The 72,089-nt window shown below is 46.9% G+C and overlaps 1 protein-coding gene across 1 annotated transcript; it reads left to right on the top strand.

Annotated features, from left to right (window-relative positions):
- The first annotated feature begins 14,257 nt into the window (after nt 1-14,257).
- LOC141182823 (uncharacterized) lies at nt 14,258-53,976 on the top strand. The gene is made up of 7 exons (XM_073660946.1): nt 14,258-14,324; nt 44,032-44,181; nt 44,312-44,491; nt 44,573-44,696; nt 44,780-44,877; nt 46,431-46,521; nt 48,236-53,976. Exons 2-7 carry the CDS (start codon nt 44,104-44,106, stop codon nt 49,654-49,656), a joined length of 1,992 nt encoding a protein of 663 aa, XP_073517047.1. The 5' UTR covers nt 14,258-14,324; nt 44,032-44,103; the 3' UTR covers nt 49,657-53,976.
- Nucleotides 53,977-72,089: the final 18,113 nt, after the last annotated feature.

The following is a 72,089-nucleotide window of genomic DNA, read 5'->3' as shown; positions in this document are numbered from 1 at the left end:
ATTAGAAGAAAGCTTAATCTGCTGCTCCTCTTACAGGCACCGTGTGTAATTTCAGATTATTACGTCATTATTATTAATTAAGTTTTGAATTTTCTCTCTGTGTGGGTCTCCCCGTTTGATTGGAGGTACCTTTTTAACATTTTTTCTGTAGTTTATTATTTTAAATGTTATTTAATAAAGAGATTACTTTATATCATGCACTTCAATTGTTTTTCTGTGATGAAATTATCATAGAACTGGTATGTTATAATTGAATCCGAAGTGTTGCGCTCTCTTGCATAGAGAGATTCAATTTGGGTAATATGATTACTAGTGTTTAATAAGTGGCCAGCTGATCACAGAAGCATATATTGCAGTATGGAAAGACAGGGAGAGTGAAAGCCCCACATAAAAAATGACATAAATATACATGGTATAAAGCAATAAATCCCACTATGAATCTATACTAGTGATGAGCGAGCACTAAAATGCTCAGGTGCATTGGGTCGAGCAAATCGTAATGCTTAGGTGCTCGACCCGAGCAACGAGCCCAATGTAAATCACTAAGAAACTCGAGCATTTTTCCTGCAGCCCCCCTCAGAGGTCTGCAGGGGGCCCAAAAAATGACGTGGAAACAGCGTGGGGAAGACCCCTGGAAACATCTCTGACTCCCAGGTCACTGCTGTGAACAATGTTGTCAGAGTATTATGCCACTTTTACAGACTCACAATCACAAAAAAAATGTTCTTCCACACCTTGGGCTATGTTCACACGTAGCATTTTTGATGAGTTTTTGCACTTTTGCATTGCTATCAACGGTGAAAAATACATTCACCAGTAAATGTCATTGTCAAGAACTACATCGGGGGATCACACAATATCTCACCGCTGTCGTCAGGGATTTGCGCACACACGATCCCGATTACTCACTATGTAGGTATCGACAAACGCACAGTGAGGGTATGGCGTACACACCTCCGGATTCCAACGCATGAAACTTGTGTATATGCCAGAGTACGGTCACTGCCAGCTTCACGATAGCCCACTTATTATTATTCGCTGCCAGCACTATTACATTTTATATTTAATCCAAAAGGGAGGCAGTGTTCATGAAAAATATACAAACGGTTTTACAAAAGGAGACGTTTACAATACAGAATGTACAGTTACACAAAAATAAACAGGATTAAAGAATTACTTACTAAAAAGATTGCAGAGACAATTCAGTTTAGCTGGAGGGAGGCGCTCCAATGACCTTTATGGAACGGGACCCCTTGCTTACAAATATACATTCTCTGGCAATGAATACTGACCCACCTTCGTCTGTGTCTTTTATTCCAAAGAAGGAGACCTGCCTACACACCCCTTGTGCTGACATCATGTGGCCTGGGCTCCAGCCTTCTTATTTTTATTAAAATATCTGGCTTCTGTGATAACTTATCGCTGGTTGATTGCCGAAGCTTGAAAGTGATACCATATTTTCCATTATACATTTACTTTTCTTTAGAGACCACATGACATAGCTGTGGTCTGTTATCTGATAAATTTGCATTACCGCTCACTTGAGGGGCATACAGCTACGGAAAATTATGCATCTTGTTCCTTAGCTGACCCTGCCAATAAAATTATGGACCCCATTATTGTCGGATATATAGAACTTTAGATATTCTATATTTCGCAACGGTGCCGGCCAAACTGTAGAGTTCTTTTGAAGCCAGGGGCTACATCTTTATTAGCTGGGTGTAAATTTGTCACAAGCCTGGGCCACTGGAAAACACACTCTCATGTTAATTGGGTTAGTCACCTCTCATGTGTGCCTGAGGACAGCTCTTGTACTGATAAATGGTTGATAAGGGAGGGGTGAGAGGGGCTTCAGGGGGAGAGACAGTATTTTCAATATTTCTATGACAGAGGAGAAGAGAGATTTTCAATATTTCCATGACAGTCATTTTAACATTTTACTACCTTATTTGCCCATGTGGTATGTGAGACATGATCAGAAGATGCTTTGAACTTCCCATTATTAAAGAGTGGGTCTCTTATAAAGTTATTGCGCATGCAGTGACTCCAAGGGCTGCCAAAATTTGGACGCACTCCAATACCCCTTTGAAGAGACGTAGAGGAGGGCCTCAATAAAAAAAAGTGTTACCATTGTTAAGGAGTGGGTCTGCTTGTTTCCTAGGTAGACTGTGATGAGCATAGGGTCTCCGGGCCTCATATAGACCCGATGACGCTATGCGGCCAGCCAATCGCTGTAATGCCACAATCATCATGGCTTTGGCATTACAGTGAGTGACAGGTAATCCCTGCATGTTAATTGGCTCTCTAAAATGCGCCAAACATGCGGGGCCCGGACCCAAGCTCCCGCCCAAGCAATCCGGAAGTACTCGCTTAGCAACTCGAGCAGTGAGATGCTCGGGCGAGTAACAAGCAGTGGTGAGCACGCTCGCTCATCACTAATCTGTACTTATATATGACCATAGGCGGATTATAATGAGGGCAATCTGGGCTACCGCCCGGGGCCCCCGAGCCTGAAGGGGGCCCGCGGCTGCGGGGGGGGGGGGGGTCTAATGCCGGATTGCCCTCATTATATGTGCGGGCCGCCGCGGCACATACCGGTAGCAGTGGTGGGAGGGGGGCCCCGGAACGCTGCCCCAGCAGCGGCCGCCGCTACTTCTTCATCGGCCGGGCCAGCACTGCAGCAGTTAACTTCCCTGTGCTGGCTCGGCCGCATCACTGCTAGGAGACACGGCCCTGTGCGCAGCCGTGTCTCCTAGCTGTGACGTCACACAGTGCGCGCCCGGCCTGCACTGCTGCAACGGAGAAGTCAGAGCAGGCCGGAAGAATGGAGCCGGGGGATGGTGAGTCTGTGTGTGTGTGTATGTGTATGTATGTGTGTGTATGTATGTATGTGTGTGTGTGTGTGTGTGTGTGTGTGTGTGTGTGGGCAGATATTTTGTGATGTCTGTTTATATGTATTTTTGTGATTCAAATGTGTTTATGCGTGTATGTATATGTCTGTATATGTTTGTGTGTGTGCGTGACTGCGTGCGGCCTCCTGCTGAGTATAGTTGGCGCCGTGCTGCCTCCTGCTGTCTCTGCGGGGGGCGCCGTGCGGCCTCCCACTATGTATAGATGGCGCCGTGCGGCCCCCCGCTGTGTATAGATGGCGCCGTGCGGCCCCCTGCTGTGTATCGGTGGCGCCGTGCGGCCCCCTGCTGTGTATCGGTGGTGCCGTGCGGCCCCCTGCTGTGTATAGATGGCGCCGTGCGGCCCCCTGCTGTGTATAGATGGCGGCGTGCGGCCCCCTGCTGTGTATAGATGGCTCCGTGCGGCCCCCTGCTGTGTATAGATGGCGCCGTGCGGCCCCCTGCTGTGTATAGATGGCACCGTGCGGCCTCATGCTGTATATAGATGGCTACGTGCGGCCTCCTGCTGAGTATAGATGGCACCGTGCGGCCTCCTGCTGTCTCTGGGCGGGCGCCGTGCTGCCTCCCGCTGTGTATAGATGGCGCCGTGCGGCCTCCTGCTGTGTATAGATGGCGCCGTGCGGCCTCCCCCTGTGTATAGATGGCTACGTGCGGCCTCCCGCTGTGTATAGATGGCACCGTGCAGCCTCCCGCTGTGTATAGATGGCTACGTGTGCTCAATATTGAGTCATACAATTAATTTAAGGCTATGTGCCCACGATACAGAAATGTTCCGGATTTTTTTTGAGCGTTTCTGCATCTCCCTGGCAGAAAAAACGCATGCGGATTTTACATGTGGATTGTACATGCGTTTTCCTGCCAGGGACATGCGGATGTGAAGCGTTCTTCACTTGCATTTCCACATGCGGGTTGTGATTTTAGCATCACTTGGAAAGTGCTTGACAACTTGGTCACACTATATAAATCCATGCAACCGGCATGGATTTATATACACTGTGTTCCAAATTATTATGCAAATAATATTTTCTCAGATTTTCCCAAATTACCTATATGAATTGCAGTCATTGTAATTTTCCAGTCAAATAACTATTAGAGTACAATTGAAAGGTTTTTGTACAAACTGCCTATGATAACAGTATATTTTTAAAAAAATAAAAAACTCAAACTACACTCAAAATGCATGTTCCAAATTATTATGCACAGCAGAGTTTTCAACCTTTTAATTTTAATAAAGAACAAAAAAATGGTCATTTTTGAAATTATAAGCATTAGCAGGTTATTACAAACTGAAATCAAACAGTTTTCAACTCAAAACTTTATTCTAGGTGATGTTACATTTGCACATAGGACCCCTTGTTTGAAAGGAGCTTCTGAACTCTCTCGTCCATTGAATTTGTCAGGTTTTGGATGGTTTCTGCTTTAATTGTTTTGCATGAGGACAGAATACCCTCCCAGAGCTGTTGCTTAGATGTAAACTGCCTCCCGCCCTCATAGACACTCCTTTTGATGATGCTCCAGAGGTTCTCAATGGGGTTGAGGTTAGGGAAGCATGGGTGCTACACCATAAGTTTGTCCCCTTTTATGCCCATAGCAGCCAGAGATGCAGATGTGTTATGTGCAGCATGAGACGGTGCATTATCATGCATGAAAATTTTGAGTTGAAAACTGTTTGATTTCAGTTTGTAATAACCTGCTAATGCTTATAATTTCAAAAATGACCATTTTTTTTGTTCTTTATTAAAATGAAAAGGTTGAAAACTCTGCTGTCCATAATAATTTGGAACATGCATTTTGAGTGCAGTTTGAGTGTTTTATTTTTTTTAAAATATACTGTTATCATAGGCAGTTTGTACAAAAACCTTTCAATTGTACTCTAATAGTTATTTGACTGAAAAATTACAATGACTGCAATTCATATAGGTAATTTGGGAAATCTGAGAAAATATTATTTGCATAATAATTTGGAACACAGTGTAGATTAGAGCTGATTCGGTAAGATCCTCACAGGAGTAACTCTAATCCAGCGAAAAAGTAGGAGAAACAGGTCAGCTCAGTCATATACAGAAGAGCTGTGCAGAGGAAACTTGCGGTGACACAGGAAAAAGGTAGGAAGAAAAATTGCAGCATTCAAATCTTCGTAAAAACACTTTATTAAAAAAATACTTAAAAGGTCACAAGTCCAGTAACCATCTGTTACCAGCAAATGTTCACACTGCTGTCTATATTCATTGCATATACAATTGTGAATTGGGAAGAGTCTTATAGGATATCCTGCAATGCACATGATCAAACACGACCAATCACAGGAAAGAAGGTCACAGCAGGTAACAAAGCAGGTGAGTAATAAAGAGAAAAATTGCATCATAATAATCAGGGGCCCAGAAGAGCAGATCTCACCACTTTACCGCACGTACAGAGTAATTTTCCTCCTATTTAAGCCCTAGATTCCCCTTTCATTGCTCCTATAAAGTATGATGCCAACTAAAGTGCCTCCCCAAACACTGTAAGATACCCACACAGTGTATTCCTACACAGTACCCTCCACACCACATTATGATGACCTTACTGTACCTAGGGCCGGGACAAGGTGCTTTGGTGACCTGAAGCCTGAACTCACATGAACTTTCCCACGGCCGCACAGGTCAGCCTCACCTCCCAGACCATCAGACCGGTCATGATTAGTGTGTGTGCGGGTGTCTGTGCGTGTGTGTGCGGGGTGTGTGTGCGATGTCTGCGTGTGTGTGCGGGGTGTCTGTGCGATGTTTGTGCGGGTGTGCGCGGTGTCTGTGCGTGCAGGCAGACATAGGCCGATGTGACACTACTACTCCCATCGGCCTATGTCTGTCCCCCGTCCACTCGTGCCAGCAGGATCAGCTCGATGGGAGCAGTAGTTCCCATCAGCCTGATGCTGCTATTTAAATTGCCCTACTGTGTCCCCAATAAATTTTAAATACATGTCATTGGTGGCCAGTGGTTGCCTACAATAAATTAGTTCATACATTACCTGTCCCCGCCGATCGCCACCTAAAATAAAATAAAAAACTACACCTATACTCACCTAGACACCTAATTCCCCGAAGCCATTGATCTCCTGTAATAAAATATAAAATAATAAACCACAACCTTATCCTTACCCCTCCGTAGTAGTCCACGAGTGTCCCACGAAGATCTCCAGTTCAGAGAAGCCACATAGAATGTGACCGCTCTAAACCACTGCCGCCGCTAGAATGACGGGGCCGTAAGGGTTTGCCGGAGTTCAGGCAGTGCTGCTTCGGTTAGCTGCTTTACGGCCCTGCTGTATCGTGAGAAATTCCCACGGTACAGTAGTGCCGTAAAGGAGGTCTCCGGAGCTGCGCTGCCTGAATGCACTCCGGTGACCTCAGTCAGTGGCTCCCGCTGCCGGGAGCGGACGTGTTCCCGGCAGCGTGAGCTTACAGCAGCCATGCACAGCTGTCACCATCTCCAGATGTGACAGCTGTGCATGGGAGATCAGCGCAGGAACGTGGACAGGTAACTATTATTTTTAGTAAACTAAGAATTAAATAAAATGGTGTGTTTTATTTCAAATAAATTATTTTTTTCTGGGTGTAGTGTGTTTTTTCTTTTTAACACTTTGTAGGTTAGTAATGGGGGTGTCTTATAGACGCCCATCATTACTAACCTGGGCTTCATGGCAGCTGGCGCTGACATGAACCCCACCACTATTACCCCCTGCCACCGCACCAGGGCAGCGTGGAAGAGCGAGGCTAAGTGCCAGAATTGGCGCATCATATGGATGCGCCATTTCTGGGGCGGCTGACGGCTGGTGTTTCTAGCCTGGGAGGGGGCCATTATTCATGGCACCCTTCCTGGGCTATTAATATCAGCCCCCAGCTGTCTGCCTAGCCTTTGCTAGCTATTAAAATAGGGGGAACCCCACGTAATTTTTTTGGGGGGGGTCCCCCATTTTAATAGCTAGTAAAGGCTAGGTATTCAGCTGGGGGCTGATATTAGTAGTCTGGGAAGCTCCGTGGGTATTACCCCCTTCCCAGGCTTCAAACATCTGCCCCAGCCGTCTGCTTAACCTCCGCTAGAGACTAAAATTATGGGGGATCCCACGTCATTTTTGTTTTAAATAAATCCTTTATTTTAACACTAAATGACATTTGAGGAGTTAATAAAGATGCAGTCCCTAAATTATTATTTATTTTTTAATTAATTTTTCCCAAAACTTTTGACGTGGGCTTCGCCATATTTTTGTATGCCAGCCAGGTACAGCATCCAGCTTCTATGAACGCGCCATTTTCCGGGGCGGCTGCGGACTGCAATTTTCAAATTTTCAGCGGGGGGGGGGGGGGGGGGCAGAAAGCTTGGGCCTCCCTGCGCTGCAGATTCCATCCCCCAGCTGCCTAGTTGTACCTGGCTGGACACAAAAATAGGGAGAAGCTCCACGTTTTTTTTTTTTTTTTAATTATTTCATGAAATTCATGGAATAATTAAGAAAAAAAGGGCTTCCCTATATTGTTGTGTCCAACCAGGTACAAATAGGCAGCTGGTGGTTGGGGGCAGCCCGTTCCTGCCTGCTGTACCTGGCTGGACACAAATATAGTGCAAAGCCCCACGTCAATTTTTTTTTAATTATTTCAGGAAATTCATGAAATAATTAAAAATTGATGTGGGGCTTCGCCCTATATTTGTGTCCAGCCAGGTACAGCAGGCAGGAACGGGCTGCCCCCAACCACCAGCTGCCTATTTGTACCTGGCCGGACACAACAATATAGGGAAGCCCTTTTTTTCTTAATTATTCCATGAATTTCATGAAATAATTAAAAAAAAAAATACGTGGGGCTTCGCCCTATTTTTGTGTCCAGCCAGGTACAACTAGGCAGCTGGGGGCTGGAATCTGCAGCGCAGGGAGGCCCAAGCTTTCTGGGCCCCACCCGCTGCAAATTGCAGTCCGCAGCCGCCCCGGAAAATGGCGCGTTCATAGAAGCGCCATCTTCTGGCGCTGTACCCAACTCATCCAGGGCCCTGGTGCGGTGGCTCACTGGGTAATAAAGGGGTTAAGGCCAGCTTGGCATTATCAGCTGGCCCTAAGCCCGAAATTCATGGGGTCACGCCAATATTAGACATGACCGCCATGAATTTCTAGTAAAGTATTTAAAAAAAACACAAACACCCAGAAAAAAGTCCTTTAATTGAAATAAAGACACAATTCTTTATTGTTCTAAATTAAACCATACTTACCGTCACGCCCATTCCAGCTGAAGCCAACGATCTCCTTCAATAAAAGAAAAATAATAAAGCAACCTCATCCTTACCTTTCCATGGTTCCCACGACAGCTTCAGCTCTGCTACATCGAGATGACAGGCTGGACCGCAGCAGAACGCTGCCATCCAGCCTGTCATCCCGCGGACACTGAGAAGCGCAGGCATGCTTGCGCTCCTCAGTGTCAGGCTGTGACGGTATAAAGATGAGCCGAGGTCATGTCCAATGAACTCAGCTCACCTCATGCACATCACTGACAGCGTGGGAAAATTCTCCTGCACTCAGCGCTTCAGCATGAGAATTCTCCCACGCTGTCAGTGACATACATGAGGTGAGGTCATGTCCAATGAACTCAGCTCACCTCATGCACGTCACTGACAGCGTGGGAAAATTCTCCTGCACTCAGCGCTTCAGCGTGAGAATTCTCCCACGCTGTCAGTGACGTACATGAAGTGAGCTGAGTTCATTGGACATGACCTCGGCTCATCTTTATGCCGTCACAGCCAGACACTGAGGAGCGCAAGCATGCCTGCGCTTCTCAGTGTCTGCGGGATGACAGGCTGGATGGCAGCGTTCTGCTGCGGTCCAGCCTGTCATCTCGATGTAGCAGAGCTGAAGCTGTCGTGGGAGCCATGGAAAGGTAAGGATGATGTTGCTTTATTATTTTACTTTTATTGCAGGAGATCGTTGGCTTCAGCTGGAATGGGCGTGACGGTAAGTATGGTTTAATTTAGAACAATAAAGAATTGTGTGTTTATTTCAATTAAAGGACTTTTTTCTGTGTGTTTGTGTTTTTTTTAAATACTTTACTAGAAATTCATGGTGGTCATGTCTAATATTGGCGTGACCCCATGAATTTCGGGCTTAGGGCCAGCTGATAATGCCAAGCTGGCCTTAACCCCTTTATTACCCAGTGAGCCACCGCACCAGGGCCCTGGATGAGTTGGGTACAGCGCCAGAAGATGGCGCTTCTATGAACGCGCCATTTTCCGGGGCGGCTGCGGACTGCAATTTGCAGCGGGTGGGGCCCAGAAAGCTTGGGCCTCCCTGCGCTGCAGATTCCAGCCCCCAGCTGCCTAGTTGTACCTGGCTGGACACAAAAATAGGGCGAAGCTCCACGTATTTTTTTTTTAAATTCATGAAATTCATGGAATAATTAAGAAAAAAAGGGCTTCCCTATATTGTTGTGTCCGGCTAGGTACAAATAGGCTGCTGGTGGTTGGGGGCAGCCCGTTCCTGCCTGCTGTACCTGGCTGGACACAAATATAGGGCGAAGCCCCACATCAATTTTTTTTAATTTGCCCCCTCCCAGGCTGGTGTTTCTAGCCTGGGAGGGGGCCAATATTCATGGCACCCTTCCTGGGCTATTAAAATCAGCCCCCAGCTGTCTGCCTAGCCTTTGCTAGCTATTAAATTAGGGGGAACCCCACGTTATTTTTTTTGGGGGGGTTCCCCCATTTTAATAGCTAGTAAAGGCTAGGTATTCAGCTGGGGGCTGATATAAGTAGCCTGGGAAGCTCCGTGGGTATTACCCCCTTCCCAGGCTTCAAACATTTGCCCCAGCTGTCTGCTTAACCTCCGCTAGAGCCTAAAATTAAGGGGAACCCCACACCAATTTTTTTTTAAATAAATCATTTATTTTAACACTAAATGACAAGTACAGTAAGCAACACTGTCACTGTACTTCATATATATGTGACTGACATGTTTCTATCTATCTAATCTTTGTGTGATGCTCTATTCTGTCTGTTATAAATTGTCGGGTACAGATGCTGAATTGCCGGCCGGCTTTCTTAAAGAGACGGTGCACGAAAACACTAATATTTTTTTAAATAAATCCTTTACACTAAATGACAAGTACAGTAAGCAACACTGTCACTGTACTTCATAGATATGTGACTGACATGTTTCTATCTATCTAATCTATGTGTGAAGCTCTATTCTGTCTGTTATAAATTGTCGGGTACCGCTGCTGAATTGCCGGCCGGCTTTTTTAAAGAGACGGTGCACGAAAACACTAATATTTTTTTAAATAAATCCTTTACACTAAATGACAAGTTCTGTAAGTAACACTGTCACTGTACTTCATATATATGTGACTGACATGGTTCTATCTACCTAATCTATGTGTGAAGCTCTATTCTTTCTGTTGTAAATTGTCGGGTACCGGTGAATGCCGCTGATGAATTGCCGGCTTTTCATGTCATTCTACATTATTCTTAGTTGTTTTACTTCATGTAGAATTAACTTACAAGGAAAGAAAGGGTTTATTTTCATTCCGATATTTGTGTCCCATTGACTTGCATTGGTTTCCGGTATCGGAATCGGCGATATCCGATACTTTTTGGGTATCGGCCCGATCCAATCCGATACGATATTTCCTGATATCGGAATTCACATACAATGAGCCTGAGAGATTAGCGCAGTTATATCTGTCCTCCTGAAGCTCTGCAATCCAACTGTGGTATGAGGTTTCACAGAGCTGCTAGAGACAGGAGACTACCTGGAGGGAGGGGATTTCCTCACAATCTGGTGAGGAAGGAGAAATGAAAGTAAAAGAGATGTCTGTCAGGCCTATTGTATGTGACGGAGGGTTAATGAGAAAAACAGCTTTATGTACCCACCACATGCAGACCCATACAAGTAACACAATACTTCCCTGTGCAACCTACCGTATGAAGGCCAACTCAAGGGACATTATTATTATTTATTATTATAGCGCCATTTATTCCATGGCGCTTTACATGTGATAGGGATATACATAACAAACGCATTTACATAATCTTAACAAAACGAGTCAGCGACTGGTACAGGAGGAGCGAGGACCCTGCCCGCGAGGGCTCACATTCTAGAAGGGATGGGTGAGGATACATTAGGTGAGGGTAGAGCTGGTCGTGCAGCGGGGGTTACTGCAGGTTGTAGGCTTGTCGGAAGAGGCAGGTCTTCAGGTTTCTTTTGAAGGTTTCCACGGTCGGTGAGAGTCTGATGTGTTGGGGTAGAGAGTTCCAGAGTAGGGGGGATGCACGGGAGAAAGCTTGTATACGATTGTGGGAGGAGGAGATAAGAGGGGAGTAGAGGAGGAGATCTTGTGAGGATCGGAGATTGCGTGCAGGTAAGTACCAGGAGACTAGGTCACAGATGTATGGGGGAGACAGGTTGTGGATGGCTTTGTATGCCATGGTTAGAGTTTTGAACTGAATTCTCTGGGCAATGGGGAGCCAGTGAAGAGATTGACAGAGAGGAGAGGCTGGGGAATAGCGGGGGGACAGGTGGATTAGTCGAGCAGCAGAGTTTAGGATAGATTGGAGAGGCGCAAGAGTGTTGGAAGGGAGGCCACGGAGCAGGAGGTTGCAGTAGTCGAGGCGGGATATGATGAGGGCATGCACTAGTGTTTTTGCAGAGTCTTTGCTGAGGAATGCACGGATCCAGGAGATGTTTTGAGTTGGAGTCGGCAGGAAGTGGAAAGAGCTTGGATATGTGGCTTGAAGGAGAGATCAGAGTCCAGGGTTACTCCAAGGCAGCGAGCTTGTGGGACTGAGGAGAGTGAACAGCCATTGACGTTGATAGCTATGTCAGTTGGGAGGGTTGAATGAGATGGCGGAAAGATGATGAACTCTGTTTTATCCATGTTGAGTTTTAGAAATCTGTCAGAGAAGAAGGATGTGATGGCGGTCAGACATTGTGGGATTTTGGTTAGTAGGGAGGAGATATCGGGTCCAGAGAGGTAGATCTGTGTGTCTTCAGCATAGAGGTGATACTGAAAACCGTGAGACTCTATGAGCTGTCCCAGGCCAAAGGTGTAGATGGAGAAGAGCAGAGGTCCTAGAACTGAACCTTGGGGGACACCAACAGATAGGGGGCGAGATGAGGAGGTGGTGCGTGAGTGGGAGACGCTGAATGTCCTGTCTGTTAAGTATGAGGAGATCCAAGATAAAGCCAAGTCCGTGATGCCAAGAGATGAGAGAATCTGGAGTAAGAGGGAATGGTCCACTGTGTCAAAGGCAGATGACAGGTCCAGAAGAAGGAGGATGGAGTAGTGTCGCTTGGATTTGACATTTAGTAGGTCGTTGGTGACTTTGGTCAGGGCAGTTTCAGTCGAGTGATGCGATCGGAAGCCAGATTGCAGGCGGTTGAAGAGGGAGCAGGCGGTCGAAGAGGGACATGATATATTATCCTGCGCAGCACTATGTAACATCATCTTCTTCCCCACACAGCTATGTCGCATCATCCTCTTCCTCCCTCACACAGCCCCCAGCATGCAAGTAATAGCACCCCCTCCTTCCCGACGCAGACCTCCATCCCCACACAAATAACAGGACCCCACTCCTTCCCCATGCAGACCCCCAGCATGCAGCCCAATGCAAATAACAGGACCCCCTACTTCCACATGTAAATAACAGGACCCCCCTCCTTCCCCATGCATACCCCCATCATACAGCCCACCGCAAATAACAGGACCCCCTCCTTACCCATGCAGCCCAACGCAAATAACAGGACCCCCTCCTTCCTCACACAGACAGTAATAACACCCCCTCCTTCCCAACGCAGACCTCCAGCCCCATGCAAGTAACAGCACCAACCTCCTTCCCCACGCAGACCTCCAACACGAAGCCCCATGCAAGTAAAAGGACTCTCTTCTTCCCCACGCAGACCCACACATTAAAAAAATCCACCTGTTCCCTGTGCAGCCCTCATGTAGGAGCATCTTCTACTTCTGTAGCCCCAAAAACCCTTCATCTCCTCAGTCTAATCAATACAGCCACAGCAGCAGCCACAGCAGAAGTACATACACACGGCTCCGCTCCGCCCAGTACGCCTCGTACACGCGCGGCTCCGCCCAGTACGCCTCGTACATGCGCGGCTCCGCCCAGTACGCCTCGTACACGCGCGGCTCCGCCCAGTACGCCTCGTACACGCGCGGCTCCGCCCAGTACGCCTCGTACACGCGCGCCTCCGCTCCGTACGCCTCGTACACGCGCGCCTCCGCTCCGTACGCCTAGTACACGCGCGCCTCCGCTCCGTACGCCTCGTACACGCGCGCCTCCGCTCCGTACGCCTCGTACACGCGCGCCTCCGCTCCGTACGCCTCGTACACGCGCGCCTCCGCTCCGTACGCCTCGTACACGCGCGCCTCCGCTCCGTACGCCTCGTACACGCGCGCCTCCGCTCTGTAAACCTCGTACACACGTGGCTCTGCTACATCCACACTGTAAACCCCTCCTGACCCCCCACACATAAACTTCAGCTCACCGTACACCTCGTACACACACGGCTCTGCTCCGTATACCTCGTACACACGCGGCTCCGCTCCGTACACCTCGTACACACACGGCTCAGCTCCGTACGCCTCGCACACGCGCGGCTCCGCTCCGTACACCTCGTACACGCGTTGCTCCGCTCCGTACGCCTCATACACATGCGGCTCTGCTCCGTACGCCTCGTACACACACAGCTCCGCTCCGTACGCCTCGTACACACGCGGCTCCGCTCCGCACGCCTCGTACACACGCGGCTCCGCTCCGCACGCCTCGTACACACGCGGCTCCGCTCCGCACGCCTCGTACACAGGCGGCTCCGCTCCGCACGCCTCGTACACACGCGGCTCCTCTCCGCACGCCTCGTACACAGGCGGCTCCGCTCCGCACGCCTCGTACACAGGCGGCTCCGCTCCGTACGCCTCGTACACACGCGGCTCCGCTCCGTACACCTCGTACACACACGGCTCTGCTCCGTACACCTCGTACACACACGGCTCTGCTCCGTACACCTCGTACACACGCGGCTCCGCTCCATACGCCTCGTACACGCGCGGCTCCGCTCCGTACGCCTCGTACACGCGCGGCTCCGCTCCGTACGCCTCGTACACGCGCGGCTCTGCTCCGTACACCTCGTACACACGCGGCTCCGCTCCGTACACCTCGTACACGCTCGGCTCTGCTCCGTACACCTCGTACACACGCGGCTCTGCTACATCCACACTGTAAACCCCTCCTGACCCCACACATAACCTTCAGCTCATCCAGCACCATGACAACCAGCACAGCAGAGTCCTGCATCCACTGAGGCCCCTGATCATGTGACCCCTGACTCCTCCCCTCCTGTGACCTCATCACAGCTCCTGTGCGCACAGAGCAGCCATATATGTGGTGGCGGCTCTGCAGGTGGAGGTATGTGGAGACCCCATTACTGGGCGCAGGGGGCATTAACCCCTTCAGCACGGAGACTCTTTTGGGGTCTTGTGTTGCCCCTTTATAAGAATCATAAGGTTTTTGTTCTGTTTCCTGTAATAGATACATACGACTCAACTATGGAGACAGGAAGGGAGGAAACGTATTGTTCTCATAGTACAGGACCCCTTTACTGGCCCCACAGTGTAATGCCCCCATTATGCCCCTTATGCAGGATGTATGATGCCCCCCACACAGTGTAATGCCCCCATTATGCCCCTTATGCAGGATGTATGATGCCCCCACAGTGTAATGCCCCCATTATGCCCCTTATGCAGTATGTATGATGCCCCCACACAGTGTAATGCCCCCATTATGCCCCTTATACAGTATGTATGATGCGCCACACAGTGTAATGCCCCCATTATGCCCCTTATGCAGGATGTATGATGCCCCCACACAGTGTAATGCCCCCATTATACCCCTTATGCAGGATTTATGATGCCCCCACACAGTGTAATGCCCCCATTATGCCCCTTATGCAGGATGCATGATGCCCCCACACAGTGTAATGCCCCCATTATGCCCCCTATGCAGGATGTATAATGCCCCCAAACAGTGTAATACCCCATTATGCCCCTTATGCAGAATATATGATGCCCCCACACAGTGTAATGCCCCCATTATGCCCCTTATGCAGGATGTATGATGCCCCCACAGTGTAATGCCCCCATTATGCCCCTTATGCAGGATGTATGATGCCCCCACACAGTGTAATGCCCCCATTATGCCCCTTATGTAGTATGTAGTATGCCCCCACACAGTGTATGCTCCCATTATGCCCCTTATACAGGATGTATGATGCCCCCCACACAGTGTAATGCCCCCATTATGCCCCTTATGCAGTATGTATGATGCCCCCACACAGTGTAATGACCCCATTATGCCCCTTATGCAGGACGTATGATGCCCCCACACAGTGTAATGCCCCCATTATGCCCTTTATACAGGATGTATGATGCCCCCTACACAGTGTAATGCCCCCATTATGCCCCTTATGTAGTATGTAGTATGCCCCCACACAGTGTAATGCCCCCATTATGCCCCTTATACAGGATGTATGATGCCCCCCCACAGTGTAATGCCCCCATTATGCCCCTTATGCAGTATGTATGATGCCCTCACACAGTGTAATGCCCCCATCATGCCCCTTATGCAGTATGTAAGATGTATGATGCCCCCACACAGTGTAATGCCCCTATTATGCCCCTTATACATTATACATAGAGTGTGCAAAGCAGTCATCAAAGCAAAAGGTGGCTACTTTGAAGAACCTAGAATATAAAACATATTTTCAGTTGTTTCACACTTTTTTGTTAAGTATATAATTCCACATGTGTTAATTCATAGTTTTGATGCCTTCAGTGTGAATGTACAATTTTCATAGTCATGAAAATACAGAAAAATCTTTAAATGAGAAGGTGTGTCCAAACTTTTGGTCTGTACTGTATATACTGTAATACAATAGAAAAACAGAACTTATTTGGTACAGAAACCTTTGTTTGCAATTATATAGGTCAGATTTTTCCTGTAGCTGTTGACCAGGTTTGCACACACTGCAGCAGGGATTTTGGCCCACGCCTCCATACAGATCTTCTCCAGATCTTTCAGGTTTCGGGGCTGTTGCTGGGCAACATTGAGTTTCAGCATCCTCCAAAGATTTTCTATTGGGTTCAGGTATGGAGACTGACTATGCCACTCCAGAACCTTGACATGCTTCTTACAGAGCCACTCCTTTGTTGTCCTGGCTGTGTGTTTTGGGTCATTGTCATGCTGGAAGACCCAGCTATGACCCATCTTCAATGCTCTTACTGAAGGAAGGAGGTTGTTGGCTAAAATCTCTCGATATATCATCCCATCCATCCTTCCTTCAATACGGTACAGTCATCCTGTACCCTTTGCAGAAAAACACCCTCAAAGTATGATGTTTCCCCCACCATGCTTCATGATTGGGATGCTGTTCTTGGGGTTGTATTCATCCTTCTTCTTTCAAACACGGCGAGTGAAGTTGATAACAAAAAATTCTATTTTTGTCTCATCAGACCACATGACCTTCTGTCATGCCTCCTCTGAATCATCCAAGTGGTCATTGGTGAACTTTAAACGGGCCTGGACCAGAGGGAACTTTACATGCCCTGCAGGATTTTAATGACAGCATAGTGTGTTACTAACAGTAATGTTTGAGACTGTGGTCCCAATTCTCATTAAGTCATTGACCGGGTCCTTCCGTGTAGTTCTGAGCTGATTACTGACTTTTCTCAAAATCATCCTTACTCCACAAGGCGAGATCTTGTATGTAGCCCCAGACAGAGGAAGATTGACAATCATCTTGTGTTTGGTCCATTTTCTAATATTTCTGCGAACAGTTGTTGCCTTTTCACACAGCTGATTGCCTATTGTCCTGTAGCCCATCCCAGCCTTGTGCAGGTCTACAATTTTGTCCCTGGTGTCCTTAAACAGCTCTTTGGTATTTGCCATGGTGGAGAGGTTGGAATGTGATTGATTGAGTGTGTGGATAGGTGTCTTTTATACAGGTAACAAGTTCAAACAGGTGCAGTTAATACAGATAATGAGTGCAGAGTAGGAGGGCTTCTTAAAGAAAAATTAACAGGTTTGTGGGGGCCAGAATTCTTGCTAATTGGTAGGTGATCAAATACTTATTTCATGCAATAAAATGCAATTTAGTTTTTTTTAAAAATCATACAATATGATTTTTCTTGTTTTCATTTTTAGATTCTGTCTCTCATAGTTGAATTGTACCTACGATGAAAATCACAGACCTCTCCTTTCTTTGTAGGTGTGAAAACTTGCAAAATCGTCAGTGTATCAAATAGTTATTTTCCCCACTGTATATACCATGTGTCGTATCTGGTCCTATTTAATGTATCAGTGTATTTTCTTTATATATAAATACACTGCTCAAAAAAATAAAGGGAACACTTAAAGAACAGAATATAACTCCAAGTAAATCAAACTTCTGTGAAATCAAACTGTCCACTTAGGAAGCAACACCGATTGACAATCAATTTCACATGCTGTTGTGCAAATGGAATAGACAATAGATGGAAATTATTGCCAATTATCAAGACACCCTCAATAAAGGAGTGGTTCTGCAGGTGGGGACCACAGACCACATCTCAGTACCAATGCTTTTTGGCTGATGTTTTGGTCACTTTTGAATGTTGGTTGTGCTTTCACACTCGTGGTAGCATGAGATGGACTCTACAACCCACAGAAGTTGCTCAGGTGGTGCAGCTTATCCAGGATGGCACCTCAATGCGAGCTGTGGCAAGAAGGTTTGCTGTGTCTGTCAGAGTAGTGTCCAGTGGCTGGAGGCGCTACCAGGAGACGTGGAGGGGGCCGTAGGAGGGCAACAACCCAGCAGCAGGACCGCTACCTCCGCCTTTGTGCAAGGAGGAACAGGAGTAGCATTGCCAGAGCCCTGCAAAATGACCTCCAGCAGGCCACAAATGTGCATGTGTCTGCACAAACTGTTAGAAACCGACTCCATGAGGGTAGTATGAGGGCCCGACGTCCACAGATGGGGGTTGTGCTCACAGCCCAACACAGTGCAGGACACTTGGCTTTTGCCACAGAACACCAGGATTGGCAAAGTCGCCACTGGCGCCCTGTGCTCTTCACAGATGAAAGCAGGTTCACACTGAGCACATGTGACAGACGTGACAGAGTCTGGAGACGCCGTGAAGAGCGATCTGCTGCCTGCAACATCCTTCAGCAAGACCGTTTTGGCAGTGGGTCAGTAATGGTGTGGGGTGGCATTTCTTTGGAGGGCCATACAGCCCTCCATGTGCTCGCCAGAGGTAGCCTGACTGCCATTAGGTACCGAGATGAGATCCTTAGACTCCTTGTGAGACCATATGCTGGTGCGGTTGGCCCTGGGTTCCTTCTTATGCTGGACAATGCCAGACCTCATGTGGCTGGAGTGTGTCAGCAGTTCCTGCAAGATGAAGGCATTGAAGCTATGGACTGGCCTGCCCGTTCCCCAGACCTGAATCCGATTGAGCACATCTGGGACATCATGTCTTGCTCCATCTACCAACGTCACATTGCACCACAGACTGTCCAGGACTTGGCGGATGCTTTAGTCCAGGTCTGGGAGGAGATCCAACAGGAGACCATCCGCAACCTCATCAGGAGCATGCCCAGGTGTTGTAGGGAGGTCATACAGACGTGTGGAGGCTACACACAATACTGAGCCTCATTTTGACTTGTTTTAAGGACATTACATCAAAGTTGGATCAGCCTGTAATGTGTTTTTCCACTTTAATTTTGGGGGTGACTCCAAATCCAGGCCTCCATTGGTTAATAAATTTGATTTCCATTGATTTTTTGTGTTATTTTGTTGTCAGCACATTCAACTTTGTACAGAACAAAGTATTCAATGAGAATATTTCATTCATTCAGATCTAGGATGTGTTATTTGAGTGTTCCCTTTATTTTTTTGAGCAGTGTATAAACGTAACTCAAAGCAAGCCGGGGCAAAATCTCCTCAATTCCATAGATGTCAAACCAGAGCCATCAATCATAGACCACATATCTTGTCAAATTTAGAGATAGCATCTCTTTTTAGGTATATGCCTTTTTCCAAATTTACTAGGCAGTTAACTTTATCAATAAATTCTGATATCATAGGCTCCTGGTCTGCTATCCATTTTTTGGCTATCTATTTTCTTGCCATATAGAACATACGTGCCGCCGCAGTTTTCAACATATCCCAGTATACATACTAATGGTGAAAGCTCTGCATCAATTGAATAAACCTTGTTAATCATTGCTACAACACTCTTCCAAAAGGACACCAGGTTAGGACAGTTCCACTTCATATGAAGCATATGTGCTATGTTAGTTTTACATCTAGGACAGTGGGGACTGGAACGTAATCCTATGTTAAATAAAAATTGAGGTGTCCTGTATACTTGGTGTATCACATATATATGGGACAGTCTATGGGATTCACTTAAAGACAGTTGTGGAACTCTTTCCAGTATATCTGACCAGCGATTTTCCCCTACAGATCCCATTACACTCTCACATTTCTCTTTTGATTGCATCAGTTTGTCAATATAATGTCTAGGAGAGTGTTATAAAGTAACTAGATGGTGACCCGATTCTAATGCATCGGGTATTCTAGAATATGTATGCGGCCGACCGGGCGCAATCAGCAATGCGGTGTTAAAATTTGGCACCTATGTCGCAGATTGGTCACGGCCGGCGGTCGCGACCAATCAACAGAGCGGGGTTTAAATTTGGCGCCAATAATGCTGATTGGTTGCGGCCGGCGGTCGCGACCAATCAGCAGAGCGTTGTTTAAATTTGGCACCAAAATTGCTGATTGGTCGGGGCTGGCAGCCGCGACCAATCAGCAGAGCGTTGGTTAAATTTGGCGCCAATGTGGCTGATTGGTCGCGTCTGGCGTCCGCGACCAATCAGCAGAGCGCTGTTTAAATTTGGCACCAATCTCGCTGATTGGTCGCGGCTGGAGTCCGCGACCAATCAGTACAGCAGTGTTTAAATGTGGCGCCAAAATCGCTGATTGGTCGCGGGCAGCGTCCGCGACTAATCAGCAGAGCGTTGTTTAAATTTGGCATCAATCTCGCTGATCGGTCGCTGCTGGCGACCGCGACCAATCAGCAGAGCGCTGTTTAAATTTGGCGCCAATCTCGCTGATTGGTCGCGGCTGGAGACCGCAACCAATCAGCATAGCATTGTTTAAATTTGGCGCCAATCTCGCTGATTGGTCGCGGCTGGCGTCCGCGACCAATCAGCAGAGCGGAGTTTACATTTGGCGCCAAAATCGCTGATTGGTCGCGCCCGTGGGTCGCGACCAATCAGCAGAGCGGGGTTTAAATTTGGCGCCAATGCTGCTCATTGGTCGCGGCCGGCCACCGCAACCAATCAGCAGAGCGTTGTTTAAATTTGCCGCCCATCTCGCTGATTGGTCGCGGTGGCCGGCCGTGACCAATCAGCAGAGCGGTGTTTAAATTTGCCGCCCATCTCGCTGATTGGTCGCGGTGGCCGGCCGTGACCAATCAGCAGAGCGGTGTTTAAATTTGCCGCCCATCTCGCTGATTGGTCGCGGCCGGCCACCGCGACCAATCAGAGTCGTATTAGTGTGGGGCCGGGAGCGGCGCTGCTTGTGCGGCTCCGTATTAGCGAGGACCGGGGAGCGGCGCTGCGTGTGAGGCTCCTTCTGCTGCTAGAAGCCAGGAGATGAGCGGCTGCTCGCAGCAGAAGCATCCCGACCGGCGGCGCCGCTTCCCGGTCCTCCGTTCACACTTGCTGTCGGGAGATCAGCGGGCCAACCCGCTGATCTCCCGACGTTAGTCGCATGGAGGCCAGCGGCGCCGGTCGGGGTAGTTGTGCTGCTAGCGGCGCTCATCTCCCCGCTGCATCGCCGCTGACCTCCGTCCGCCAGATGAGCCGCTGGACAGACAGACAGACGGGATAAGACGATTATATATATAGACTAGATGGTGGCCCGATTCTAACGCATCGGGTATTCTAGAATATGTATGCGGCCGACCGGGCGCAATTAGCAAAGCGGTGTTTAAATTTGGTGGCAATATCGGAGATTGGTCGCGGGCGGCGGCGGCGACCAATCAGCGAACCATGTTAGTGAGAACTGGAGAGCGTGTTTAAATTTGGCACCAAAATCGCTGATTAGTCGCGACCAATCAGCAGAGCGGTTTTTAAATTTGGTTCCAATACTGCTGATTGGTCGCGACCGCCGACCGCAACCAATCAGCAGAGCGATGAAGAGCGTTGTTTAAATTTGGCGCCAAAATCGCTGATTGGTCGCGGCCGCCGCCCCCGACCAATCAGCAAAGAGGTGTTTAAATTTGGTGACAATACTGCTGATTGGTCGCCGGCCGCGACCAATCAGCAGAGCGTTGTTAAAATTTGGCGCCAAAATCGCTGATTGGTCGCGGCCGGAGGCCTCAACCAATCAGCAGAGCGGTGTTTAAATTTGGCGCCAATCTCGCTGATCGTTCGCGGCTGGCGACAGCGACCAATCAGCAGAGCGTTGTTTAAATTTGGCACAAAAAACGAAGATTGGTCGCGGCCGGTGGTTGCGACCAATCAGCAGAGTGAGGTTTAAATTTGGCGCCAATACTGCTGACTGGTCACGGCCGACAACCGCGATCAATCAGCAGAGCGGTGTTTAACTTTAGCGCCAAGATCACTGATTGGTCGCGTGCGGAGAGCGCGACCAATCAGCGAATCGTATTGGTGAGGAGCGGGGAGCGGAATCGTATTAGTGAGGACCGGGGAGCGCCGCTGCCTGTGCGGGAGCTTCCGCTGCGAGAACCCGGGACATGAGTGGGCGCTCGGAGCAGAAGTATCCCGACCCGCAGCGCCGCTCCCCGGTCCTCCCTTCACACCCTAGCCGCTGATGTCCCCACAGTATCCGCATGATGTTACAAAGGTCCGGACATTTGTGTTAAAAATCGCTGATCGCGGCCGATATTTAAATTTGGCGCCCAAATCGGTGATTGGTCGCGGGCAGCGCCAGCGACCAATCAGCGATTTTTAACACAAATGTCCGGACCTTTGTAACACCATGCGGATACTCTGGGGACATCAGCGGCTAGGGTGTGAAGGGAGGACCGGGGAGCGGCGCTGCGGGTTGGGATAATTCTGCTCCGAGCGCCCGCTCATGTCCCGGGTTCTGGGAGCGGAAGTACCCGCACAGGCAGCGCCGCTGACATCCATGCGGCTAAGGCGTGAAGGGAAGACCGGGGAGCGGCGCTGACATCCAATTGGTCGCGGCCGGTATTTAAATGTGCCGCTCAAATCGTTGATCTTGCGGCCAAAGTGAAACACTACTGTGCTGATTGGTCGCGGACGCTGCCCACGACCAATCACCGATTTGGGCGCCAAATTTAAATATCGGTCGCGACCAATCACCGATCTTGGCTCCACATTTAAACACCGCTGTGCTGATTGGTCGCGGCCGATATTTAAATGTGGCGCCCAAATCGGTGATTGGTCGCGGGCGGCGTCGCCGACCAATCAGCACAGCGGTGTTGAAGTTTTGCGCTAAGATCAGTGATTGGTCTGGTCCGAAGACCGTGACCAATCATCGAATCGTCTTGGTGAGGACCGGGGAGCGGCGCTGCCTGTGCGGCTACTTACGCTGCGAGAACCCGGGACATAGCGGGCGCTCGCAGCAGAAGTATCCCGACCCGCAGCACCGCTCCCCGGTCCTCCCTTCCGCATGGAGGTCAGCTGCTACCGGCCGGGAGATGAGCGCCTCGCGCCGCTCATCTCCCAGCTGCATCTCCGTCCCGCAGATGGGTCCGGCGGTCGGGTTCCTTCTGCTGTTGCCGGCCGGGAGATGAGTGCCTCGCGGCGCTCATCTCCCGGCTGCATCGCCGCTCAGCTCCGTCCCGCAGTTGAGGCGCTAACGGCCGCCATCTTTTTCCAGAAATCCCGCGGCGCTGATTGGCTGCTGCCGGACCAATGAGCGACGCGGGATTTCCTGGACAGACATACAGACACACAGACAGACACACGGGATAAGACGATTATATATATATAGATGAGATCAGTCCACGAGAACTGTGTAGATTAGCTATTCTCTGTATTATTGAGTTTCGGAGTACCCCCCTTCCCCTTCCAGAACAATGCCTTCTGCCCGATATGCGTTCCTAAATTGTAAATATTTATAGAATTCAGAGTGAGGTAACCCATATTCGTTTTGCAGCTGATGATTGTTCCTGGGTAGAAATATGTGGAGGAAAAAGAGAGTGCTACCTAAGCTTAGTAAGTAGAGACTAAAAACTTTAAAAGAATAAAAAATCTTTTATGCTCACCTGAGCAAGTTGTGCTGATAGGCACAACTCTATTTGAGGAATTTGCCTGTTATTGAGGTTCTCAGACCACGGTTTTCAGCTCTTCCATAGACTGTGGTGGTATATTTGTCCTACCCGACAGACAGCTACAACGTGAACAAGTTGAGACAAATGAATTCTGGAGGCGCTTCCAAGGAAGAAAGAGTGACCAAAAAATTGTTGAGTCTTCCAAATATGGTGCAATCACAAGGAGGATATTCCACAAGGGATTAATACTCGTGGGTTTATTAAAAAATCATAAAACCATGAATACACATAAGGGACATGGATACACAAAAAAGGGGAGGGAGAAGGGGGTCTTAAAAAGGATTATACAATGCGTTTCCGCTCATAGAGCCTTGATACACACCTGATGAAGGCACTATGAGCAGAAATGCATTGTGTGATCTTTTTTTTATCCATTGTGGAATATCCTCCATTTGATTGCACCATATTTGGAAGACTCAACAATTTTTTTGGTTACTCTTTCTTCCACGGGAGCGCCTCCAGAATCCATTTGTCTCATTTTGCAGCTGTGAGAATTCCTTAATCATATCACGTATCAGCACTTGATTAAGTCTGTTTAAACCCTTGGAGCTCCAGGAGCCAAATCCCACCAGGTATAGATTTGGAAGCCATGGAGTGTTCCATAATGAAGTAAATTGTGAAACACCTTCTCTTCCTTGTAATTTTTCCACCGTCCCCCAAAGTTTATAACATAACAGCATAGTCGGTATTTTGCCTCCAAGTGTCCCAAACGTATGCACCCTCCAATACCTCATAGAGTTCATCTGACTGGAAATAACGCTGTAGCAATATACTCCGAGATCCCCCTCCCCCAGGGTCGTCCCATCCCCGAATATGTTGAAGCTGAGATGCCACATAATATACCCATGGGTTAGGAACCGCAAGCCATCCCATTGTTTTGTTTCTTTGCAATGTTTCCAGTTTAATTCTCGGAGCCTGTTTGCCCCATATTAATTTTCTAAACTCCTTCCTAAACTCCTGACTGACTTTAAAGAAAAATCTCAGATTTATCCATATTGGGGAGTTGTGTAGAACATACAGCAATTGTGGCATCCAGATCATTTTGACCAGATTAGGACGGCCCACAACCGACAACGGTAACTTAGACCAGGCGCCTAGTTTACCTCTAAATTTAATTAAGACTGGGTCAGGATTCAACATCTCATAATCATTTATTTTTGCCGATATATTGATGCCTAAATATTTAAACTCCGATACCACTTGTAAACCCAAATTAATGTAGTTGGAAGCATTCTCATCTATATTATCCAATGGAAGTATTACTGATTTGCTCCAGTTTATCTTCAGACCAGAGTATTTTCCAAATGTTTCTATCGTTTCTAATGCTGTAGGAAGGGACTCAGAAGTTATAGCCAACTATTCCTGGATGCTCCCTGATAACTGGTGCCAGAGGTTCAATGGCCAGTGCAAAGAGCAGAGGGGACAACGGGCACCCTTGTCGCGTACCTCTACTCAGTCCAAAGGCCGGGGAGAGGCGTCCATTTACCCGTATTTTAGCCATCGGCCTACCATACAGCAATTTAACCCATGAAATAAAACTTGGTCCTATACCAAACTTTTCCAACACAGGTGACTTGAGCGGTATCTCACCTTTCTCTTCCCTTTTATAACCCTCTTTACAGTATTTCCACTTAGTCAGCTTGACCGCTAGTATTTGCAGAACCAGACAAGAAATTATAGAAACAAAAACCCCACAAACACATTTAAACAAGTCAACATTAATCCATCCATGCAATCTGCATGAAGAAAGGCACCAGTCCATCCTGTAGCCGTATATAAGGCAAACAATAAACCTAAAATGAACAGGGTTAAACACTTCCTGGGGGCCTGCAATATTCGGATATACAACCCCTGGCAAAAATTATGGAATCACCGGGCTCGGAGGATGTTCATTCAGTTGTTTAATGTTGTTAAAAAAAAAAGCAGATCACAGACATAGCACAAAACTAAAGTCATTTCAAATGGCAACTTTAGGGCTTTAAGAAACACTAAAAGAAATCAAGATTAAAAATGTGGTACTCAGTAAGGGTAATTTTTTGCAGACCAAGCAGAGGGAAAAAATTATGGAATCACCCTGTAAATTTTCATTACCAAAACTAACACCTGCATCAAATTAGATCTGCTCGTTAGTCTGCATCTAAAAAGAAGTGATCACACCTTGGAGAGCTGTTGCACCAAGTGGACTGACATGAATCCTGGCTCCAACATGAGAGATGTCAATTGAAACAAAGGAGAGGGCTATCAAACTCTTAAAAGAAGGTAAATCATCACGCAATGTTGCAAAAGATGTTGGTTGTTCACAGTCAGCTGGGTCTAAAATCTGGACCAAATACAAACAACATGGGAAGGTGGTTAAAGGCAAACATGCTGGTAGACTAAGGAAGACATCAAAGCATCAAGACTGGAAACTTAAAGCAATATGTCTCCAAAACAGGAAATGCACAACAAAACAAATGAGGAACGAATGGGAGGAAACTGGAGTCAGTCTGTGACCGAACTGTAAGAAACCGCCTAAAGGAAATGGGATTTACATGCAGAAAAGCTAAACATGAGACATCATTAACACCTAAACAGAAAAAAACAAGCAATCGTGGACTGTGGATGACTGGATGAAAGTCATATTCAGTGATGAATCGCAAATCTGCATTGGGCAAGGTGATGATGTTGGAACTTTTATTTGGTGCCGTTCCAATGAGATTTATAAAGATGACTGCATGAAGAGAGCATGCAAATTTCCGCAGTCATTGATGATATGGGGCTGCATGTAAGGTAAAGGCACTGGGGAGATGGCTGTCATTACATCTTCAATAAATGCCCAAGTTTACATTGATATTTTGGACAGTGTTCTTATTCCATCAATTGAAATGATATTTGAGGATGATGACATAATATTTTTCAAGATCATAATGCATCCTGCCATAGAGCAAAAACTGTGAAAACATTCCTTGAAAGAAGACACATAAGGTCAATGTCATGGCCTGCAAATAGTCCGGATCTCAATCCAATTGAAAATCTTTGGTGGAAGTTGAAGAAAATGGTCCATGACCAGGCTCCAACCTGCAAAGCTGATCTGGCAACAGCAATCAGAGAAAGTTGGAGGCAGATTGATGAAGAGTACTGTTTGTCACTCATTAAGTCCATGCCTCAGAGACTGCAAGCTGTTATTAAAGCCAGAGGTGGTGCAACAAAATACTAGTGATGTATTGGAGTGTTCTTTTGTGTGTTTGTTTTTCATGATTCCATAATTTTTTCCCTCTGCTTCGTCTGAAAAAAATTACCCTACTGACTACCACATTTTGAATTTTGATTTCTTTTAGTGTTTCTAAAGCCCTAAAGTTGCCATTTGAAAAGACTTTACTTTGGGACCATGTCTGTGATCTGCTTTTTATCAACAAGATCAAACAACTGAATGAACATCCTCCGAGCCCGGTGATTCCATTATTTTTGCCAGGGGTTGTAGCTCAGGATAGTTGTGTCCACTGGGCCGTGGGCTAGGGAGTAAAGGATATGACCCCAATATTCAATCGGGAAACTCCGATGGTATACAGTGCCTACAAGTAGTATTCAACCCCCTGCAGATTTAGCTGGTTGACACATGCGGAATTAACTTGGCATTGTGACATTTGTACTGTAGATCAGCCTGGAAGTGGGAAATGCACTGCAGCAACTTTTTTTTAGTTTTTTTTTTAAAACGTTAAAAGTTAATTCAGAGTGTCATTTATTATTCAACCCCTCAAACCGCAAGAATTCTGTTTTGTCCCCCTAAAGTATTAAGAAGTAGTTCAGGCACCAAGAATAATGAGCTTCACATGTGTGGATTAAAGATCTCTTTTGCCAGCCTTTTCTGACTATTTAAGACCCTCCCCAAACTTGTGAACAGCACTCAGACATGGTCAACATGGGAAAGACAAAGGAGCATTCCAAGGCCATCAGAGACAAGATCGTGGAGGGTCACAAGGCTGGCAAGGGGTACAAAACCCTTTCCAAGGAGTTGGGCCTACCTGTCTCCACTGTTGGGAGCATCATCCGTAAGTGGAAGGCTTATGGTACTACTGTTAGCCTTCCACGGCCTGGTCAGCCTTTGAAAGTGTCCTCCCGTGCCGAGGCCAGGCTTGTCCGAAGAGTCAAGGCTAACCCAAGGACAACAAGGAAGGAGCTCCGGGAAGATCTCATGGCAGTGGGGACATTGGTTTCAGTCAATACCATAAGTAACGTACTCCACCGCAATGGTCTCCGTTCCAGACGAGCCCGTAAGGTACCTTTACTTTCAAAGCGTCATGTCAAGGCTCGTCTACAGTTTGCTCATGATCACTTGGAGGACTCTGAGACAGACTGGTTCAAGGTTCTATGGTCTGATGAGACCAAGATCGAGATCTTTGGTGCCAACCACACACGTGACGTTTGGAGACTGGATGGCACTGCATACGACCCCAAGAATACCATCCCTACAGTCAAGCATGGGGGTGGCAGCATCATGCTGTGGGGCTGTTTCTCTGCCAAGGGGCCTGGCCATCTGGTCCGCATCCATGGGAAGATGGATAGCACGGCCTACCTGGAGATTTTGGCCAAGAACCTCCGCTCCTCCATCAAGGATCTTAAGATGGGTCGTAATTTCATCTTCCAACAAGACAACGACCCAAAGCACACAGCCAAGAAAACCAAGGCCTGGTTCAAGAGGGAAAAAGTCAAGGTGTTGGAGTGGCCTAGTCAGTCTCCTGACCTTAACCCAATTGAAAACTTGTGGAAGGAGCTCAAGAATAAAGTCAACATGAGACACCCAAAGAACCTAGATAACTTGGAGAAGATCTGCATGGAGGAGTGGGCCAAGATAACTCCACAGACCTGTGCCGGCCTGATCAGGTCTTATAAAAGACGATTATTAGCTGTAATTGCAAACAAGGGTTATTCCACAAAATATTAAACATAGGGGTTGTATAATAATTGACCCACACTTTTATGTTTAAAATTTAATAAAATTCAACTGAGCAACATAACTTTTTGGTTTGTAAGATTTATGCTTCTGTTCATAAAACCTACTCTCGTTTGCAGTTTGAAGGCTCTAACTTATTTGCATCTTATCAAACCAGCTAAATCTGCAGGGGGTTGAATATTACTTGTAGGCACTGTATATCTTTAATTATCCAGGTTCAAAGTTACTGATTTTGACGGATCCTCTGCTCATTCAGATCAGTCCAAAGGAGTGCGTCTTTCGGATGTTCAAAAAAGAAAGTGGCTCCCAGAGCCGCCACTCTAAGTTTCGCAGGGTAAATCATGGAGTATGAGGTTTGCAGACTTCGTTTTACATCAAGTAACTGCGCCCTACGTTTTGAAACTTCAATGGTGTAATCCGGAAAAAAAAAAAATTCTTTGGCCATTAATAGAAATGTCCCCTTTATCACAGGGAGTCTTAAGGATGGCATCTCTGTCTTTGCAGTGCAGCAGCTTTATTAATACTGGACGTGAAGGGGTCCCTGGTGGCAGTGGCCGGGTTGGCACCCTTTCCACAGCAAAGAGGGCAGACAGGCAATCAGTTACAAACAAAAACGTAACCATGTCTCAAAGCACTCATTCGGATTATTGCTCTGTTATTTCAGGGACCCCAATCACTCTTATATTATTTCGCCTGAGTCTGTTTTCCAAATCATTTGTTTTAGCTAATAGGGCCATGATTTGTTATTCATGTCTCTGGCTGTCCAGTATTTGAGGCTGCTTATGTGACGCCCGGGTGGAGGAGAGAGATGGTTAATAGCAATACGTCTGATTCGGTTGGACTAGGGGACGCCTCTCCTTCCCCTCCCCGCTCGCTAGCCCACCCTGAGAGTTGGGGTACTCAGAAGCCGGGCCACTGTGCAGGGTGGATGTAGTCGCGTCCTAGGCCCGGTCCGTGCCCAGGGTTGTCACATTAAAAAGTTAAGGGCTAGGAGGGACGGTGACAGTGTTTCGAGTGGTGTGAAAGACTACGCCCCCTGTGGTTTTTGGTGATCCTCCACCAGCGCTGCGTTCAGTCCCCTGAGGCGGGATGTAGTGGCAGCAGCAGATGGTACTACTCCCCACAGGCGGAGCAGGGCCTCAGGGCAGAGGAAACAGGAGGATGGGAATTGTAGTGGGAGATGTGGTGTGGTGTCGTGCGGTGCCGTGTTACAATAAGAAACCGGAGGCCATAGGGGTAGTCTTCCAAGCTTTACTCACGGTAGAATGCACAGCTGCAAGGCTTCTCCCTGCTCCTCACGGCGCACTGCGGCCACCAGGACCAGGGGTCGACAACCTCCGAGTAGTTCAGGTGCTTTGGTCAGGACCCCGCACCAGAGTGTTCCTAGACTTTTCCCACTAGGTCCTCTCCTATCCGTGTGTGGTACTTGTACTAAGGCCGGGTCTCCCTCTGGACTATGCACAGAACAAGGGTATGCGTGGCTACTCCGCTCCTTCCGTTACCCGGTGGGATCCACTGAGCCTCCGGGCTTCTCCGACTAAGACTTAAAGTGACAGAGAGATATCGGGGGCCGGCACCCCTTTTGCAGCAGGAATCCCTCTGACTAGGCCAGAATAGTGAGGACAGGTGGCGTATACCGCTCCGCTGCATCCCCCTGGGATCCTTTTGCCTGCGGAGCTTGTCTCCTCTGCTCCCCTCCAGGCCTTCTTGGGTAGGGACCTTGACCGGGTAGAGACAACCGTTAACTCTGACTCGCTCCTCGTCTCAAGGCAAGAGTACGAGGATCGTGTCCCCATCGGCTGCAGGTTCACACAGAAAGCCACATTCAGTGATGAAGATCAGAGTCAAAGACCTTAAGCCCAAGATGGCTGTTTATTAAATATGAATTTTTGTTGTGTAACCTAAATGTGCGTCCTCCACCCTCACCCACTACCAGGTTCCCCCTATCTTTTGGTTCCCCCCATCTCCACTTATCCCGGGTGTGGCAGCACCCTGGTGCATATGAGCCCCCCCCCCCTCGGGTGGGAGAGGTGTAGTGTTGGATGCAGAGGTGGGGTCCTGACAGTTACACCATCCTTACCTCGAAGGAGAGATACCACACCTCATTAAAGAGATGCAGTACCCCTGTGGTGACCGAACCCTCAGGGGCGCCACGCTTATCCTCCAGATCACTGATTTTGCCCTCTGCTGCTGTAGTGCGTTCATTAACCCTTTGTATCACTTGCCTCATAAAAGAAAGCTCCTCTTTAATCTCTCCCATCTGACTGCTAAGTGAGGCTAAAGCAGATCCATACTGTGTTACAGCTATAAACACATCCTTTAACGTGGGCTCCTTAATGTGCTGATCTGTATTAGGCTATGTGCCCACGTTGCGGAACTGAAGCATATTTTTTACGCTTCTCCCTGGCGGGAAAATCGCATGCGGATTTTACATGCGGTTTTCCCGCCAGGTAGAAGCGTTTGTGAGGCGTCTTTGCAGCGTATTTGCATGCATTTCCGCATGCGGGTTATCAAGCACTTCTCCAAGTGATTTAAGCAGCACTTGGAAAAGTGCTTGACAACTTGTTCACACTATATAAATCCATGCAACCGGCATGGATTTATATAGTGTGACCAAGTAATAGTTAAAAAAAAAAGAATCAGAATGGTAAAAAAGAAAAAAATAAAGTTTATACTCACCTTCTGATGCATTCTCTGCCCCGTCCGGAGTCTTGAGCTGCTCACGCTGTTGTATGCAGGACCTGCGGTGACGTCATTGAGTCATGTGATGGGTCACATGACTCATGACGTGGCAGGTCTTTCACACAGCAGCGCGACGGCGGGAAAACATCAGAAGATAAGTATAAACTTTATTTTATTCTTTTTTTTACAGGTTCTTTGGTACCCAGGTCTGGAGGAGAGTCTCCTCTCCTCCAGACTTGGGTACCATCCGCACATTGATTCCGCATGCGGAAACGCAAAATTAATGAACATGCTGCGGATTTTTGACCGCACCATATACGCTGCGGAAAAATCCGCAGCATGGGCATTGACATTGCGGAATGCCATTGGGGACCATGGGGTGCGGATATACATGCGTTTTACAAGCGTTTACGCTGCGGAAATTCCGCAGCATATACGCTTGTAATACGCAACGTGGGCACGCAGCCTTATGGTGGGAAGCTGTGATTTCTGGCTGAGGTTGCGGGGCTCAGGGACTTTCAGAGTCATTATTAGCAGTGTTCTTGAATTCCTCTGAGAGCACAGAGAAATGATTAGACACCGCCATGATATGTACATTACAGACCAAAAGTTTGGACACACCTCATTTAAAAATTTTACTGTATTTTCATGACTTTGAAAATTGTACTTTCACACTGAAGGCATCAAAACTATGAATTAACACATGTGGAATTATATACTTAACAAAAAAGTGTGAAACAACTGAAAATATGTCTTATATTCTAGGTTCTTCAAAGTAGCCACCTTTTGTTTTGATGACTGCTTTGCACACTCTTGGCATTCTCTTGATGAGCTTCAAGAGGTAGTCACCGGAAATGGTCTTCCAACAATCTTGAAGAAGTTCCCAGAGATGCTTAGCACTTGTTGGCCCTTTTGCCTTCACTCTGCCAAACCATCTCGATGGGGTTCAGGTCTGGTGACTAGGTCATCTGGCGTAGCACCCATATATGTGCCTCATTGCCAGTTCAGGCTCCTGTGCTTGCAGCTTTAACGAAGCCAGCCTGCCTCAGTGCTGTGCCTGCAGCCACTGACTTCCTGTACTGGTGCCTGTTGCAGAGGAGTATGTGCCATCTTGGATGCCTCTATTCCCTCCTGCTGCTGCTCCCCGTCGTCTCGCTGCTGCTCCTCCGGCCATGATCGCGCCTCCTATGCACGTCGGTCAGTGCTAGGACGTGTATAGAAGGGCTAATACCACTTCTTATGTAGTTAGGGGCCCAGTGGATCCTCCATTAGGATGCTTATCCCAGGAGCACTCCTAGCACACTTCCACTCACATGTCCGGCCAGGCCATGCACCCTACAGGGTGATGTCTTTATCTCAGCCAGGAGGCCTACTTAACCAGTACAGAACTTTGCCCAAGGGCAGCAGAAGGCCTGGAGACTTAATTATAGGGATACAACTTTGCTAAGGTGAGCAGCAGGATGAGGCACATGGCTCAGGCCAGGAGGCCTACTTAAACACTACAGTACAGAACATTGCCTTGGGGGGTGTGACAAAGTCACTGGCAGAATACTGGAGGGGAGATATGTTTTACTGAGACTATTTGCTTCAGTGATGCGAATGATGGAAGTTTCTCCTGCACATTAGGTGCAGAGAGGGTTAATAGCCAGGTTTACAAGGGCATGCTTTACAGGTGGATGGCTTGGAGGGACGCCATCCACCCTATCTCCACTTCAGGGCGTGGTTTGGGCTATAAAGAGCCAGCCTATTGACTCAGGAGATGGTCATATCTGGAGGCCAGCTCCAAAGAGAGGAGCTTGTGTTTGTTTGTGCTAACCTGAAGCGTGTGGTTTTTGCTAATCCTGAGTGGCCGTTGCTAGGACTTTGCTGGACACTTTCTTATTTTGTTTTGCCATTAGGCCAGATGAGCTGTGTTTATTTTCATGAACTCTACATTGGTTTATGCTGCTTCATAAACCAACTGAAAATTTAAAGAGACAGTATTCCTTTTCTACCTCCATGTGCAGCCGAGTGAGCAGATCTACCACTGGTGGTGTTAGAAGTGCGGGCAGCATTCCCAGCAAACACGTGTGACTGCTACAAGTGAGTGAGTGTCCTGGGTGAAGGCGGAAGTGAGCCAGGAGGCGGAGTCAGACAGCATGGAGGACCTGCTTCAGCGCCCTGTGAAGGCCCAACAGCAGCAACAGATGGCCCAACAGCAACAACTGGAACATCAGGAGATGAGTAAGCTACTGATGCAACAGATCTTACAACAGCAGCAGCAACAGCTACAAGATCATACGGACAGCAGCAGCAGCAACAAGACCAGTTCCGACAACAGCAGCATCAGCAAGACCAGTACCGACAGCAGCATCAGATTGAGTTGCTCACAGAGGCGGTTTGTGGGAGGCCGGCAGCCCCTCCCCCAAGTCCAGGTGATGACTTGTACGTCCGGAAAGCAGTAAGACGAGCCATGCAAAAGATGACCCCAGGTGATGATGTGGAGGCATTTTTGACAGGTAGCAGAGCAAGAGAGGCTGCCGCCGAAGCAGTGGGCGGAGGTGCTAGCTCCCTATCTAACTGGCGAGTCGCAAAAGGCTTATTATGACCTGGCATTACAGGATGCACAGGAGTATGCTAAATTTAAAAACGGAAATTTTGGCACGTGTTGGAGTGACTGTCAGTTTGAGCCCAAAGGGTCCACCACTGGGCGTATTGTGGTGACAAACCCCCTCGCTCCCAGATGTTTGACTTACTAAATCTTGAAAAAAAGTGGTTGCAGCCGGACTCCTCAACTCTACCCCAGATGGTCGAATGAGTTGTTTTAGACAGATTTATACACTGGCTTCCATGGCCGGTGCACACCTGGTTTGTCCAGGGGGACCCCCAAAATGCAGACGACCTAGTTGGACTAGTAGAAAGGTACCAGGTGGTCGAGAGGTCCCTAAGGAAGTCGGGTGTGGTCGCATCCCCATACTGGAGTACCCAGAAAGAGCCCGAATTCTCAAAAGAGGGGTAGTAGAGCCACAACTGGGGGGAGTTCGAGATCCTAAGGGGTCGATGAGGGATTGCCAAAAGTCGCTGGTAAAAACTTGACCTGTTAGAGATGATACGGTCCCGGACACATAGCTGCCCGTTGTCTTATGTCCTCCGAGCAGATGGATTGCAGCCTGCGCAGGCGCTGTTCATATTATGCCTAGCCAGCTTGCAGTGTGGACTGACGGCTCGGTGAGGGGCCATAGGCATGTCCCGTAACAATCAATGGGATACTGGTAACGGGACTCTTGGACTCAGGGAGTTTGGTGACTCTGATAATGGCCACACTCCCCGACAGGTTGATACCCGGGAAAAACGTGGGTGTCCGCTGTATTCACGGGGATGCTAAAGACTGCAAGTTGCCAGAGTGACTATTAAACTAACTGCGGCGCTGAGTCCCATTAGGTGGAAGTAGTTAAGGACCTGCTACACCCAGTGATAATAGGGCGGGACTTTAGCCTGTTCTGGGAATTATGACAGAAAGCAGGTGTACCACGTGACTCAGGAAGCAGCCGATCCCACTATGTTGAATTCCCAATGCAGACTGAGACGGTCCCACATTGAAAAATGCATTTGATAATGTGTCTGTGGTAAATGGGGTTGCTCAAGAGCCGGGGGCTGAAACCAGGTTCCCATATTTCACACTAAATGAGGAACTACTTTATCAGGTCACTAAACCAAAAGGGGAAGTGGTAGAGCAGTTGCTGGTGCTGTGTCCCTATAGACGTAGAGTGTTAGACCTGGCCCATTCTTATATTTTATGTGGACATCTGGAAGTAGAGAAAACCCAAGAGTGGGTCTTGCAGAGGTTCTACTGGTCTGGATGTCACAGGAAAAGTTAATTACTGCCAGTCCTGCCCCACCTGTCAGCTAACTGCTCCCGTGTCCCACTTCCGAAGCCCTCTAGTGCCATTTCCTATTATAGAGGTCCCATTTGACTGGATTGCAATGGACCTTGTCGGGCCCCTGGTCAAGTATGCCAGGGGGCACCAATACATCATGGTAGTGTTGGACTATGCAACTCGGTATGCAGAGGCGGTACCATTGAGAAACTCCTCTGCTGCGAGTATCGCCAGAGAGCTTGTGCATATTTTCTCCCGGACGGGCTTTCCAAAGGAGATCTTGACGGACCAGGGAACCCCGTTTATGTCAAAAGTGATGAGGGAGTTGTGTACGGCTCTCCAAATTACACAGCTCAGAACCTCCATGTACCATCTGCAGGCGGACAGCCTCGTGGAAAGATTTAACAAGACCCTGAAGTGTTATGTTCTGCTACCAAAGCTAAGGAAAGAGAGGAGATCTGTCCCTACTATAAGACTCAGCTGAATCCCTACGATGTAACAGGGAACCTGATCCTGCGATCAGACCTGCTAAAGTCCTAATCTAGTCTGTACGGAGACCTATAGATGTGAGGAGGGAATCCCTACAAGTACTAAGGACTGGGAGGAATATGGGACACCTCCTAACAGAAATAGTAGCAGACAGACGAACAAACAAAATAGATAGAACATAGAGGTCCGTAGACCAAGCAAACTAACAGAGTTAGATACAGAGCACAGGCTAGCTAGAAAGTAGATATACAATGAAGTCCAGCAAAGCCAGAAGGGCGGAGCAGGATTAAATAGGCCAACAAGGTCATGTGACCAGCAAAGGAAAAAAAACCTAACAGCAAGGTTCTAACAGTACCCCCCCTTCTAAGAGGATCCTCCGGATCCCCTAGGACCAGGCTTATCAGGAAATCTCCTGTGAAACGCTCTGATAAGTCTGGACGCGGAAACATCATCTGACCTCACCCAAGAGTTATCCTCGGGTCCGAAACCTTTCCAGGCCACAAGATACTGCAAACTACCTCTATACCGTCTAGAGTCAAGGATGCGAGAAATTTCATATTCCCCGTCCTCCACCACCGGAGGAACAGAGGCAGAGGCGTCACCATCCGACACAACAGCTTTTTTTAACAGAGAGACATGAAAGACCGGATTAATTCTCCAGGAGGTAGGAACCTCCAACCTAACAGCAGATTGGTTGACAACCTGAAGCACCTTAAAGGGCCCTACAAACTTGGGACCCAATTTCTTAGAAGGAATCCTCAACCGCAGATTCCTAGAGGACAACCAAACCATGTCACCAACAGCGAACAAAACCTCCTGTCGTTTCCTATCAAAGTAGTCTTTAGATTTTCTGTTGGCCTCCTGAAGATTACCACGCACATCCGTCCAAACTCTTTCCAAATCACCGGAAAAATTCTCCTCCTCAGGCACGGCAGATCCCAACTTGGAGAACGACCCAAACGACGGATGTCTCCCAGAACAACAAAAAAAAGGCGAACAACCAGCAGAAGAAGATGTATGATTGTTCAGAGCAAATTCGGCAAGTGGCAGAAACTCAGACCACCCCTCTTGATTGTCTGCCACAAAACAACGCAAGAACTGCTCAACATCCTGGTTTTTCCTTTCTGTCTGGCCATTAGATTCAGGATGATATCCGGACGAAAACGACAAATGAATTCCCAACCTGTCACAAAAGGCACGCCAAAAACGAGCCACGAACTGAGGACCCCTATCAGAAACAATGTCAGTAGGAACGCCATGAAGTCTGACAATTTCCTTGACAAAGGCCTTAGCGAGAGTTTTAGCGCAGGGCAGTTTGACGAAGGGAACCAAGTGACACATCTTGCTAAAGCGGTCCACGACCACCCAGATGACAGTAAAACCCTCAGAGGGGGGAAGGTCAGTTATAAAGTCCATAGCCAAATGTGTCCAAGGAGCACTGGGGACCTCCAAAGGACAAAGCAACCCCGCAGCAGGAGTATGTGAGGACTTAGATCTAGCACATATAGTACATTGGCGCACCCACTTAATGACTTCCTTCTGCCATCCAGGCCACCAAAAACTGCGACCCACCAGTCTCTTGGTCTCAGAGATTCCGGGATGACCTGCCAACCGAGATTCGTGACACTCAACAAACAAATCTCTCCTAAAGGTCTCAGGCACAAACAACCTCCCATGAGGAGTGTTAGATGGGGCATTCTCCTGAGCTTTAAGAATCTCATCTTCCAAAACGGAGTCTAAAGCAGCTATCACAACACCTTCTTGTAAAATGTTTTCCTCTTTCTCAGCACCGACTATGGGAGAAAAACTGCGAGACAAGCCTTAACATTCTTAGTACCAGGGATGTAAGTAACGGAGAAATTAAACCGCGAGAAAAACAGTGCCCACCTAGCCTGACGGGCATTCAGGCGTTTGGCAGCATCAAGATATATCAGATTTTTATGATCCGTAAGAACCTGAACGGGAAATTCCGCACCTTCCAAGAAGTGGCGCCAGTGTTCAAATGCGAGTTTAATAGCCAATAATTCCCGATTACCAATATCGTAATTCAGTTCAGTCTCCGAAAATTTTTTTGAAAAAAAAGGCACAGGGATGTAATCCATCCCCGTTATCCTGAGACAATACTGCGCCAACCCCCACAGAGGAAGCATCAACCTCAACCAAAAACGGCCTAGTAGCATCAGGCTGCATAAGGATGGGAGCAGAGGTGAACCTCTCCTTGAGATACACAAAAGCTTCAATGGCCTCAGAAGACCACTGAACCGCATCAGCACCTTTCCTGGTGAGATCAGTCAGAGGTTTGACAATACTAGAAAAATTTTTTATGAATTTTCTGTAGTAATTGGCGAAACCCAAAAACCTCTGTATCGATTTCAAACCAATAGGCCTAGGCCATTCCTGCACAGCCTGAACCTTAACCGGATCCATCTCAAAACCTTTGCTGGAGATAATGTAGCCCAAAAAACTAATTCTCTGTACAGCGAACTCACATTTCTCCAGCTTAGCAAAAAGCGAATTGTCCATTAATAACTGTAATACCTCACGCACGCTCCGCCAATGAGACTCCAGATCTGGCGAATAAATCAAAATGTCATCCAAATACACAACCACATTTTTACCGATCAAAGGTCTAAGGATGTCATTAATCAGATTCTGAAAAAATGCAGGAGCATTAGTAAGACCAAAAGGCATAACCAGATTCTCAAAATGACGCACAGGAGTGTTAAAAGCAGTCTTCCATTCGTCACCCTCCTTCATGCGCAACAGATTGTATGCCCCCTTAAGGTCAATTTTAGAGAACCACTTGGCCCCCAATAACTGGTTAAACAGATCAGGAATCAATGGCAGTGGGTAAGGATTGCGTACCGTAATTTTGTTAATCTCACGAAAATCCAGACAAGGACGTAAACCGCCGTCCTTTTTTTTTACAAAAAAAAATCCAACCGCCACAGGAGACTTAGAGGGCCTAATGTGACCGGCGGCCAAACTTGTCTGTATGTATTCCTCCAAAGCCTTCCTCTCAGGAATGGTAAGGTTAAATAAACGACTTTTAGGAAGAGTCGCTCCAGGGACAAATTCAATAGAACAATCATAGTCTCTATGGGGAGGCAAAACCTGCGATTCCTTCTCAGAAAAAACTCTCCAAAAATCCTGAATAGGAACAGGCAATTCTCCCCTATCCAAAGCTGCAATACGCCCGTTACAACACTTGTCATAACATTTATGGCTCCAGGATTTAATTTCACTGGTAGACCAATCCAGTACAGGATTGTGAAATTTTAACCAGGGCAAACCCAATATTACTGGAGAAGGCAAGTTATTCAACACTACCAAATCCAATTTCTCATGGTGAACACCATTAATAGTGAGAGGAAATTCACTGACCTTGAGAGTAATATTCTTCAAAGGGGAGCCATCCACAGAAACCACAGCAATGGGGGATGATAAAGGTTCAGGTTTTAAATTGAGTTTTTCCACGAATCCCCCATCAATTACATTCAGTGTAGACCCGCAATCAACAAACACCCGAAATTCCATTAATTTTTCCTGAGCAATCGTGGAAGCAGCTAAAAATATACCCTTGGAATTTAAACAGGCAATACGGGCGTGACTGACCATTTTTTTTTCTTTCTTCATACGAAGCTCACAGCCTTTAATCAAATGACCAGATTTTCCGCAATAGAAACACAAGCCTTCTGAAAAACGACGGTCTTTTTCTTGAGAGCGAGGTGCCACCGATCCAATCTCCATCGGTTCACCACTGTTAGTACACACATTATCATAACCAGAAACTGACATAGCAGAGGATTTGCTCTCATTAACCCTAGCACGCAGTCTTCTATCCACCCGTATAGCTAATTGCATAGCCTGTTGCAAATCCTCAGGTGTAGGATAAGCAATTAGCAGGTCTTTAACCCTTTCACTGAGCCCAGCAAGAAATAGACTTTTCAGAGCAGAATCGTTCCACCCTGTTTGAGTGGACCAACGACGAAAATGAGTACAATATTTTTCGACATTACCTGATCCTTGTTTTAAACGTCTCAACTCAGTCTCAGCTGATGCCACACGGTCAGGATCATCATATAATAGTCCTAAAGCAGAAAAAAAACTATCCACTGATCTGAAGCATGTATCACTAGGTTGCAAAGAAAAGGCCCACTCCTGAGGCTCTTTGCGCAAAAGTGACATTATGAACCCTACGCGCTGGGATTCATCCCCAGAGGACTTGGGTCTCAAACGAAAATACAATAAGCAAGCATTTTTAAATGAAAAAAATTCTCGATGTTCACCAAAAAATAAATCCGGCAAACATACCTTAGGCTCCAAGAAATATGCTTCAGGACAGTTACTCACGTGCTGACGGAGCTCGGCCACTTCCAGAGAGAGTCCCTGCAGGTGTTTAGCCAAATCCTGAACCGACACCATGATGGAACAAAAAAAAAAAAAAATCTTTCCTTAGAGAATTTGCAGGCTGGACTTACTGTTATGTTCTGCTACCAAAGCTAAGGAAAGAGAGGAGATCTGTCCCTACTATAAGACTCAGCTGAATCCCTACGATGTAACAGGGAACCTGATCCTGCGATCAGACCTGCTAAAGTCCTAATCTAGTCTGTACGGAGACCTATAGATGTGAGGAGGGAATCCCTACAAGTACTAAGGACTGGGAGGAATATGGGACACCTAACAGAAATAGTAGCAGACAGACGAACAAACAAAATAGATAGAACATAGAGGTCCGTAGACCAAGCAAACTAACAGAGTTAGATACAGAGCACAGGCTAGCTAGAAAGTAGATATACAATGAAGTCCAGCAAAGCCAGAAGGGCGGAGCAGGATTAAATAGGCCAACAAGGTCATGTGACCAGCAAAGGAAAAAAAACCTAACAGCAAGGTTCTAACATGAAGTCCATGTTGAAGAAGGTGATGGAAAAGGATGGCAGAGACTGGAATTGTCTTACTCCCCTACCCGCTGTTCTCAGTTAGCGAAGTTCCCCAGGCGTCTACAGGATTCTCCCCCTTCAAGCTGCTATATGGTCGGCTCCTCACGGACTTCTGGATATTGCAAAGGAAACTTGGGGAGCCAAGGTGACACCCCACAGGAGCGTCATCGAGCATGTGGCCCAAATGCAGGACCGGATAGAGAAGGTGATGCCAATTGTGAGGGAGAGCCTCCTTCAATCCCAAGAGGTTCAAGCTCGGGTCTACAACTGGGCGGCGAGGCTGAGACAGTTTAGCTTGGGTGATGGTGTTAATACCCACTGTGGAAAGTAAATTCCTGGCCAGGTGGCAAGGGCCATACGAGGATGTCGAAAAGTTGAGTAATGTCAACTACAAGGTACACCAACCAGGAAGAAGAAAGCCATACCAGGTATATTACATTATCCTGCTCGAACCCTGGCAGGACAGGGAACTGGTGGAACCTATGTGCTTGGAGAACCATCTTGAAGCCAAGGCCAAGGATGTCGCAGTAGCAGAGATCCTGTCACTGGCCCAGAAGCAACACTGCAGAGAGTTGCTTCAGCGAAACGGAGACCTGTTTTCGGAGTTGCCAGTGTGCATGCCGGTTGTGGAACATGATATCCAGACGGAACCTCATGTACAGGTGAACCAGAGGCCGTATCTAATCCACGAGGCCCGCCGCAAGGTAATCTCCAAGGAGGTGCGGAGAATGTTGAACCTGGGTGTCGAGGAGTCAAAGAGCAGCTGGTCCAGCCCCATTGTGCTTGTGCCAAAGCCGGACGGAGAGTGGCGGTTCTGTAATGATTAGAGAAGGCTAAATGAAGTGTCTGAATTTGACATGTACCCGATGCCCCGGGTAGACAAACTTATTGAAAGGCTAGGGCCAGCCAGGTACATCACCACCCTGGACCTAACAAAAGGGTTCTGGCAAATCCTCCTGTCTCCAAGTTTGAAGGAGAAGACTTCCTTCTCTACACCAGACAGGTGTTTTCAGTACACCCAGATGCAAGGAGCCCCGGCTACCTTCCAGAGGACCATGGATCGGATCCTAGCCTCGCACAGGAAGTACGCCGCCGCTTATCCTAGACTACATCGTGATCTTCAGTCCAGATTGGGAAGTCACCTACAGAAAGTCCAGGCGGTTCTGAATGCGCTGAGGAAGGCCGGCTTTACCATTAACCTGTAGAAGTGTGCTATGGTGAAAGAAGAGGTGAAGTACTTGGGCGATATTGTCGGAAGGGGCGAAATAAAGCCGCAAGTAAAGAAGGTGGAAGCAATCCAGAATGGACCACAACTGGCCTCCAAAAAACAGGTTTGACCCTTTCTAGAACTGGTGGAGTACGATCGGCGGTTTATCCCAAATTTCTCCATCATAGCCGCACCACTGACCGACCTATTGAAAGATACAAAGATGGAAATGGCCAATTGGTCTTTTGAGGCAGAGATGGCTTTCCAGGAATTGAAGCTTGCCCTGTGTAAGCAGCCGGTTTTGATTGCCCCTGATTTCAATAAGGAGTTCATAGTCCAGACGGATGCCTCAGAAGTTGGGGTAGGAGCCGTGTTGTCTCAAGAAATAGAACACAGGATGTTCCACCCCTTTTATCTAAGCAGAAAACTCTCGACTTGTGAGAAAAACTATGCTATTGTGGAAAAGGAGTGCGTGTCCATAAAGTGGGCAGTTGACACTCTGAGACACTACCTGTTAGGTCAGACGTTTAGGTTAGTTTCAGACCATGCACCCCTGAGATGGATGGGGAAGAATGCCCGGGTGACTAGGTGGTTTTTAGCACTCCAGGACTTTAGTTTCTCGGTTGAACATAGGCCCGGGAAGCTACATAGGAATGCTGATGCCCTGTCCAGACTTCCATGTTTAGTAAGTGAAGGTGACAAAACCCCTGGCTTGGGGCAGAGCGGGGGGAGATATGTGACAAAGTCACTCGCAGAATACTGGAGGGGAGATATGTTTCACTGAGACTATTGGCTACAGTGATGTGAAATATGGAAGTTTCTCCTGCTCATTAGGTGCAGAGAGGGTAAATAGCCAGGTTTACAAGGGCATGTTTTTCATGTGGATGGCTAAGTGCTGGGCGGGACGCCATCCACCTTATTTCCACTCCAGGGCATGGTTTGGGCTATAAAGAGCCAGCCTATCGACTCAAGAGGTGGTCAGTATCTGAAGGCCAGAGAGAGGAGTTTGGGTTTGTTTCTGCTAACCTCAACCGTGTGGTTTTTGCTAATCCTGAGTGGCCGGTCCAAGTACTTTGCTGGACACTATCTTATTTTGTTTTGCCGTTATGCCAGATGAGCTGTGTTTACTTTCATGAACTCTACATTTGGTTTATGCTGCTTAATTAACCAACATAAAATTTAAAGAGACAGTATTCCTTTTCTACCTCCATGTGCAGCCAAGTGAGCAGATCTACCACAGTGGTCATTCATAAAGTGTTGTGCCTACTATCTGATGTATATAATTCTCATCAAGTTCTTGTTAAGTAAAGAAAAGATTATTTTTGGAATTTAGTCTCCCTCATTCATCTTCATACCATCTGGTCCAGGGCTGCCAAGTAATACAGTAGCATTCGATCTGCAGAGTTGGGAGATATGATATATATAATACTTTTTTTTTTCCCCTTTTCAGCTGTTTGAGGAACCTGTGATTTCTATCTATGCCATTGTGTATAGGATAATAGAGTATAATAAAGTTGTTATGGACATGATTTACCTAACATTGTGCAGGGAGTCTGTTTTCCCTATAGTGACGGATATTTCTTGTTGCTAAAACTGATATTATTGTTCACGTTAAACCTTTCTTTAAACTTTTTGAAACAACTTTCATTAGTGCAATCCTACAACATACCGGGGTCTGATTGCTCAGGTGATGCACTGTACTACTGTAGTGCCGTGTATCATCACTGCCTGTCAGTGTAATACTAACAACCCCATACAGCCAGACTCTGTCAAACCTTCTTAGATGCCATGTTTGCACTTAACAGCAGCAAGTGGGTAAACTGCCAGGGTTTTTGTTGCAACTGCACCTTTGCCATCCCTGCGGTGTACATCTATGTTCTGGTGCTGAAAAGAGTTAATTTTCTGTTATTTAAAAAATAATAAAATGTCTTCTGCTTTTTGCATGTTTTTTTTCTTTTTACAAGAATTGTTTGTCAAATTTTCTTTTGAAACATTTCAATTTCTGCTTTTTTTCTGGTGTTTTGTCTTGTAATATAGGAAAGCCTAAGGCCAGAACTAAACTCAATAAAACACTCTACATGGAGACTTTGGTATCAAATAATTTCTGTCCACGGTGTTTGTGCAAACATAAAAGCTTTTATAAAAGCCTCAAACATCTGTGTGTAAATCAGACATGAGATCTTACGTGATAGAAGATTACAGTCCGGGGAAGACGGGAAACATTCATATAGACAGCCGGTGGTGATGTAGTCAGTGACGGACTGTGGCCAAATATGTTTCTAGTGCTGTAGTAGAAGATGAAGATGTCATCCTCATCATGAAGTAGTTATTTCTTATGTCACGTGTAATGAATATCTCCTGCAGTATTGCTAATGTTGATTCCAGTATCTGTAAATTAGACAAGAATTAGCAATAAGTGAGATGAGTCTGAGAAATGTGTTCAGCTACAGACTCAGAGGAAGAAACTGCTTGTTGTCTGTGGCCTAAAATGTATATGTTTTATTAGTAGGTGTAAAGAAGGAAACTAAATACTGTAAAATAATAAATCTCCTTATATGTTTCCCCTTATTGTCTCCAGTAATTGTATTATTACACAGGATTTTTATGATGTTACATCGGCTCATCTTCTTCTCATTCAGGTCTCTACAATATCGGATGCTCTAAGTGGACATCTACTATAGAAGAGAATTTTTCTGAATTACCCATCAAAGATGGAAATGGACAGAGACAAGATGGCGGAGAGGATATTACAACTCACCCTAGAGATCCTCTTCCGTCTTACTGGAGAGGTGAGAGATTCTGATGACGTCACATTACATCAATTCTTATCTATGGGAATAACAGATGAACAGAACTGGAGAGGTGAGGACTCTGGAAATGTCTCGAGGGAGATTTATTAATGTGTCTCTCCATAACCAGGATTACACAGTAGTGAAGAAGACCTCTAGTGAGCACTGTCAGGACCCTGTGTCTGAGGGATGGGGAAGACCCCTGAGCCCAATCATGGGGCCTCCATCTCACCTCCTGATACATGAGGACATCAATGACCAGAAGATGCTAGAACTCACCTATAAGATGATTGAGCTGCTGACTTCAGAGGTGACACTGCTGGGAATGCTGGAACATTATACAGTAACGCTATGAAGGGATCGGGGGCATGACTGTATCATTGTGTGTCAGGTTCCTATAAGATGTCAGGATGTCGCTGTCTATTTCTCCATGGAGGAGTGGGAGTATTTAGAAGGACACAAAGATCTGTACAAGGACGTCATGATGGAGGTTCCCGAGCCCATAACATCACCAGGTAATAGACAGGACTAAATACACACGGCCTATAATTATCTGTATGTAAAGAATGAGTTCAGTCCCTCTATATGTTTCCTCCAGATCTATCCAGCAAGAGGACAACACCAGAGAGATGTCCCTGTCCGCTTCTTCCACAGGACTGTAAACAAGAAGACCCCAATGTTCCTCAGGATCATCAGGTAGATGGGGAGAAGGTGTCATGAGATCTCCCCTATGATGTGTAGATGGCTGTGAAGGTTTTGTGCTCCGTCTTGTTTTATCCACCAGGATTATATGTTTTACTAGATGGTGGCCCGATTCTAGCGCATCGGGTATTCTAGCATATGTCTCCCGACCCTCCTTTATAATGCCCCATGCAGGAAGTCACATCCCCAGTATATAATACCCCATGCAGGAAGTCACATCCCCCGTATATAATGCCCCATGCAGGATGTCACCTCTCCCCCATATAATGCCCCATGTAGGATGTGACCTCTCCCCCCATATAATGTCCCATGCAGGATGTGACCTCTCCCCCCATATAATGTCCCATGCAGGATGTCACCTCTCCCCCCATATAATGTCCCATGCAGGATGTCACCTCTCCCCCCATATAATGCCCCATGCAGGATGTCACCTCTCCCCCATATAATGCCCCATGCAGGATGTGACCTCTCCCCCCATATAATGCCCATGCAGGATGTGACCTCTCCCCCCCATATAATGCCCCATGCAGGATGTCACCTCTCCCCCATATAATGCCCCATGTAGGATGTCATCTCTCCCCCCCCATATAATACCCCATGTAGGATGTCACCCCCCCCCCATATAATGCCCCATGCAGGAAGTCATATCCCCTGTATATCCATCCCCCCATAGTGCCCCATGCAGGTCCCCTATGGCCCCATACAAAAAAAAAAATCCAATACTCACCTCCCTTCTCAGCTGCTTCTCTGGACTCCAGCGTAGCCCGCATGTTGACGCTGTGCGCTGTGACCGGTCAGGAGAGAGCGCGGTGTAAAGACGTCACCGCGCCCTCTGACCTGAGACGTCACAGAGCATCAGCGGAAGACACAGGAGCTGCTGCGGAGGCACGGGGAGGGGTAAGTATGACGCCGGTGCCGGGGTCCTGATCGAGCAGGGGGAGGGACGGGAGGAGAGGAGAGGGGAGGGGAGGGGTAAGTATGACGCCGGGTGCCGGGGTCCTGATCGAGCTTGGGGAGGGACGGGAGGAGAGGGGAGGGGAGAGGAGAGGAGAGGAGGGGAGGGGTAAGTATGACGCTGGGTGCCGGGGTCCTGATCGAGCGGGGGGAGGGACGGGAGGAGAGGGGAGGGGAGAGGAAGGGAGGGGAGGGGCGTCACACTTGTCCTCGGGAGATAAGTGGCCGTAGCCGCTGATCTCCCGATGATAGCCGCATGTAGGTCAGCGGCGCCTGCAGTCGGTCGACTTAAGCTGCGAGATATCCGGCTGCATCTCCTGGCTGCATCGCCGCTGACCTCCGTGCCACACATGAGCCGCTAACGGCCGCCATGTTTTTCAGAAATGCCGCATCGCTGATTGGCCGCGGCCGGACCAATCAGCGACCCGGGATTTCCAGGACAGACAGACAGACAGAAAGACAGACAGACAGACGGGATAAGACAATTATATAGTAGATACTTGTGTAATGAGAATGGTGGAGATGGCAGGATTAGAGCTGATCATAGATGGGACTTCTCCATCTGTCTGTGACTTTTACAATATTTGTTTCAGGGTGAAGATCTGACCCATATTGGTACTACAGAGACATATGTGAGGGGTGATGAGTGGTGTAAAGAGGAGATTCCTACATATGACTACCCAGGTGAGTAGTGACCACTAAATGCAGAGAAGTCACAGCTTCTTCTCAGTCACCGACTGTGGCTGCTTTATCGGTGGTGTAGTCCGGCCATATCACAATCGTGTGATCACCATTTTGCCTCTAGACCACAACATTCTCCTCCACCAAAAATTGTTCAATTGACTTTGGGCAATGAAAGCCCTTTTCTATAGAACTTACAACCTGGAGGATCCACTTATTTCTTGGGATTAGAAGATCCTGACTCGATCTGTAAACTACAAAGCCAAATGACAGCGTACATAGAATTTGCTGACAAGTTAGAAAATCGCTTGAAGAAAAATATTATGATGGGCCTGTAAGAGAAAGCGGAGGGTAATGATGCTGTTGGCTTCCTAGAACCCTGATATCTTATTGGATGAATCTACCTTCTCTCCCTTCTGTGCTGCTGAATGTGCTCATATGGTTCCTACAAGACCAGGTCCAGTCTTTCTGGCTAAATTTTACCTTTATGATTGCCAACATTAAATGTGCAGTGAGGCCAAGTGTGAATTTCTGTACAATAACAACAGAATTTCAGTTTATCCTGACTGTTCAATTTCTTTTAAAACCGAATAACTAATTTCTTGAAACTCCTCTGACTGAAAATATTGGCCCTTTCGTTAGTTTATATTGCCAAGAGCCACCGAGCCCCATACTCCACTTACCCCAGAGAGGTTTCACCACTAGTTACTTATTTTTTACTGATGAAGAATGTTGAGTTGGATCATTTCAGTAGATGTGATATTGTCGTTACTCGCAGTTTTTTGCTACAGTAGTTAGTTCCCAAAATACCCTGACTTAACCGTTTCCCGCAGCTAGTTTTGTGTTCCTAATCAGGGCCATTTTTGCAAATCTGACATGTGTCACTTTCTGGTTCTGATGTCTCCTCCATCACCAGCGCTGCATGCAGAATGAATAAGGCGGCTCCTGGTGACAGAAGCAGACGTCACAGGAGCAGATCCCAGAGGAGATGGGACCCACCATTTACAGAAGCCCTAATGTGACAAAATGACAGAAAATCAGAGCACTAGAAATCACCATAAAATGACTCCATTTTGGAATTTTTAACCCTCAGTGAAATAATCTATTAGAGTAGTGACTATTTTGACTCCACAGGCACTTTCCAGAAATTAGCACGCAGTGGATGTTGGAGAGTGAAAATTACAAATATATAATTTCATTACCCAACACATAGTGCCCAGATTGTGCTCCAGGAGGCACACACCATCAATTAAGTGGGTTCTTCTCACTATAGTAATGCCAAATACATGGATGCTAAATGTGGTTTGGGAACACTGCAAGGCTCAGAAGCGGAGGGGAGCTTTGATTTTGGGAGAGGTAATTTTGCAGGATTGGTGTATGGAAGCCATGTTGCTTTTCAAGAGCCTTTGAGCCACTAATAATGTGGAAACCTCTGTTGTTCCCCTGGCAGATGATGGACCTGAGTGGGGTTTGTTTTTTGTAAGATGTGTACAAGTTTTTATTGGTATTATATTCACCTACATAATATTGTTTGGTGGGTTTTTATTGCATATTTAGGAGGCAGAATGAACAAACAGTTGAACACAACACTCCACTGGTTCATCCTATGAGGTTTTCTATTAGACTGAACTGTCATTGTCTTGGTGAATAATTCAATATTTTTACATAATTTTCCATTTCTACAGTCAGTAATAATGATTGGTTTTATTCTTGGCAGATGACTGTACCAGGAGATCAGAGGGACAGCTGACATCTTCAATTTCTAAATCAGATGATGTTGAGATCCCACAGGATACAATTGAAATGAATACCATTACTCCAGATATACCATCATCCCTTCACAGCAAAGATCTGTCATCTGATCCACTGAAACAGGTCCTGTTTTTTGATTCCTTAGCGACTACTAAGGAAAATCAAAGTCACAAAATAAGCATTAAAAAACGAACTGCTCCTAGAGCTAAGAAGCCGTTTTCAGGTTCAGAATATGGTAATAGTTTTCCCCTCCAAAAGTCTTTTCCTAAACATCAAAAAATTAACACAACACAGAATAGATTTTCTTGTTCCAAGAGTGGGAAATGTTTTAACAAGAAATCAGATTTTGTTAGACACCAGAAAACTCGCACAGGGGAGAAGCCATTTTCATGTTCAGAATGTGGGAAATATTTTAACATGAAATCAGAATTTGTTAGACACCAGAGAACTCACACAGGGGAGAAGCCGTTTTCATGTTCAGAATGTGGGAAATGTTTTAACCAGAAATCAGACTGTGTTAAGCACTATAGAACCCACACAGGGGAGAAGCCTTTTTCATGTTCAGAATGTGGGAAATGTTTCAATGATAAATCAGCTTGTGTTAAACACCAGAGAACCCACACAGGGGAGAAGCCTTTTTCATGTTCAGAATGTGGGAAATGTTTTAACAATAAATCAGCTTGTGTTAAGCACCATAGAACCCACACAGGGGAGAAGCCTTTTTCATGTTCAGAATGTGGGAAATGTTTTACACAGATATCCGGTTTTGTTATACACCAGAGAACTCACACAGGTGAGAAGCCTTTTTCTTGTTCAGAATGTGGGAAATGTTTTAACAATAAATCAGCTTGTGTTCAGCACCATAGAACCCACACAGGAGAGAAGCCTTTTTCATGTTCAGAATGTGGGAAATGTTTTACGCAGATATCAAGTTTTGTTATACACCAGAGAACCCACACAGGGGAGAAGCCTTTTTTATGTTCAGAATGTGGGAAATGTTTTACCAGTAAAGCTTATCTTAAAAACCACCAGAGAACCCACACAGGGGAGAAGCCTTTTTCATGTTCAGAATGTGGGAAATGTTTTAACGATAAATCAGCTTTTGTTAAGCACCAGAGAACCCACACAGGGGAGAAGCCTTTTTCATGTTCAGAATGTGGGAAATGTTTTAACGAGAAATCAGATTGTGTTAAGCACCAGAGAACCCACACAGGGGAGAAGCCTTTTTCATGTTCAGAATGTGGGAAATGTTTTAACCAGAAATCAGATTGTGTGAAGCACCAGAGAACCCACACAGGGGTGAAGCCTTTTTCCTGTTCAGAATGTGGGAAATGCTTTGTGAAGAGATCATCTCTTCTTAGTCACCAGAGCAGTCACACAGGGTAGTAGCCTTTTTTTATATTCTTAATGTCTTTTTCAATGTTGGAAATGTTTTAACCGAAAATTGTATCTTCATAAAGGAGTTGTCCACTAGTAGGACAACTCCTTGTCATTCCTCATGTTTGGCCTAGTTAAAATAAAAACACTCCTACTCTCAATTCCCGGGCCAGCGCCGTTCCAGCGGTTTCAGGACTCACGTTCCCGGGGTTGTTATATCACATGAGTGCTGCGCTCAGTCAGTGTCGACTTAACTGTCCCCGCCTTCAAATGTATTGAACATCAACAGGAAGCCAGGGCTGTGGCTGCTCTGATTTCCATGTGATGTTCGATTTTTCTGAAGGTGGGGACAGTGATTCCAGCGCTTATTGGGCTCACAGGACGTAACAACCTCACATGACCCCCGGGAACGCACGTGATGACGCCACTGGAATGGCGCCAGCATCGGAGGTTTGTATAAGTGTTTTGTTTTTTTTTACCAAAAACCTTTTTATATTTGTATTTAACACAGAAACACCACAATTCCAGGATTTCAAAAAACTCTACCAATCCGCTCCCCCCCCTTCCTTTTTCCCTTACCCATCTGATTTTGCATAAGACTATCGTCTTGGCTATAAAATCTTGGCTATTGCCAGTTGTATAGGAGGCGAATCTCTAACCTCCGCCACATACCTAGCACACTTACCGTGGAAGCTAGAGGAATAGGAGTATTAAAAACCTCTGAGATCAGCTTACCAACATCTTCCTGCAGCTCAGCTAGATGAGTACAGGATCAGAACATATGGACCAAATCTGCCTATTCCCTCCACACCGTGGACACAGATCATCGGCCTTAATGTCCATTCTAAACATTATTCTAGGAGTTCTATAGGCTCTGTGTATAAGAAATAATTGAGATTTTGTTTGGGTCGTATTTATAGATACTTTTCCTGGTGTCTCCAGGCTATCCTTCCACTCCTCCTGAGTGACTAATCCCACATCCCTCTCCCATTTAAGTTAAAGGGGTTGTCCGGGCTTTCTGTATAATTTGCGTGTGTATCTAGGCTGCAGAATGCTGACAGTTTGTACTATTCTCCCTGTCTGCATGGTGTCGTAGATAGCACACCTAGTCATGTGAGCAGCTCTCTCCTGATTCTAGAGGAGATGCTCACTCCCCGAGTAGAGCTTTCCTGTCTAGCAGAGTCTAGTTGGTGATGTAACAACAGACACCATCCCGAGTCTCTGCCAGACCCTCCCCATCCTCCTGCTTCAGCCACAGACTCCGCCCCCAGTCTGTGCAGACCCTCCCGCTCCTCCTGCTCCAGCCACAGACACCACCTCAATCTCTTCCAGACTCTCCCCCTCCTCATGCTCCAGCCTCATGTTCAGCTCACACCAGCCTCATGTTCAGCTCACAGTGCCTTTGAGGCTGCAGGGGAATGACTCAGCTGATTGGACTAACCAGTCCAATCAGCTGTTACCAGAGACAGACTGCTGAACTGAATGGTGGAGAATAACGCTGAAAGCTTTCTCCACTGTTCAATCTCAAGAAAGTCTGAAGCTCCTGCCAGGACCTTTGGGTCACATGACAGCCTCATGTGACTAGGTACCGAACACCCAGTGCTCTCCAGAAACCCCAGGAAGGAAAAGGCTTCTTCATAGGTGAATATAATGTGCTGTGTGTCTACTGATCTATCTTTCTATCCCATATCTATTATCTATTGATCTATTGTCTATCTATTATCTAAACAGAGTAATATAGGTTGAATAAAGACCTATGTGACATGCAGAAGTAGTGCTGTTGCAGAGTGTGACAGTCACAAGTAGTGCTGTTGCTTTAAAAGCATTCAGCAACTATTAGAAGTAACACAAGCACATGAGACAGGAAGTGTTGTGCTCCAGAAGCATCCAGCAACTAGAGGGGTTAACACAGTCACAGGAGACAGGGAAGGTTTTAGCAGAGCCCCAGGGGGATTGTGGGGAAGTTGTTTACTGTCTGGCTGGAGCCGAAGAGAAAGGTGGTGTGTGTGTTCTGCATCTGACGGAAGCGCCCCTGCAAGTGAAAAGGATTCAAGTCAGGAGAGAAGCCAAGCACAGGTCAGGTAGAGTTCCTGAACTAGCAGTGCAGAGTATTGTCAAGCAGAAAGATAAGGACTATAAGAAATGGTGTCACGGGGATCATCTCCCTCAGCAAACCCTCCTCCATCTCAGTGTGCTGTAAAGAATGCTGTGTTCATTAATGTGCCTTTGCAATAGAACTGTGCTCTCCTGTACTACTGGGAAAATTGTGAACTGTTGTGCTGCGAAGGAAACTGTACTGTTTGTCACTGGAGCGTGTTGTTGATAAGACTTAACTTGCACTGGCTGTGCGGCTTCTTCTTAAATGCTACTGTTCTACCGTTTGAGGACTCTTGTCAAGTGTGTCTGGTCAGCAAGTGAAACAAACTATGTGTCTGTGCCTGAGGGTCAATACCCCTGTGTGCCTGAGAGAAGCTGCAGCACATGGTCTATTGTCGCCCTGAGTAACGGTTCCCCCAGGATTCCAAAGAATTCATGTAACCTGTCTTGCCCCATCTGAACCTAGGAGCGTGCGTGTAACACCTAGGTCCATCAAGTTCAACCTTTCTCCCCATCTTTCTAGTGTAGAGTTGCCTAGTCACGCGCAGCGCACCTTGACCCTGAAGTGGCTGTCGGCAAAGTCTAACTATAACGAGTCTCCATAGACTTTTTGTCGGATTCAATGGACTACGTCAGGTTAGGTGGACTACGTCTGACCTGCGTGGGAATTTTTCTTTTTTTTTAAATAAAGTGATGAACGAGGGAAAGTGTTTATTTCAATAAAGTATTTTTGTGTGTGTTTTTCATTTTTATTACTGGGCTAGTAATGGGGTTGTCTGATGGACACCTCTCCATTACTAACACCAGGGCTTGTTGCTAGCTGAACATTACACAGCTGACATGAACCCCACAAATATTACCCCAATTGCCAAAGCACCAGGACAGTCGAAAAGAGCCAGGTAAAGCGCCAGAGTTGGCGCATCTCATTTGATGCGCCAATTCTGGGGCGGCTGTGGGCTTGTATTTTTAGGCTTAATAACCAGGGACCTTCCCAGCCTGATAATAGCACAGCTGTGTGACGATACAGAGTAAAATTTCTTACAGTAATGATGGCCACTCGTTTTTCTTTACTTAGCTGCTTTTTTCTTGCCATAATACAAATTCTAACAGTCTATTCAGTAGGACTATCAGCTGTGTATCCACCTGACTTCTGCACAACACAACTGATGGTCCCAGCCCCATTTATAAGGCAAGAAATCCCACTTATTAAACCTGACAGGGCACACCTGTGAAGTGAAAACCATTTCCGGTGACTACCTCTTGAAGCTCATCAAGAGAATGCCAAGAGTGTGCAAAGCAGTCATCAAAGCAAAAGGTGGCTACTTTGAAGAACCTAGAATATAAGACTTATTTTCAGTTGTTTCACACTTTTTTTTGTTAAGTATATAATTCCACATGTGGTAATTCATAGTTTTGATGCCTTCAGTGTGAATGTACAATTTTCATAGTCACGAAAATACAGAAAAATCTTTAAATGAGAAGGTGTGTCCAAACTTTTGGTCTGTACTGTAACTCTAATGTAAATGCTAATTTGCATGAAAACTACTTTAAAATTTTGTCTCGCTGTTTTTTTACACCACCCAGACTAAATAAAGCTTTTGTGGACTACTCTGATTCATGTTGGAGAAACTGCGGACAAAAAGCCAACTTATTTCATATCTTTTGGACATGCCCTGGAGTTGTGTTATTATGGAAAGAGATCTTTAAATTGTTGAATAAAATCAACAATTCTATGGCTAAAATTTCACCACAATTATCCCTTTTATCTCTTGACTCAAATACACTCCCACAGAAGATAAAACATATTTCCATTCATATATTTGCTATAACAAAGCTACTTATTGCATCTAAATGGAAGTCAGTAAATGTTCCTACTATCTCAGAAATTATAGATAAAATGTTTATTCACAATTCTTTTGAACATTCTTATGCTTTAAGAAACAATTGTCTTAAGAAATACTATTCTATATGGTCTTCCTGGAACTCGTACTTTTCCCTGAATAAGAATACCTCTCCAAACAAATAACAACATCTTCTTTTAGCCATAAAGTATACAGATCATTTATTATTTTAATATAATTAAACTGAAATCCTGTGATGCCATAACAATGATTATAATGTATCATGTAACACTATTGTGTTTTCACCTTCCTTTACCTATTTTCCTCATTTATCCTTCCCTTTTGTTTTCCTTTTTCCCATTGCATCCATCCCTCCCTTTCTTTCCTTCCTTTCTTTCCTTCCTTTCTTTCCTTCCTTTCTTTCCTTCCTTTCTCTCCTGCATCCTTTCCCAGGTTCTTCTTCCAAGTTGTAAGTTTTGTTGTTGGGATAATATAACTGTTGTAATGCTACTATACTGTCTTTATCATATTTTATTTCCCCTTTCCCTTGTTTTGTAAAAAAAAGCCCTTAATAAAAAGTATATTATTGAGAAGGAAGTGTGAGACTGTGTAATGTTGTACCATCTTGAGTATTTGCTAGGACTGTTTTGTGTGTTTATTGTCCACTTTGTGGTTCAATAAAGTATTGCCACGCTGTTTTACCCTCGCCCTGTGTTGTCTGAGTAGCGTTACGCCCACGGAAGACCCCGGGTCTTCACAACCAGCCAAGGGGAAGCATACAGCTGATCAAAAATAAGGGGGCCCCACACCATTTTTTCTACTTTTTTTTATTTGGTTAATACAAAGCTGGACAACAAGCTTCACATGCCAGTCACTAAAGGGTGCAATTTTATAATATTTTGTGTGGTTGTGAAGTTATATATCTATTAACAATCTATCTCTCTATGTATCATTATCTTTGCACATCTTTAAAGGGAATCTATCTCCAGAAAAAAACTCTTATTAACCTGCAGATATGGGGTTAATCTGCAGGTTAACAGCGTTATTATGCTGCTCGGCGCCCTCACTTAGCCAAACGCTGCAGGGAGAAAATTAACTTTATTTCCCCTGCAGTGCTTCGGTTTCAGTCACGGGGGCGACGCTGGTTCAGTCTCTGCTCTGTGTATACAGAATGGCGGCTGTAACCCCCCCCCCCCAGTCCTGGCTGACAGCCGGCCCCAATTCAGAGCCGGCTGTCAGTCAGGGTCGGGGCGTGGTTAGAGCCACCATTCTGCATACACAGAGCGAGGACTGAACCGGCGCCGCCCCCGTGACTGAAACCGGAATGCTGCCGGGGCGAATAAAGTTCATTTTCTCCCTGTAGCTTTCAGCTAAGTGCGGGTGCTGGGCAGGTTAATAGTTCTATTAACCTGCAGATTAACCCTATATCTGCAGGTTAATAACATTTTTTCTGGTGACAGGTTCCCTTTAACACATAAAAATCTGTAATTTCTTGAATGCATTTTATTCTGGTACATGTCACACAGACAGTACACACAGATGGTAAAAATGAACCGGGCCACACTTTAAGACGTACATGTGAAGGTGGCCCAAGGTGAATTATAAGGTTCTGCGCAGCTGTGGTGTATTATGAGGTTCTGCAGCAGCTCTGGTGTGTTTTGAGGTTCTGCAGCAGCTGAGGTGTATTGTGAGGTTCTGAAGCAGCGGAGGTGTAACATAGTAACAAAGGTTGAATAAAGACCTAGGTCCATCCAGTTCAACCTTTCTCCCTCAATTCTACTCCATACACTAACTTACTTGGATTATGCCTCGCAAATGTATTACCATTTTTATTATTGATGCACTATTACAATTAAAAATTAACAAGGTTATAATTTATTTAGTTTTATATTTTACTCTTGTGATACCAATAATGGTATTACTAAAATCTGCCTAAATCTGTTGATCCAGAAGAAGGCAAAAACCCCAGGACACATTCAGCCAATTTGCATCACGAGAAAAAATTCCTTCTTGACCCCAAGAAAAGGCGATCAGTACAAGAACCCTGGATCAATCCTAAGGCTATGTGCCCACGATGCAGTATTGCTCAGGATTTTTTCCTGAGCGTTTCTGCATCTCCCTGGCAGAAAAAACGCATGCGGATTGTCCATGCGGATTGTCCATGCGTTTTTCCTGCCAGGGACATGCGGATGTGAAGCGTTCTTCACATGCATTTCTGCATGCGGGTTGACAAGCGTTTTTAGCATCACTTGGAAAGTGCTTGTCAACTTGGTCACACTATATACCAGTTCTGTCTGCTGCTGCTGTTACAGATATTTCTACAAATAGCCCGAGGTATCTGGGGCGAGGGATAATTATTTTTTTGATCTTAATCCTGATTATTTGGTTAAAATAGCAATCCAGAGAACACAGTTTTTCTGCTCCATTTGTTTGTTGCCACAGCAGAATACAGTCAGATTCTTTCCATGTTACAGCGATAAAAAAACAGAAATTTGTAGTGAACGTGAAAAATATTGACCTCCATTTAAATTTTGTTGCAGTGTGTCAGTGAAGTTATTGACACCAGGTCGCTGGTATTGACACCTACAGGCCAGCTATTTAAAACTGTTTTTCCATCACACGTATCACATACAAGTTTGCTCCAAATTCAGCCATTTCTGGCCTCCATGTAAATTTTGTTGCAGTGTGTCAATGAGGTTATTGACACCAGGTCGCTGTGAAAAATAGTAACCTATTACAGTGATAAAAAAACTGAAATTTGTAGTGTACGTGGAAAATATTGACCTCCATTTAAATTTTGTTGCAGTGTGTCAGTGAAGTTATTGACACCAGGTCGCTGTGAAAAATAGTAACCTACTGGCCAGCTATTTAAAACTGTTTTTCCATCACATGTATCACATATCACTGCGGTTCAAATTCAGCCATTTGTAGTAAGCGTGGAAAATATAGTCCTCCATTTAAAATGGGCAAGGCGCGTGGCAAGGGACAGGGAACTGGATGTGATTGTGCATGTAGAGGACGAGGCCGTCGGAAAGCTGAAATTGTGCCACAACAAACGCCCACATCTTGTCGCTCGACCTTCCTGTCCTAATAGGGGACCGCAGTATACCACTATTGAACACAGAGCAGTGTGAAAAGGATATTGGTTGGATAGCAGATAATGCTTCCAGTCACTTAGCCACCACCACCACCACCCTGTCTTCCACACGGTCAAGTCTCAGTAACCGTGAGTCTGGACTGCATATTCCTCACCCAGATCCTCCTTCCTCCCACCATGCCGAGTGCCTGGAGCCAACTGATCCCACACTTGGACACTCCGAAGAGCTGTTCACTTTTCCATTTATAGATTCGGGCCTCTCGCCCAGTCCAATTGAAACGGGGCAAGAGGAGATCGCATGTAGAGATGCCCAAATATTTGAACAGCCATGGTCACACAAAGGTGGATGATGAGACACAATTGCCAGAAAGTCAGGAGGAGGACCAGGGTGCAGAAGTGGAAGATGAGGTGGTGGACGATGAAGTCACTGACCCAACCTGGCAAGGTGACATGCAGAGCGAGGACAGCAGCACACGGGGAGAGAGGCGTAGCACCACAACAGGCAAGAACAAGCAGTGTAGTGACCGCAGACAGAAGGCGGGCAACCGTTCATGGTGACATCATCACGACGGACGTTGCCAGCACAACTGTTAGGTCTTCCCGAGTCTGGTTGTTTTTTAAAGACTCTGCCGATAACCCTAAAAAGGCCATTTGCACCACCTGCCAGGCCAGCATCAGCAGGGGTAGCAAAACTAGCAGCCTGACCACCACCAGCATGATCAGGCACATGGCAGTAAAGCACCCGACTAAGTGGGCCGAACCCCAGAGTCCAGCAACAGTGTCTGCGAGTGACACCACTGCGTCTTCCGCAGTTGTGCGTGTATGCCAATCACCCTGTCTATGGTGCATGCCAAGATGCCTCCCGCTCTGCACGTGTCTTTGCACACTCTCAACTAGCACCATCATTGTGATACTTTATTTTATCCCGGAGGAAATTGCGGTATGTGATGTGATGATGTGATATCAGCAAGCACGTCCTTGTCCCAGCGCAGCAAATCAGTTGTCCCTACCCCAGTCCTTGGAACGCAAGCACAAATACGCAGCCAACGCCCCACAGGCCACACTACTAAATTTACACATTTTGCAATTGCTTGCTCTTGAAATATTGCCATTTAGGCTCGTGGAGACTGAAGCTTTCTGCAACCTGATGGCGGCTGCCATCCCTCCGCCACTATTTCTCCCGGTGTGCCGTCCCCGCATTACACAAGCACATATCCCACAACATTAGCCGTGCCCTCAACAATGCAGTTACTGGGACACTCCACCTAACCACGGACATGTGGACATGTGCTTGTGGACAGGGATGGTATATTTAGATGACGACACACTGGGTTAACATAGTGGAAGCCGGGACCCAGTCGGAACTTGGGACGGAACACGTTCTCCCGACGTCAAGGATTGCGGGCCCTGGGTCAATCAGGGTTGCCCCCACTTTCTACATCTCCTACACCTCCTCCTCTTCAGTATCCATCTCCAAAATTACCACATCAGTCGCAAGCTGGAAGCACTGCAGCACTGCCTCGGCCAAGTGGCAACAGTTTGTGCTGAAGCTAATATGCTTAGGTGACAAACCACACAACACTGAAGAGTTGTGGACAGCTCTGAAAGAGCAGGCAGATATGTGGCTGACACCGCTGAACCTACAGCCAGGCATGGTCGTGTGTGACAGTGGCCAGAACCTGGTGGTGGCTCTGAGGCGAGGCAAGCTCTCACACGTACCATGCCTGGCCCATGTGCTTAACGTCGTGGTTCAGCTGTTTCTCAAAACCTTCCCAGATCTGTCGGAATTGCTTGTCAAATTACGCTGCCTGTGTGCCCATTTTAGAAGGTCAGCTACAGCTTGTGCCACTCTTGCCGTGCTTCAGCAGCATTTGCAGCTTCCGGCTCACCGACTGGTGTGTGATGTCCCCACACGTTGGAACTCTACATTGTAGATGTTGGGAAGGATTTGTGACCAGAAGAGGGCAGTTGTTGAATACCTGCATCAACAAGGCCGTCGTTATTCAGGTCAGACTCCACACATAAAACTTCAGGAGTGGACATGGATGTCAGACATCTGTACCATCCTCCAAAACTTTGAGGACTCCACCAAGATGGTGAGCGGTGATGACGCCATAATTAGCGTCACCATCCCGCTTCTCTGTCTTCTGAAACGCTCTCTGCTCGCAATTAAAGAGGGTGCATTGCAGGCTTAGCACGATAAGATGGAGCAAGGAACCATACAGGGTGATTACACACAGCCCAGCCTCATCTCATTCCAACGTGGATTGGGTGACAATGAGGAAGAGGAGGAGGAAGAACAGGAGCTAGTTTCCTGCGCTATAGACGGTATTACCTGCACAACTGCCATACCATCGGTTCAGAGCGGATGGCCCGAGGACAGGAAGGATGAGGAGGAGAGCATGGTCAGTTGTCCTCTTGGTGAGGACACGGAAGTCTTGCCTCTTTGCAGTCTAGCACACATGGCTGAGTTTATGCTACGCTGCCTTTCCCGTGACCTTCGCGTTGTCCAAATTTTGGGTGACAGTCATTACTGGTTGGTGGCGCTTCTGGACCCACACTACAGGGAGAACTTTATGTCTCTTATTCCTTTGCAGTATAGGCCTAATAAAATGGGGCATTTCGAGAAGGCCCTTGTTGTGGAATTAGTGAAAAAAATTCCCATCTGAAAATTCTGGAGGCATGGGTCACAGTTCGTTGGACAACCAAGGAGTATAGGCGAGAGAGCCACAAATGCAATCCAGCAGAGGCAGGGGAACACTGTCAAAATTCTGGGACAGTTTTCTCAGACCCTCCCATCGCAAAGGCCCTGAGACGGGGGGTACTCTCACAAGGATTGCAAAGTTTCAGAAGATGGTGAGGGAGTACCTTGCCAACCGTACGAACGTCCTCTGTGATTTCTCTGTGCCTTATAATTATTGGGTATCCAAGCTGGACACGTGGCATGAACTGGTTCTCTATGCCTTGAAGGTCCTGGCCTGCCCTGCCGCTAGCTTTTTGTCAGAGCGGATTTTTAGTGCTGCCAGTGGAATTATAACCGATAGGCGCATTCGTCTGTCAACTGAAAATGCTGACTCTTATAAAAATGAACAAGGGCAGAATTGGGCCAGACTTCTCAATACTACCGAATGATAGCAGCGTAACATAAACTCAAATACAGTGTCTTTTTTTGGGGGGGAGGTCTAATCCTACACCACCATATCACCACCATATGTACCATATCAACATATCTACGTCTCTTGCAAGGGGCATTGGAGTTCCTCCAAATTGTGGCAGCCGTTGCTTCACTGCATAGGCAAACACTATGGGAGACCCACTTCCTAATAATGGGAACATTGTTTTTAGGAGGCTCTCTGACCTCTACGTCTCTTCCAAGGGGCATTGGGGGTCCTCCAAATTTTTGGCAGCCATTGCTTCACTGCATAGTCAAACACTATGGGAGACCCACTTCCTAATAATGGGAACATTGTTTTTAGGAGGCTCTCTGACCTCTATGTCTCTTGCAAGGGGATTGGAGTGCCTCCAAATTTTTGCAACCCTTGCAGTCACTGCATACGCAATAACAGTATAGTAGACCCACTCGTTAATAATGGGAACAACAAAGCATAGCCAACTGCTGGCCCTTTAAGAATAGTAATGGCCGCCTGATGGCCCTATAAAAATAGGCTTTGTAGCTTTCAGAGTCCCTCCATCATAAATGAAACAGGATGTGTCTGATGAGGTGTCACACACCACATGGCCAGATAAGGTTGTAAAATGTTAAAATTATATTTCCTGGTGAATGCACTTGTCTTGGTTGAAAGCAATGCAAAAGTGCAAAAACGTGTCAAAAATGCTACGTGTGAACATAGCCCTAGGTGTGGAGGAGCATTTTTGTTTTGGTTATTTATTTTGCCTTATATACAAGTCATTACCCTGGAAAGGATGTTCTTTTACCCCTTTCCGACGAGGTCAGTAATAGTATGTAGCTGCGCCCTGGGACTTATGGACCAGCTACGCACTATTACGCGTGCGGCGATCGCGCCCGCACACAAGCAGTGTGAAGTGCTATGTGCAGGGAGCGTTCCCGCTTCGCTCCCTGCACATTAACCCCCCCAATGCTGCGATTCTAGTCGCAAGTGGCAAGGGGGGAGGTGATTGCAATACTCACCTCTCCTGCCGGCATCCAGCGATGTCTGCGGCAGCCTCCGGATGTTGTCATGATGACCCAATGTCGTCATGACAACATCCGGGTCACCAGGAGGCAAGACGTTACTTTGGTCATGCGCTGTGCATTACCAAAGTAATGTCTCCCTGTGTGCAGTGCTGACAGGCTGCTGCTCTCTATGCCATGCAGCCGATCAGGCTGCAAAAAGTGAAAGTCCCATAGTGGGATAATGTGTAAGAGTAAAAAAAAAAAGTAGAAAAGTGAAAAAAAAAAATAGAAATTTTTAAAAAAAAAATATTAAAAACAAAATGAAAAAATAGAATCCCCCAAAAATAAAAATATATTGAACCCATAATATTTATTTATTATGAAAAAATAAAAAATAAACCAATAAAAGTACAAATATTTGGTATCGCCGCGTCCGGAACGACCTGATCTATAATACTGTCCCACTAGTTAACCTCTTTAGTGAATACGATAAAAAATAAGAATAAAAAACGAAGCAAAAAACAATGCTTTATCCTCATATCGCCAAACAAAAAATGGAATAACACGCGATCAAAAAGACAAATGTAAATAAAAATGGTACCGCTGAAAACATCATCTTGTCCCGCAAAAAACAAGCCGCCATACAGCTCCATCATCCGAAAAATAAAAAAGTTATAGCTCTCAGAATAAAACGATACAAAAAAATAATTTTTTCTAGAAAATAGTTTTTATTGTGTATAAGCGCCAAAACATAGAAGAACTATATAAATGCGGTATCGCTGTTAATGTACTGACCTGAAGAATAAAGCTGCCTTATCAATTTTACCACACGCGGAATGGCATAAAAAAAAAACATGAAAACAATTCCGGAATTGCTGTTTTTTGTTTTGTTTTTGTTCTGACTCCCAAAAATCGTAATAGAAAGCGATCAAAAAATGTCACATGCCCGAAAATGGTACCAATAAAAACGTCAACTTGTCCCGCAAAAAACAAGCCGTCACATGACTGTCGGGCCAAAATATGGAAAAATTATAGCTATCAAAATATGGCGATGCAAATACTAGTCTTTGGAAAAAAATTCATCTTTTAGTGTGCGACAGCTGTCATAAAAACCCAATATGAATCTGGTATCACTGTAATCGCACCGACCTGAAGAATAAAGTCATCTAATACCACACGAGGAACGGTGTAAAAAAATAAACTATAGGGTTGTGCTAGGGTTAGAGTTGTATTAGGGTTGAGCTAGGGTTGGGGTTAGGTTTGGGGTTGTATTAGGATTGGGATTTTTTTAAAAGTAAAGAAAAAAAAATTATGACAATATGGCGACCAGTATTGAGCGCAAGTGTTTGCTACTTGAGTTTGCATTGGTGCTCGTGAATGCACTGAGTATCATGGGTGTTCTAGTGACATTCTCGAGTCTCTGCCCCATATGCTTCACTGCCAAAAAAAACGTTGCTGGGATCGCCTGCCATGCACGAGCAATCCCCGCATGTTTTTTTTGGGTGTCAAACAACCATGAAACATGTGGGGCAGGGACTCGAGCTTGTCACTCGAGCACCCATGATACTTGGTGCATACCCGAGTACCCGATGCAAACTCAAGTAGCGAGCACTTGAGCTCAAGACTAATGACAACTTATTCAATATGATGACCTAATGTAATCAAATTCTGTCGTACCTCTGGGTTCAAAATGTACACTATACCCCTTAGTTATATATACTATACTATATATAGGTTATATATACTAGATTCCTTGATAGGGCGTTGATCCAGGGAACTAGTCTGATTGTCGTATGGAGTCGGGAATGAATTTTTTTCCCCAATGTGGAGCTTAGTGTTTGCCACGTGGTTTTTTTTTGCCTTCCTCTGGATCAACACGTTAGGCTATGGGTTGAACTAGATGGACTTAGTCTTCCTTCAACCTTAAAAACTATGTTACTATGTCTCGCTCCATCCACCAACGTCACGTTGTACCACAGACTGTCCAGGCGTTGACGGATGATTTAGTCCAGGTCTGGGAGGAGATCCACAGGAGACCATCCGCAACCTCATCAGGAGCATGCCCAGGCATTGTAGGGAGGTCATACAGGCACGTGGAGGCCACACACAATACTGAGCGTCATTTTGACTTGTTTTAAGGACATTACATCAAAGTTGGATCAGCCTGTAGTGTGTTTTTCCACTTTAATTTTGGGGGTGACTCCAAATCCAGGCCTCCTTTGGTTAATAAATTTGATTTCCATTGATGATTTTTGTGTGATTTTGTTGTCAGCACATTCAACTTTGTACAGAACAAAGTATTCAATGAGAATATTTCATTCATTCAGATCTAGGATGTGTTATTTCAGTATTCCCTTTATTTTTTTGAGCAGTGTATATACAGTGCCTTGTGAAAGTATTTGGCCCCGTTGAACTTTTCTACCTTTTGCCACATTTCTGGCTTCAAACATAAAGATATAAAATTCTAATTTTTTTGGGACACAATCGTAAAGTGGAACGAAATTTATTGGATATTTTAAACATTCTACTTTGAAGAACCTAGAATGTAAGACATATTTTCAGTTGTTTCACACTTTTTTGTTAAGTATATAATTCCACATGTGATAATTCATAGTTTTGATGCCTTCAGTGTGAATGTACAATTTTCATAGTCATGAAAATGCAGAAAAATCTTTAAATGAGAAGGTGTGTCCAAACTTTTGGTCTGTACTGTATATGGAATAAACTGGCATAGTAGCAACCTGTGAATAGAGAAGAGTGGAAACCTGAAGATACAAAAGAGAAACCCCATGCGTTGTGCCTTTTCAGGCTTCCTCAGGGGTATGAGCCCCACGTTATACCAGTCATGGTATTTATACCATATGTGATTAAATAATAAATGAAAAATTCTGATCACATGGTGTGTTAATCAACAGACAACTCACCCCCTATGGGCAATCACTGTCACTGCATCCTGACTGCTGCCACAATTGTTGCTTCAGCATTTGTCCGTGAGCTCAGAGACCAGAAGTGTGTAACGCATGTAAGCACATCCCCGGGAACCAAGACACATCCAGGGAATATTTGTTCCCGCAACTTTTGTTTCTGAGCTCAGAAACCAGAAGCGTGTAATATAAACACACCCCTGGGAACCAAGACACAAAAAAAGTGTCCAAGGAATATTTGTTCCTGGTTAAATAAATGCATATTATGTAGAGATAACAGCACAATTCAGTAGAAATCCACTGGTCACAGTGATATTTTTTCATCTGAAAACACTTTAGCCAACTCAAGATAAAAAATAGGGCTACTTAAATCATATAAATTTGTACTATACAACAAGAGTATTGCCGTAGAAACAGGGCCATAGAAACCCATAATTGAGCAAGCAGATCTCCTGAACATGTAAAATGCACAAGAAATATTCAGAAATTTGAGAAATATAAAATGTTCTCTCAACCCTGTAAAGGAGATTTTCATTTATCCCATTTGGTGCTACGCTGTTCAATTTAAAAATCCAGCGCAATTCGCTTCATAGTAATGGGTATGATACATTGCCCCCTCTGATATTTTGAATGACCCGTTCCAGTCCCACAATCCTTGTGCCTGACAGTCAACTGTTATGACACGCTAAATAGTGTTTGGCGACAGTATAGATGGTCTTTCCTTTCTTTCAGTATTTCTCTGCCGAAGCAATATCTGAAAAATGGTGCTGTATCTTTTTGCGTAGTTCTTGCGACATTTGTTCCACGTAGTTCTTTCCACAGGGGCATGTAAGGACATATACCACGTTGCTTGTACGGTAATTGATGTAGTTCTTCAAGACATATTCTTTATTTGTGGCCTGTCCTACAAAAATACTTGTTACTGGCATAAACTGGCAGATTGAACAGCTTCCACAAGGAAAGGATCCGTGAACAGACGTACCTGTTCCCGTTCTCGTAGGTCTTGTGTAGTGACTTCTTGTTAGATTGTCGCGTAGATTTCTGCCTCTTTTTGCAGTTAGTAGTGGTCTGTGGGGAACAATACATTGGAGCTTAGGATCAGAAGATAGTATGCTCCAGTTCTTATTTAATAGAAACCTAATGTCATGCCACTGATTATTATATGTGGTAATGACCCGAATTTTATCCTTATTACCATTTTGTTTGTTTTTTGGTTTCAGTAGGTCCCTCCAGTCTTGTTGATTTGCTCTGTTGAATGCTTTGCTGATGACTCTCTTAGGATAACCATGGGTGCGAAAACTTTCCCTCAAATCTGCTGCCTGTAAGATAAAATCCGAATTCAAACTACAATTTTGCTTAACCCTCAGAAACTGTCCCATCGGGATACTTTCCTTAAGCTGTTGTGGGTGGAAACTATTAAAATGCAACAGACTGTTTGTTGCAGTTGTCTTACGATGCAGATTTGTGTGGATCTGGTCCCCACTTCAAGTTAATTTGACATCTAAAAATTCCATCACATTTCTGGAAATCTGCAGTTGAGACATATATTGAACAGATTAGTATTCAATTCACTGATGAATTCCTGACAGGTCTCTTCTGACCCAGTCCACAGAAGCAGAATATCGTCTATGTACCGGAACCAGCCACAGACAGACTCACGGAACCGACAAGTCGGGTACACGTGTGTTTCCTCCCACCAACCTAGAAATAGATTGGCAAAGGAGGGCGCACAACACGCACTCATTGCCGCATCAGAGATCTGCCTGTAGAAGGTCCGGTCAAAGACAAAATAATTCTGTCTAAGTGTAAAGGCCAGTAGGTCTAGGAGAAACTTGTTATGTGTAGTTTTACCTCTGAGATTTTTTTCCAGGAAGGTGGAAACAGCCTCAAGACCCAGGTCATGGTCAATACAAGTGTAGTGGGATTCTACATCAAAAGAAACCAATAGCACACTTGTTGGTACTCTCAAAACTCTCTCAAAACTTCAAGAATCTCTAATAAATGTACAATCTCACGTACATAAGATTTCAAACTCGTTACCAGTGGCTGTAGGAATAAATCCACATACTCACATGGACGTTCATTTAGACTGCCGATTCCTGCAACTATACGTCTAACAGGAGGGTTAATTAGTGATTTGTGCACCTTTGGTACAAGATAGAAAGTTGGTACAACTGGATGGGATGTTGACAGGAAATCTTTTTCATTCTAATCAATCACTCCGTTCCATATGGCCTCCATAATCAAGTTGTTCAATTTTTTATGAAACACAATAGTCAGATCAGAAGGAAGTTTTACATAGACAATTGAACAATAATGATTTCTACGTGCCTCAGAAGTGTACTGTTCTGTAGGCCATAAAACAATATTTCCGCCTTTATCGGTGTAGCATCGGCGTTTCTGCCCCGTACTAGGCAGAGACGCCGTCCCTCTCACCTCCCCGCTCCTGGCGCGGCGTCCTCCAGCGCTTCTCTCCCCACTGCTGCCGGCGCGCGCTCTTTCCCCGGCAGTGTGCTTAGGGCGCGCGCGCGCTCCCCCTCTCTTAAAGGGACCGCGCGCGCCGTCCTAAGGAGTCCCTGGCCAATTGCCAGAGGACCTCCCATATGTAAGGCACCTCCTCCAAGATGGAGGTGCCCGAGCAATGTTGTTGCAAAGCCTTTCAACTCTGCTTCAGCCCTCAGGTCCCGTTGCCAGATACCTGCCTGTTACCTGCCTAATACCTGCCAGATTTCTGTCTACCTGCTTGCATTCCTGCGGTCCGACAGTCTGCCTACCAGCACCTGCCAGTCTGTCTATGGATCAGTCCGCCCGCGGACCAGGAAGTGCCTGCCTGCCTGCCTGTTCAGAGACTCTTACCTGCTCACCTGGGAGCGCTCACCTGTTACCTGCCTGTTAGCCTACGTGGAGGCTCCGCCGTCACTTGCTGTGACCACCTGCCTGTCCAGAGACTCTCGCCCGCTCACCTGGGAGCGCTCACCTGCTACCTGCCTGCTAGCCTACCTGGAGGCTCCGCCGTTACTTGCTGTGATCACCTGCCTGTCCAGAGACTCTTACCCGCTCACCTGCTACCTGCCTGCTAGCCTACCTGGAGGCTTTGTCGTCACTTGCTGTGACCACCTGCCTGTCCAGAGACTCTTGCCCGCTCACCTGGGAGCGCCCACCTGCTACCTGCCTGCTAGCCTACCTGGAGGCTTTGCCGTCACTTGCTGTGACCACCTGCCTGTCCAGAGACTCTTGCCCGCTCACCTGGGAGCGCTCACCTGCTACCTGCCTGCTAGCCTACCTGGAGGCTCTGCCATCACTTGCCGTGATCCCCTGCCTGCCTAGAGACTCTTATCCTGCTGTCACTTGCCGTGACCACCCGCCTGTCAAGAGACTGTCCCCGTCACTCACCGTGATCTCCTGCCCTTCTACCCAGAGACTGTCCCTGTCACTTGACGTGACTGCCTGCCCGCTTTCCCTGGGAGCCGCCCGCTTCCTTACAAGGACTGCCCCTTTGTATAGTAGCTCAGAGGTTCCACCTCCCAGACCCGTTACAGTTTGCTCGGGCCATGGAACCCGGTGGCCCCCAGATCTCCGATCTGCACCAGGAAGTCTGACGTCAGAAAACTCAGCAGGAAGTGGTACTGTCCTATCTACAGTCCGTTAACTCTCGTCTAGGCGCATTGTGTGACTCGTCTTTGTCTACCTCTGGTCCAGCCGTGCCCATTCCTGCGGTACCGCAATCCAGTCCCTTCATGGTACCCAGCTATGGACCTCGGCTTCTGGCACCTCCACGCTTTGCCGGCGAACCTACTTTAGCTCGGGGTTTCATAAACCAGTGCACCCTGCACTTTGAGCTATTGGCATACCAGTTCATCTCCGACCGGGCCAAGGTGGCCTTCATCATGTCCCATCTCACTGGGGAGGCACTGGCATGGCTAAATCCCCTGTGGGAGAGAGGGGATCCCCTGGTGTCCGACCTGCCGTCTTTCCTCGCTGCTTTCCAGAAAGTCTTCGATGAACCTGGACGGAAAACCTCTTCTGCCTCCTCTCTGCTACGTCTCCGCCAAGAGAGTCTCACCGTGGGCCAATATGCCATACGGTTCCGCACCCTCGCTTCTGAGCTTGCCTGGGAAAATGAGGCTCTGGTGTCCGTCTTCTGGGAGGGTCTTTCCGGCCGGATTAAGGACGAGTTAGCTGGTCGGGACATTCCTACCACTCTGGATGACCTGGTGTCACTAGCTACCCGGATTGACATCCGGTTCCAAGAACGTGCCAAAGAGACTGCCTGGGAGAAAGACTTTTCTTGCTCTGCTCCTACTTCCCTGAGACCTGCCTCTCAACCAGTCACTCCGTGGGCGCACTCGCCTGAACCTATGCAGATCGACCAGACCAAGATGGTCAAATCTCGCCAAGAATCTCGCCGAGCCGAGGGAAGCTGTTTCTATTGTGGCAGTATGGAGCACTTCATCCGTTCCTGCCCAGAAAAGCCGGGAAACGCCAGTGTCTAGGACCGCTCGGAGAGGTCGTCCTAGACAAAAGTAAGCCCTCTCCGTCTCTGACTTTATCGGTCTCTATTGCTTGGGGAGAAAACCGTCACTTTGAACTCGCCCACCTGGATTCTGGAGCTGCTGGAAACCTCATCTCCCAGTCTTTGGTACAAAGATAACGTATTTCCCACAAAGTCCCTGGCTGAACCATTGTCAGTCACCTCCGTGGATGGAAGACTTCTCCCGGAGACCATCCTGCTCGTCACTGAACCCATAACCCTGCAGGTGGGAATGCTGCACTCTGAGGAAATCTCATTCCATGTGCTGTCCAGACTTTCTCACTCCCTGTTGCTAGGGCTACCTTGGCTCCAGACACACAAACCCGTATTGAACTGGCGATCCGGTGAAGTACTCCGGTGGGATCCAGACTGCCATAAGACCTGCCTGGTTCCGGTCCGCCCAGCTCGCCCTCCGCCTACTCCAGCTAATTTACCAGGTCTCCCGGCTCCTTACTGGCCCTATGCGGACGTCTTCGGTAAAAAGGAAGCAGAGACGTTGCCACCCCATAGGCCATATGACTGCCCGATCGACCTGGTACCTGGCGCCACTCCTCCCCGTGGGCGCATCTACCCGTTGTCTGCAGCCGAGACCCGGGCCATGTCTGAATACATTGAAGAGAATCTGGCTAGGGGATTTATCCGAAAATCTACCTCCCCGGCTGGAGCCGGATTCTTCTTTGTCAAAAAGAAAGACGACTCGCTACATCCCTATATTGACTACAGAGGACTCAATCTCATCACTGTAAAAAACAAATACCCCCTGCCACTCATCTCCGAATTGTTTGACCGTCTCAAGGGCGCCAGGATCTTCTCCAAGCTGGATCTATGAAGAGCATATAACCTGGTCCGTATCCGTCAAGGAGACGAGTGGAAGACAGCATTCAATTCCCGGGACGGTCACTATGAGTACCTTGTGATGCCCTTTGGTCTCTGTAACGCCCCCGCTGTCTTTCAAGAGCTGGTCAACGACATCTTCCGTGACCTCCTGTACTCCTGCGTAGTGGTATACCTGGACGATATCTTGGTCTTCTCTCCGGATCTCCCCACACACCGAAGGGATGTTCGTCAGGTCCTGCTTAGACTTCGTCAGAACCACCTCTATGCCAAATACGAGAAGTGCCTCTTCGACCAGACCTCCCTTGGGCTATGTCATCTCCCAGACAGGTCTGCAAATGGATCCCGAGAAGCTCTCTTCCGTTCTAAAATGGCCTCGTCCTAAAGGTTTGAAGGCGATACAGCGATTCCTGGGCTTCGCCAATTACTATCGTCTTTTCATCCCACACTTCTCTTCTCGGACTGCTCCCATATCTGCGCTTACCCGTAAGGGGGCAAATCCCAAGATATGGTTGCCTGAAGCCGAGGAGGCCTTCCTTTCCTTAAAGAAAGCCTTCGCCTCTGCTCCCGTCCTGCACCGTCCGGACTGTAATAAACAATTCTACCTGGAGGTTGATGCCTCCTCCTCCGGAGCTGGAGCGGTACTCACCCAAAAATCTTCTACCGGGAGAATGGTAACCTGCGGCTTCTTCTCCAAAATCTTCTCCTCGTCTGAGCGCAACTACTCCATAGGAGACCGTGAATTGCTAGCCGTCAAATTGGCACTGGGGGAGTGGCGCTATCTGCTTGAAGGGGCTCTTTATCCGGTAATTATCTACACGGATCACAAAAACCTGGCATATCTCCAAAATGCCCAGAGACTCAATCCTCGCCAGGCCCGGTGGTCGTTGTTTTTTGCCCGCTTCGACTTCATTCTTCATTTCCGTCCGGCGGACAAGAACGTCAAAGCTGATGCTTTGTCCCGGTCCTTCCTGTCCTCCGATCAAGAGGAGGAGCCTACGCACATCATTGACTCCTCCAAGGTGATGAATGTGGCCCCCTTGGATCCGACTCGTCTCCCACCCGGTAAGACGTTTGTAGCTGTACCAGATCGGGAGAGGGTTCTTCGTTGGGGACATTCTTCTAAACTAGCTGGCCATGCTGGCCAAAAGAAGACCTTCCAACTCATTACCCGGCATTACTGGTGGCCTACCCTGCGTAAGGACGTTGTAGACTTCGTCGCGGCCTGTTCATCCTGTGCCCGTAACAAAGTTCCCAGACATCTACCAGCCGGCCATCTCCTGCCCCTTCCCGTACCTGCTGCTCCTTGGCAGCACATTGCTATGGACTTTATCACCGATCTTCCTATTTCTGCCGGTTATACAGTCATTTGGGTTGTCGCTGACCGCTTTTCTAAGATGGCCCACTTCATTCCCCTGCCTGGTCTCCCATCTGCACCCGAGCTGGCTAAAGACTTTATCCGCCACATCTTCCGTCTCCATGGCCTGCCCCTCCACATCGTGTCGGATCGTGGGGTTCAGTTCACCTCACGCTTCTGGAGAGCCATATGTAAGCTGCTAGACGTCACCCTGGACTTCTCCTCCGCTTACCACCCACAGTCCAATGGTCAAGTGGAGCGGATCAATCAGATCCTGACCAGTTACCTCCGGCACTTCGTTAATGCCCACCATTCGGACTGGGTGGATCTCCTACCATGGGCCGAATTCTCTTATAATAACCATGAGAGCGAATCCTCTTCCAAATCCCCGTTCTTTATAGTCGGTGGCCAACATCCCCGGATTCCAGTTCCTGTCTCCGTTTCTGTGGACAACCCTGCTGCGGAATCTCTTGTCAGCGAATTTTCTACTATTTGGGAGTGTACCAGGTCCGCTCTTCTTCTGTCCTCCGAGCGGATGAAGAGATATGCTGATAAGAGACGTCTGGATCCTCCTCAATTCCGTCCGAGAGACAAGGTTTGGCTCTCTTCCAAACATGTGCGGCTCAAAGTACCCTCCTACAAGTTGGGCCCTCGATTCATCGGTCCCTTCGAAGTCCTCAGGCAAATTAACCCTGTGGCCTACAAATTAAAACTCCCGGCCACCCTACGGATTCCCAACTCCTTCCACGTATCTCTCCTCAAACCCGTTGTCTTTAACTCTTTTTCCAATAATCCAGGTGCCCCTCCTGCTCCCGTTTCCGCTGATGGCGTCTTTGAGGTAGAGAGTATTCTGGCCTCCAAGAGGGTAAGAGGAAAAACCTTTTTTCTGGTAGATTGGAAGGGGTTTGGTCCTGAGGAGAGAACTTGGGAACCCAGGGAGAACATCAACACCCCGCTTCTCCTTGAAAAATTTCTTTCTGTCCAAAAAAAGAGGGGGCCTAAAGGGGGGGGGGGTACTGTAGCATCGGCGTCTCTGCCCCGTACTAGGCAGAGACGCCGTCCCTCTCACCTCCCCGCTCCTGGCGCGGCGTCCTCCAGCGCTTTTCTCCCCGCTGCTGCCGGCGCGCGCTCTTTCCCCGGCAGTGTGCTTAGGGCGCGCGCGCGCTCCCCCTCTCTTAAAGGGACCGCGTGCGCCGTCCTCAGGAGTCCCCGGCCAATTGCCGGAGGATCTCCCATATATAAGGCACCTCCTCCAAAATGGAGATGCCTGAGCAAAGTTGTTTGCACTGTGTCTTCCTGTGCTTCAGCCCTCAGGTCCCGCTGCTAGCCTGACTTCTCGTCCTGCCTGCCAGCCTGTTATCCATCAGTTACCTGTCTGTCACCTGCCTCGTCTGTCAGACCGCTCACCTGGGAGCATCCACCAGTTACCTGCCTGTTACCTGCCTTGTCTGCCAGACCGCTCACCTGGGAGCGTCCACCAGTTACCTGCCTGTCACCTGCCTCGTCTGTCAGACCGCTCACCTGGGAGCGTCCACCAGTTACCTGCCTGTTACCTGCTGTCTCCGTCAGCCCGCTCACCTGGGAGCGCCCGCCAGTTACCTGTCAGGTATCCGCCTCGTCTGTCTG

Source organism: Phyllobates terribilis, unplaced genomic scaffold (assembly GCF_046119375.1).
Source record: "Phyllobates terribilis strain yellow unplaced genomic scaffold, ASM4611937v1 Scaffold_36__1_contigs__length_13169755, whole genome shotgun sequence".
NCBI lineage: Eukaryota > Metazoa > Chordata > Amphibia > Anura > Dendrobatidae > Phyllobates > Phyllobates terribilis.
The sequence above is the reverse complement of the archived record's forward strand: the minus strand, read 5'-3'. Positions and strand labels throughout refer to the sequence as shown.

Coding starts and splice junctions, on each gene's coding strand:
- LOC141182823 (XM_073660946.1), top strand. CDS start 44,104: ATGGAAATGGACAGAGACAAGATGGCGGAGAGGATATTACAACTCACC. Junction 44,182..44,311: donor TCTTCCGTCTTACTGGAGAG/GTGAGAGATTCT, acceptor CTCCATAACCAG/GATTACACAGTAGTGAAGAA. Junction 46,522..48,235: donor TCCTACATATGACTACCCAG/GTGAGTAGTGAC, acceptor TATTCTTGGCAG/ATGACTGTACCAGGAGATCA.